Source organism: Alexandromys fortis, unplaced genomic scaffold, assembly GCF_014885135.2.
Source record: "Alexandromys fortis isolate MF-2015 unplaced genomic scaffold, M_Fortis_MF-2015_v1.1 scaffold_92, whole genome shotgun sequence".
Classification (NCBI taxonomy): Eukaryota; Metazoa; Chordata; class Mammalia; order Rodentia; family Cricetidae; genus Alexandromys; species Alexandromys fortis.
The window spans coordinates 1958029-2029769 of NW_026067972.1; the positions used below are offsets into that span (position 1 = coordinate 1958029).

The 71741-nt window shown below is 45.6% G+C and overlaps 1 protein-coding gene across 2 annotated transcripts; it reads right to left on the reverse strand.

The window, feature by feature from the left end:
* Nucleotides 1–3803: 3803 nt before the first annotated feature.
* Nr4a3 (nuclear receptor subfamily 4 group A member 3) lies at nucleotides 3804–45193 on the reverse strand. Of its 2 annotated transcripts, none has more exons than XM_050156088.1 (8): nucleotides 44142–45193; nucleotides 40807–40980; nucleotides 37716–38680; nucleotides 33814–33943; nucleotides 33178–33350; nucleotides 21926–22125; nucleotides 19184–19362; nucleotides 3804–7101 (listed from the first exon to the last, which is right to left on the reverse strand). In XM_050156088.1, the coding sequence occupies exons 3-8, from the start codon at nucleotides 38676–38678 to the stop codon at nucleotides 6854–6856; spliced, it is 1893 nt and encodes a 630-aa protein (XP_050012045.1). In that variant the 5' UTR covers nucleotides 38679–38680; nucleotides 40807–40980; nucleotides 44142–45193; the 3' UTR covers nucleotides 3804–6853. The 2 variants fall into 2 exon arrangements, with proteins under 2 accessions (XP_050012045.1, XP_050012047.1); XM_050156090.1 differs by lacking the exon at nucleotides 44142–45193 and adding an exon at nucleotides 42448–42505.
* Nucleotides 45194–71741: the final 26548 nt, after the last annotated feature.

The following is a 71741-nucleotide window of genomic DNA, read 5'->3' on the forward strand; positions in this document are numbered from 1 at the left end:
CAGGTGTGCCTTGCCATTTTTTGATTTTAGTTAATTCCACAGTAGTCAAGTTGACAACCAAAATAGCCATTGAAAATAAGTCCTGAGAGTGGTCTGTAGGTAATGTGTCGAGTGTGCAAACATCGTGTCTGTGTGCCCACAGGTGTGTGTATGTGTGTGTTCACAGATGGTGTGGATCAGTCACAATACATGGCCTCTGATACAAACAGGGGCACAGTAAGCATGAGATGTTGAAAGTCACTGCTGGAACACACACTGCACACTCTAACAAATCATGTCCTTGGATTTTAGTCATTCTTTGGAAATTTCATACGTGTATAGACTGCCTATTTCTTTTTCCTCAGAGTCTCACTATTTAGTCCTGGCTGGTCTGGATCTCCCAGATGTCCACCTACCTCTGCCTTTTAAGTGCTAGGACCAAAGGTGTGAGCCACCAGGGTTTTTAATGCAGTCTATATATCTATTTATCTGTCTGTTGTCTATACCCTTCTTTTCTTCCAAATTCAATAAATTGCTTTTAAATGCATGCATGCATACATAGTTGTATATATGTATATGTATATATATATATAAACACATAGATACAATCTGCTCAATCTATATAACATTACTAATATATGTTTCCAGGATGACCATTTGTTATTAGAATCTACTTGGAGCACTCTTCCCTGGGGAAGACTATTTCTCTCTCTCTCTCTCTCTCTCTCTCTCTCTCTCTCTCTCTCTCTCTCTCTCTCTCTCAGAATTCTGTAGTCCCCCCCCCCTTTTTTTGGTATAGGGTTAAGGACTTTCCCCGTCCATCTTGGTGTATCTGTTGCTGTTGTCCTTGTTAATCTCATGTTGGTGAAATTTTATGGGTGTAGTTTCTGAAATCCCTGGGAGAGCCCATCTCATAGCAAACTCTCCAATGCTCTGGCTCTTATAGTTGTTAGGTTCACAAGGACTCCTGAGCCTTAGGTGCTGGAGTTGGGTCTGGGCTCCACAACTCTGCTTGTTGATTGGTCGTGGTTTTCTTTATTGGTCTCCACCTGCTACAAAGAGATGCTTCCTTGATGAGGGCTGAGGAGCGCACCTATCTGTGGGTCTAAAGACGGCTTAGGTTCTGGGGTGGAATTACCCTTTGCTCATGAGTAAGGAACTGACGTTAAGTGGCTTTAGTTCTACCCAGGAGCAGGTGGTAGTTAGGGAGTTCCGGAAGGCAATGAGGGGTAGCATGGAAGTGCCAGCCTGTATTCAAACCCCATATGCTGTCTGTGTGATCTTGGGTTATAGTTTAACCTCTCCCAGCCTCTTTCCTCCTTTTTAGACCTAGGAAAGTCACACTGTCCGAGAAATACTAAACATTAGGTGGCACCATGGGCAAATGGACTTGCTAAAGAATCTGGAGTAAAGAGTAGAAGCTTAATCAACGAGGGGTGGGCACATCACAGCAGGTAACAGGAGGGCTGACGACCCCTTGACTCTGACGGAAGCATGAAATGGTTCTCATATAGAGACGGGAGCAATAAATAAGGTTGGGAGGGCATCATATAGCAACATGAGTCATGGTATCCCCATCAGTGTCACAGAACAACTTGGGGACAATGTCAAGGAAGGCTCTAGGAAACACTTCCTGAAGAATTTTTATTTGGGGTTTTTAATAGTTGTGAAGAGACATCGTGACCACGGCAACACAAAAATGAAAACATTTAACAGGGCTGGTTCAGTTACAGTTTCAGAGGTTCAGTCCATTACCATCATGAAGGGGAACAGGGCAGCGTGCAGACAGACAAGATCCTGGAGAAACAGCTGGGAGTCCTACATCTTGCAGGCAACAGGAAATGGACTGAGACACTGAGCAGTGTCCTGAGCACAGGAAACCTCAAAGCCTATGCCCATAGGGATATGCTTCCTCCAACAAGGCCATACCCACTGCAGCAAAGCCGCACCTGATAGTGCCACTCCCTGTGAGATCCGGGGGCCCAGTTACATAAAACTACTACAAATTCTGTGCACCCTGTGGGGTGTTGAGCACTAGAAATGCAGAATCATCTCCTGATGCTTGGGATTTTTCATTTGACTGAGGACTTCCAAAGACAAACGTCTGGACCAATCCTGAGAGCCTCAGTAGTTAGTCTAGCTTTAGAACAAAGATATATATATATATATATATATATATGAATGATTGGGGAGAAAATTTCAGATCTTTCCTGAAAGAAAGACTAATGGGGGGGTCCCCTGAAATCAGTAGCTAAGGCAAAGTGAAAGCAAAACAAAAAACCCCAAATCACCAAACCAAAACAACAACAAAATGCACCTATAACCAAGACTATACATGGAAAGTGTTTAAATTCTACTTAGGCCCAGAGGCCAACCATTACTGGGAGAGGAGAAAACAGGTGTGAGGACCTGGGACACCTCTTTTGGCTATTCACCTGTTGGTCATCATAGCCAGAAGGTGGGTATAGTCCAAGTATGTACTGAGAGAGGAAGAGCTAAGCAAAATGTGGACTATACATTACAGTGGAGTATTTAGCCTTAGAAAAGAAATGAATTCTGGTACTTGTTGCATAACATTAAGTGAAATCATCCAGACCAAAAGGGCCAAATCCTGTGATCAGTTTACAGAGGCAGAAATGGCTCTCAGGGACTTTGAGCAGAAAACGGGGAGTTGTTGTTTAATGGGTACAGTTTCAGCATTGCAAGATGAGAAGATTCTTGAAACTGCTTGGCCACTGTAAGTGTCCTTACTTAACACTATTGACCAGTACAGTTAAAATGGTGGCACGTTTTTACGGACTGTGTGTTTTCTGCTATAAAAAAAAAAAAAAAGTCAACAACAAACTTTCTGTGTTTATCCCTGTACATTTATAAATTTCAGCCACAGGCAAATCTGATTTATTTATCCCTGGTCTCCTGTCCTTTCCTATTCAAGCCAGGCCTTTGTCCCTATGCTCTCCAGAAAAGGGCTTTAGTAATTATTATTATTGGTATTACTTTTGGCTTACCGTTTATTTTAATTCCTATACAGCTGGAGATGTGCTGTACCGCTTCTTTGTTTTTTCCTTAGCATGTTTACACTTGAGCTAATGAAGCTGCTGCAGACCTGTACAGAGAAGGCCTGGATCCTGAGCATCACACCGGATTTAGTTGTCACAGACAATGCCTGATCTGGACCTGGTGATCTTCCTTAGAACAACCACAATATTTCTACTTTCAAAGGATCAACTCCCAGGAAGGCACACTGTACAGAGACTCTAAGAGGTCTGGGGATGAGTTTGAATCCAAACTGAATTTGTGGCCTTCAGAAAGAAGGGAACTTTGGTCCAGGCAGCAGCAATGGAATAAACCAGGAGGAAGGGGTTGGAGGTGGATTAGAGCACACTGCTCAGTTTTGGAAGACTACCGCCTCGAGTCTCACAATTTTGGGCTCACAAACAATATCATCTTGATGCAAAGATGATTCTTCCTTGTCTCTGTGAAGACTACTAGGCAACGAATAGTTCCATCCACATTTTCTGCAGTTGGAAAGAAAATGTAGTTTTACACAATGGGCATATGTGTGTGTCCTAGGTGCACCCAGCATGCCTTACCCCCAGGAAACAGTCAATAAATGGTTATTGAATTTAGAGCATCCTTCTTCCCAATTGCTGAGGTTTAATCTATCCCTGATCCAGAATATCTATTAACTTTGCAGCATCACTAAGCCTTTAAAAAAAAAATACGATCCATTTGTGGACGCGTTTAAAGACTTTACAGTAAATATTACTACCCCAATTAAGAGAAAGCTGCTGAAGGAAGCATGCCCATTCAACACACCGGTAGCCATTGGTAAAATGTAATTTAATTTAATTATTTAAATTTACATTGTTAATGTACAAGAGCATTTCTTTCAAACCACAGGTTAACACACACTAAAAAGCAATGCTGTTAGAGGAGAAGGGCTCGGGGAAACTCAGCCATTTGAAACAAAAGCAAGGCACTCTCCAATAACAGCAGGTAGATACCCAATCTCCAGCCGAGGGTGGCTTCACACTGAGAGAGCACTCCCCTCAAGGGGAGGAATCACCTGCCTTAATGCTTGTCCTCCTCAGAGCTAGGGAGCCATCCACTCTGCCTACACTTGTGTGTCAACATTAAAAAAAAAAAATTGAACAGCTAGATGACTTGAGAGGCTCTCATAGTTGTGACAACTACGGAAGACGGAAGAACACTGGCTGTATCGTCTTTCCTTCGAGCACTAGTGTCTGGCCCTGTAACTAAAACAGCTCCATTATTTCTTCAAACCAGTAGACAGGATGCCTAGACAGTCCTTTCCCTTTAGTCTGATGGACTGACAAGAAGGAACAGCATTTCCTTAGAGCACTGAGCCGCCGTTTGGCTCTCCTTTTCGGACAGGACAAAAACAAGGATTAACTTTCGAATACTCGAGGTGCACAAGAAGGTTATGTACGCTCAGTACTTCTAATTTATTCAAATTCAATTTGAATTCGGTCTGAAGCGGTCCTGTGTGAAATGTTAGCTTTCCTGATATTTAATAATGTTTATTATGTTTGCATATAAGCTCAACAAATTAATGCCGAAGTACTATTTTATTCGAGGCTGTCTGCAGGTACAGTGTTAGTATGAGTGACTATGTTTGAGAGTCTACTTCCTATGGATGCAGTGAGTGGTGGGGGAAGGACTAAGCAAAGGTGAAGGGGGGGGTCATCTCCATTCTGTTGCAGCTGTTTGCCCTGCAATGGGTCCCGGTCTTCTCCGACGTGAACTTCAGGAGATCTGATCAGTTGATGGGTCAGGCCCCTTCCAAGTCTGAGGTTCAAAATCCTAACATTCCAGGCCCTGCCATCTTGATAGAAAAGTAATATCTTCCATAAAATCTCACACAAAATACACAATCAAATATCCGAATGATTTGGGGGGGGGAGAAAAGAGGAAAGGATATGATCTGTTAACTGCAGCTAACTGCAGAGATAATTATAATTACTTTGCAGCAATTAGGCAATTCATTTGGCATTTGTTTGATTGTATAATTTAATGACAATATAAACAACATAGTTTTGTTATTTTTTTTTTAAAAAGACTAAAGCAAACATGATTTAAAGCTAACAAAAGCTACTGTGACATCAGTTTGACATTCAAAGTTTGATTCTTAGCAAAACGGCCAAAGGTATCTTGACTTGATACAGAGTATATAATATAAAGACTTTTAGACCTAAAAATCTTCAAACATTATTTGAATTTAGCAAAACATAAGCAAAATTTTCATATCAAAGTGCTAAACAGTGCTGCCTTAAAGGTCACTGCAAATGAAGGATAACATAAAGGCCTGGGAAGTGACGTCTATTGTACAAATGGTTAATAAAAAGACACATTATAAATATATATATGTAACCTGCTATGTTTATATATATGCTTATTTAATTTCTAACTGGTGTATCCAAGTCACCATGAACACCCCATTTGATTATTCTGTAACTCAGCCTCCAGGAGCTGGTGGTCTTGCAATAAATACAGGCAAAGCTATTACAATATAACGTGCATACAAATGTTCATACAAATAAGGACACTATGCAACAAATTATTTCATAATAATATGGTATCAACAGTAGAAACATATAAAAGGGGGCACAAACACGGAATGTTGAACCGCAACCCACTAATCTTTCTAGTCCTCACATTAATACTATGGTTTTTCCTTTTTTTTTCTAAAAAAAAAGATGATTCGCTTGCTTTACAAAATTGTCTCTTTAACCAATAACAAAAATTAAATTTTATATGTGTATATATATAGATGTATATATATACATATATGTATATATAAATCCTTATCACCTCTGGTGCTTACCCTGTGTGACCCAGTTCCTACTCATTTGCATGTTCTCCTTGAGAGGAAGCAAAAACTTGATTGATTCACCCAACACTTCTAGGGCTTCTGAAGGGATGAACCAGAAGTTGGCTACAACCTTAGTAGGTCTAGAGAACTCTGTCCAGGTTGATAGAATACAACAAATGCAGTTGTATGCAACCCATTTTATAACCTGACCCCCTTCAGGTCAGCTGGATAGTCATCAGGGGTCAAAGTCCATCAAGAGTGGCCTGCAAGTCTTAGGTGGGCCGCACCTCCGAAGGGTTCTACAGGGCAGGTGGATCAAGCCTTTGCTAGGAAAATAAGCGTGTCATTTGCTAACATGACTGCCTCCTTATTTTCATACAAAATAAGGGAGAGTTCACCAACAAGACTTAGTAAGACAGCACTTTAAAAAAATTGCACTTGTATATGGAAGCAAACAGCCATTATCATTTCGCTAAGTCTGATTTGTAGATAATCTTCCATTTTTTTGCCATTTGTTTTTGTTTTTATAAAGAAGAAGAAAGAAATGAAGAAAAAGGACTTTTCTGCCTTGCTTGCATGATGTATGTACCCTTGATACAGGAAGTATATCCTAAAGGGATCAGTCTTAAGACACAGTCTACCCTGGTGAGCAGCCCTCGGCTGGTCTTGTTTTGAAATACAAACAACCGTAATTGTATTCCCCAGAAAGAGTTTTTAAACAGTTGTATTATCCTTCCCCCCCCTTGCTGGGATAGCATCATCCAAAAGTGCCTTGTCAGCAATTTCTTAGAAAAGCCTCATGGACTATAGACCCCCTCCCACCCCACCCTCCAAAGCCTAAATATAAAACACAACCCCAACACAATACTCTGCAAGGTTTCTGGCTTTAGGTTGTAAGGAACGGTACCAGAAAAAAAAAAGTCTTTGCTTTCTATGGAAGCTGCTTTTCCCCTGAAGGAAGGATGGAGTGGCGGGTGTTCAGATCCATCCTTTAGCTAGCTCAGTGATCAATTGCCAGCAGAGCAAGGGGTTCCCTGATCAGAAAGGCAGGGTATCAAGGAAGAGCTTGTCGATGATGGAAGGCGGGGCCACCAAGTCCTCCAGCTTCAGGTAGAAGATGCGCTGGAGGCCCTGGGTACAGATCTTCCTCAGTTCCACCAGTGCGCGGCGGACCTTGGGCTCGATGGGCTCGAGGGCCTGCCCCTTCCTCTCGTGGTCCTTTAAGCTGCTCGTGATCTTGCTGTATAGCTCCTCCACTCTCTTTGGTTCTTTTAATCCATGTCGCTCTGCAGAAGGACAGAGGAGGGTTAAGTTTTGGGGGACTGGTCAAAAGGCTCTAAAGGTCAAGCTCTTTCTCCTTTTCTGCCAGGTGGGTTAAGCAGGCATTGTACAAGCAGAGTGCCCTCTGCGGACTGGGGTGGCAGATCATCTAGTAGCCCTGCCAGGACCTACTTTGGATTCCCAGGGACTGTCAGGTGTGGTGGCACATGCTTACAATTCCAGCACTGGAGAGGCAGGAATGGGAGTATCCCTGAGGCTTACTGGCCAGCCGGTATTGCCTCTTTGGCTTGGCACAGGAAAGCGAATGGATGCTTCTGTCCTGAAGCGGGAGGGAGCCACCGATGTGCGCCCCTCAATGCCAGATCCTATGTTCCCAAGCTAGCTGGTTTTGGGAAAAGTCAGCCTTCCTTCCCTGTTTTGTTTCTTCCCTCAGACCTATGCCTGGTAACTCTACTATGAGACACACAGAGGCAGAGAAAGCAAATTCACAGCAGGGAGGGGGAGGGGGGAGAGGACAAGGAGCAGGCATCTATCAAGATTCAGAGAGTACCCCTTAATTCCACAAAGCTACACAGAAAAGTATTGCCACGTTGACCATTGGGATCTTTGTGATAAGATTAGTGATGTTCTCCACCCTACGGTTGCAGCAAGCTGGTCTTGGAAGCCCATCTTCCAGGCAGAGTCTGATCTCTGGCTATGAGATGATGTATCATATCATGATAACACAGGAGCCCAACATCCCATACACGTGACTTTGCTGTCACAGCCTGTGTAGAGCAGAACCTCATTTCTAAGGGAAGAGTGGGGTCTCTTTTATCCCAGTTTTCCTCTATTTGTATGTTTATATCTAAACGCCATGTTGGTTTGTGTGTGTGTGTGTGTGTGTGTGCGCGCGCGCGTGCGCACCCATCCATGTGTCTTTCTTAAATAAAACTGCGCTTTTTGAGGGGGCAGGTGTCCTTCTAACAGTGATAAATGCATTAGTTCCTAATTTCTTCTCTATGTAGTTCTTTTAGTCACAGGTTTTGTTAGAAAAAGCTATTTGCTTCCCTGAAGCAAAAGCTAAAGAAAACAAGAACCTAGGCATTTTTCTTTCTTGTCCCAAATAAATGAGGCCCGTAAACCAGGAAACCTGCATCTTCAGTGTGGCTAGGGTATGTGACTTGGGTAAGTACTTTCCTCAGGAGGGCCTTACTAAGGGAGGAGGGTGGAGTTAAGGGGCCCTAAGACCCCTTCCAGAGCTGATGGGTTACGATGTAACTACATACATCAGAGAACTCACTCCTAGTGCCTCAGTGGATTGGACTGTGGAGCTTGCAGGCTTCTGGTCTAATGAAGTGTTCTATAGAGAAAGAAGCCTGGGGTTTGGATCTGAATCCAGTTTTGACTCTGCCCTTTACCCCGTGGCCCAATTTCTTCAAGACTCAATGTCTTCCTAGGACAATGGGAATTACAGGGTGGAAAATGCGTGAGTCTGGGTCCTACCCTTTCCTGTTCATCTCCAGCATTTCACAATGAATTGGCAGGAAAGTGTGATCATTTATATAAATGCCCTTCAACTACAACGGTGTGGCAGAGGCCACCTGTAGAGCGCCACACCCTGGGACAGTCAGCACCTGAGACAGTGGCTGAGGCTTGGTGAGTAGGACACAGCTAGAAGACAAATCAGAGAATGGGACCCCACATCCTCAAGCTTTGCAGCAAGAGCTTTGCTGGCCGTAGGAAACTATTAGCTGGTTAGCCAGGTGCAAACCTCCCCATATGCATACGTAGCCTCTGTGCTTCAAGCTCAGAAGAAATACGGAAAGGGAACCTTGAGGAGTCCTGCTTACAGAGGTTTTCTGCTGCAAGTCTTATTTGTTCGCCCCAAAGCATAGAACCAGGTGGGAAACTTGGCAGTAAGTGTCAAGAGGTATAAAACATTCATAGCCTCTGACCAAGCTACCCCGTTCTTGGGAATTTATCCAAAGAAGTCAACTGGAAACAACAATAACCTTATATGTATGGAATTATTAGGTGCAGCATTTATCTATTATCACCCCACACCTAAGAAACCAAACAAAGGAAACATTGGGAGAGATACAGAGTTAGAGAATGGGGAACCGCAGAGAAAATAAATAATGGCAAGTCCATGCAGTAGGAGATCCTAACACTCCTGGGGATAAGAATGAAGATTACTGAGCAAGATGGGAAAAATATAAATAACATTAAATGAGAAAGAGAATTTAAAATAGTACCTAGGCTGTGATTGCGTCTATGCCAAAACAATACTATATATCTGGGGTTGAAGAGATGGCTGAGTAGGTAAAGATATTTGGTGCCACCCCGATGACCTGAGTGTAGTCAGTGGTCTCCACACGGTAGAAGGAGAGAAATGGATTCCCCGATGTTGTGTTCTTGACCTCCACAAGTGCACTGTGGAATGTGCACGCATGCACACATACACACAAAATAAATGAGGGTACAATTCTTTTCTTCACATAAAGGATGAGAAGAAACGAAACGTGAATATATTCATGAGATAACTGGATGGCTCTTTTACCTATTTCTTTTAAAATTTCTGGTTAGCGCTATTTGAAGAATAATGTTAAAATAGAGCAAAGTGGGAGACGGTCCTTCATGGAGCTCTGTAGTATGTGTCACATGGCCAAGCACTAACTTGCTGATATGAAATTCTATTAGCCCTGAGCTACGTGAAATCTGATTTACAAGCTCAGGAGAGGAGGTGTCTCTCACAATCAAATGCCAGTCCATTAACTGAGGCTTTCCCATCCTTCCAGGACCTCCTGTCTCACGGAACATCCAAGATCCCACACTCATTATCAGGATGAAGAAGCTGAGCAATTTGTCCAGTGTGATGCGGGAGGGGGCGTCAATTGATTGTGGGTCCTCAGAGCCAGACTTTCTCATGGCCAAACTCACAGACGGGCATGGAGTTTTCTCCGCTCTCCAGCCGATTGCGGCTGCTCAATAACTATGGCAACCATTATTTATTCAGCGAATCGAAGTGGAGATCGATACCTCCTGCCAGCTGGATCAACCGGCCTGGAATTCCTTGAGGAATTCGTAGACACTCCTGTTAGGAGCCAAAGGCACCTCACTCCTTTCTTGCTGTAAACACTCAGAGTCTGTGGCTTCTTCAGTTTTCTGGAGGAGCTAAGATAAAATTCAGACTCTGTGCATACTCGTTCCGGCAGCCAGCAAGGTTCTCAGATCACCAGGGAGTCGCCAAGTGTCTGGTACCATCTCAGCAATTTAAAATTTCTTAAAATTCTAATCACTGACATTTAGGTGAAGGGACACCCTCCCCCTGCTCCTTTGCAAATTGGCAAACAGCTGCAGAGCTGAAATACAGAGTTCATAAATACAGAGGGGGAGGAGCCAGATATTTGGGCTTTCTCCTTTCCTAGAGAATCATGCATAGAAGAATAAGCTTTTTCTGGGCAGGAGGGATGAGACTTAGTGGTGGAGTACTCCCCGAGCACGTGTGATGCACATGGTCGTATACTCAGCAATGGAAAAAAATTACTCCCCGTGATTTGACCCATCAAGTTTTTTTTGCACTGAATTTATACAGTATTCATCCTGCCTTTCAGTATTTTAACTCAAGCATTATATTTCCCAGAAGTAAAAACAGAATTCATAGTCATGGTTCAGTATTAGACATGAGTCACAAACATTGTATATGTACACTGGAAGGGCTTGTGACTTGCTCTGTTTAAATTCTCACCTAAGAGAGGACTGTCCACCACAAGGCACGACAACACCAGAGTCAGATTCCAGCTAGACGGGCAGGTCAGTCATTTCAACCTGCTGATAAAATTCATCTAATAGCCCTAACTTATACTCTTTTACTTAGATTATTTTAAGAGACAGAAAGAGACGAATGATCTGTTATCTTTAATTACTACATAAGAAAATTCAAAGAATGAAGCCAATTGCCTACAGCTGAAAGTCAAAAGTGGCCAGTTTCTTTCAAACCAAACCAGAGAGAACTTTGCTCACAGCCGCTGACTATCTGCCTTTGACTGCCTCTAACGGTTAGAAAGTTTCTCCTCCTTCTGATCTGAACTGGCCTTCCTTCAGCAACCTCCTGCTTTCTGTGTATCTAATTAACTAGTGGCTCATTACTTTTTTCAATAGATGTTTATTAGCTATCTACTCTGTGGCTAGATATGTGTCCAGTGCTATGGACAGATGGGTCAGAGCAAGGGAGAAGGCAGCACACTCTACCCAGTGGGAAGTTCTCACCTAAAGACAAGTTTGGGATCCTATGCCTGTTAGTTATCCATGTCACAAATGGCTCTGCTGGGCAGGAAGGAGGCAGGAGGGAGTTGGAGGTCAAGAGGAGGTAGGAGCAGAGAAAGGAGGAGGGGAGGGGAGACGTAGAGAGGGAGGAGAGGGAGCGGGGAGGATTTAATGAGTAAAATAACTCAAGTCTATGCTCAGGTTCTTCCCCATTCAGCTAGTTAGGATCCACCCATCATCTCAGATCCAATATTTCGCCAAGGAAGCTTCCTTCTTGTCGTCTCTCCAGGTCAGATTCTCTTATATATAATACAGGATCCTCTCCCTTCCCAAGACAGGCAAGTTTGAAATCTGATATTCATGTGGCAATCGCCTGCCTCTTTCATTAGATTTAAGCTCCCTGGAGAAAATGCCCTAGATTTGCTCACTGTGGTCCCATCTCCTGCACCAAGCCTAGTGCATCAGGGACACCTAATATGCATCTGATAGATGGATCTGTAAGATAGACCAAAGTCCTTCAGAGATGATTAAATGGACACTAACTGCGGAAGTTGCTCGGATGCAAAAAATGAGTCGGGAGTTGTTAAGAAGCTCCCAACAGCAAAGAACTTCAACTCTCAGACTTTAGAGCCTCTCTGTGTGGTGTTCCTTGCATCTGTGTTTGTCTCTCAACTCCAACTTCCTCTGGAGAAGATCTCTGCTATCTGCTGCCTATGTTGCTTTAATTGCTTTTGACTGGCTTCCTTGCTGGGATCCATCCCAGGTGCTTCTAAATTCATCAAACAACATTAGGACCATGCATGTAAAGTTCTTGGCACAGTGCCACGTACTGGCTAAAAAAAATTAGCTATTATTAATATTAAAGGATCCCTATTACCAATAGGGTCCATTGTTCCTCAAAGAATGTCTCACACCCCAGCAGCATCAACATAAGCTAGGAGCCCGTGAGAAAGGGAGAACCTTAGGTCCTGCCCCAGGCCCGCACAACCAGAACATGCAACACTATGTCCCATCTCTGCATGCCGGTGGAGAAGATCGACCCTAGACAGTCCTTGTTCCCTCAGAGCTGCTGGCCGGCATCTCTACCCTGGGTTCACCTAGTCTCTGTACACTTCCCTTCCCAAGACAGCTTATTTTAATTTCACATAGTTTCACCTGTGAGAACTCTCTCCCAAGGGAGTTTATCCCACCCTCCAAGAGTTCTGTCTTAGCTTCTTATTTTGAGTTCACTTTTGCTGTTTTACAGTTCTCATTTCTCTGCCTGTTGGCTGATAAAAGAAGCACCGGGCTCTCTTCCTCAGAGCAGAAAGCAGTGGTGGAAGAGATGGGCAGTATTCCGCAGTAGGCCACGCCCTCCCCCAGCCAGCTTTTGGAGCGGGGTCTTGTGGCACTGGGCAACTTAGAGATAACACAGTAGCAGCCAACAAGGAAGGGAAACTGGACAGTTACTAAAACAGCCAACACCCAACGGGTCTTCCTGCTACAAGCCTCACCTCTCTCTAGGGAGTCCTGCTGCTGCCATTTGACGTGTCACGTGATATGTCACGTGTCCTCGACTGACCGGTGGGCCGTCCCAGGTCCAAGAACCCACACTGGCCAGGAAGCCACATGTCAGGTCGAGGCGTCCAAGTGCTTGTCTGCCTTCGAGTTGCTGTCTGTCTCTCCAAAACCATGACTCTTGAAGGAAAAGGGACTAGGCACCTGGCGTGCGGCAGTTGAGCCACAGACAGCGACTGAGTTCATCTCAGTTGAACTTAAGCAGCCCTTGAGATGTCAGACTCTTTCCTAATAACAACGGCAGGCTAAAAATAATTTAGGCTTTCCTAATTTGAGAGATTTACTGATATTTACAAGCCATTTATTCAACTAATATTGGTCATGTGCCAGACACTAAGGACATTTTAAAGATGAATGAGATCCTCCTTGCCCTAAGACTTTGGTATGGGCACCAATGTATATTCCAGGTGCCTAGAATGAGCCTCAGAAAGAAATCTGTGTGTGTGTGTGTGTGTGTGTGTGTGTGTTCTTATGTGCTTGTATGTATGTGGGCGCATGTGTACATATGTATGTGGAGGCTTTATCATTCTGGATCTTAATTTTAGAGCCTGAGTCTCTGAATGAGACTCTGATTCAGATAGGCTGACTAGCCAATGAGCTCCAGGGATCTCTCTCTCTCTCTCTCTCTCTCTCTCTCTCTCTCTCTCTCTCCTTCTTCCCATTGCTGGGGTTGCATGGATGCTGGTGACTGAACTCAGGTCCTCATGCTTGCACTGAGCCCTTTCCCCCTGGGATATCTCCCCAGGCTCAGTAAATATGAGCCCATTGACGTGAGTGGGTGAAACATGTCTTAGAAGCCATGTTCTAAGGTGAAACACGTGCCACCGCAGAAAACTGGGACCTGACAAATGGTCACAATCAGTACATGGCGTGGTGGAGGGATGAGAACCGAACTCCCTTACAGTTTCTCCAACCACTGTTCTGTCTGAGGGAAAGCATGCAATGTACCATTGCATAGCCAAAGACCGAAGGAAATTAAGCCACAATATTGAAATCACCGCCCTGCTTTTGTGAAGCCCCTAAGGAGGCATAAACAGGTGTATCATATATATACATGCAATTGTATGGAAGCTATATACATTCATAGATAATGAGAACAGTTAGCTCTGACTGGAAAACAACATTTAGGATAATAATAGTAAAGGGTTGGATTTTTTTTTCCTCCTCTGTAGAGCTACACACTAGTTTATTCTATATAAGAAACATACAAATGCACGTTATTGTCTGTGTGGTATTACTGTGCTCCTGTTTATGTGCTGAAGTCTCACACTCAATGTGACAGTATTGGGAGGGGGGGCTTGGAAGGGGTGTCCAGAAGTGCTAGACAGGAATTTCTATTGTCTATAAATTACTCGTATGGTTTTTTTTCGTTATAGCAACCTAAATGGTCTAAGGCCTTACCTCTGTGAGTAAAGAAAACACTGGTTTTCAGAAAAGATGAGGGACTGCCCAAAACCATGCAGCTAAGAAGTGGCCAGATAAAGACTTGAACGTTGCTCTCCAATCTCCAGATCCTGAAACTGACCCCTTTCTTTTCCAAACTATATTATTCTGCCAAATTTCACCCGTTTTTGCCTTTGCCACGTGGCTTCACAGCCATATCTGATGAAAATTCAGAATGGTCAGGTATTCAGAGTAAGCAAATGAGCTCTGGAAAGGGAGGTGGAGGGATTGACCAACTATTGATTCCACCACATCCCCTAGATCTGCCTTTCTTCCTCCTCTGTCTTAGAGGCCATGTTCTAAGGAGACCAGGAAAAACAGAAGAGAAAGGAATCGTATTATCTGTCAGAAAACTTGAGTCTGGAAAGGAATGCCTTGGGGAATTTAAAAAAAAAATCCATTTGGGTATCAAAATTTCCTCCAAAGAACCTGTTCGAGCACATTTCCTTATCAATCATGACATGGGAAATAAAAGCTTACAGTCCAAGGTTAATTCATAGTCTGAGGCCACAAAGTAAATATCTCAAGGAATGAGTTTCCCTCACAATCCTTTACACTTTCCCAGAGCTCAGAGAGTGCACTCAAGCTGCTGCCTTCAGAGGCAGTGAAACTGTCTCCCAGAGGGGACTCTACCTTTGCCTGGGTGCTTGCTCCAGAATATATGGCCATTTGGAACCATAGCCTGGAGTCTGTGAAATGTTCTCATCTTTCTGCTCGTGTATGTGATTAAATACAGGAAGAAAAGAATCTGGCCAGCCATAGTTTCCCCAAAACTGTACTGGGGTGATTCATGGTCATGCCCTGGACCTCTGGTTCCCATGATTTGGAATACTCTTTATGTCTAGATGTTACTGCTTTGGGAAGTCATTCATGACCAGAACCTCTAGCGTCCTTAAATCCCCAAAATGCAGCAATTACCCAGATGTCCTCTGCACTGACTTTGTCCCTTTAAGAACCTACGCACTGCCAGGCACGATGCCACACACCTTTAATCCAAGCACTCAGGAGGTGGAGGCAGGCAGATCTCTGTGAGATTGCCAGATCTCTCTGTGAGGCCAGCCTGGTCTACAAAGTGAGTTCCAGAACAGCCAGGACGACATAGAGAGACACTGTCTCAAATAACCAAACCAAACCAAAAGAACCTAAACACTAATCACCATGCATAGAGCTCCTTATTTTCTATCTTGGTAGATTACAAATGTCCTGAGAGCAGGATGCATGCCCACTTCATCTTCTCTTTCCCACACACTGACAATCTGGTATGGAGAGGCCCCAATACCTAGACATTTATCAAATAATTCTAGTTACTTTCTGATGGAGGACTGTAGGCAGATAGCAACACACTGCACCCCATTAGTGGCAAAGAAGCAAAGCCTTCCCATTGCTCCAGGAATTCGACTTTGGCAAGAGGCAATGGTTAGGGTAGGTGAACTGGGGACCCATAAAACCGCAACTGTGGGGGACACCCTGTTACTGTAGGAAAGGAGAATGATCAGAAAGGAATTGTTTCCTGTCCCGTCTCACCACTCAGGGTTTGATGAAGGGGATTAGAGGGAAGGGGAGGAAGAAGAAAAATAAATCAGAGGGAGATATCCATGTTTGGATAAACTATCCAGTTCCTGAAGCCGTCTTCTGGAAGCCACACTGGCTAATGGTCTAAAATCTTTTCCCTTTCCCTAGTTCCTCTCTGGTTTCAGAACAGACAGTTCTTTGGATGAATAGTCTCATTCCTAGGGCTCATCTGATGTGCCACCACCACTCTTTCTGATTACGAAGCTTCCTGAGATGCCCAAGCTCTTGGAAATGCACACTCAAATGATCCTGGATATTCGCAGCAGTGGGCATTGCTTTCTAGGCATTTTTTCTTCCCCTGTTGTCCAATACTTCCATGCAACCCAAACCCTCCCCAGATGCCAAATCCTAAGAGTTCTGTGAGATTTGCGGGCAAATTCTGCTTGTGTAATATCTGCAGCATCTCTCACGGTTTGCTCTCTAAAGGCTGGCGGGAAGAAAGGCAGGAACTGCAGTTACCCTGTGGGAAAGACCTACAGACAAACCTCTCAGCCCATTGCCAGTCTAACATAATTGCTTGGCGATCACTGCCCTCCTTTGAGTCTCTCACGTGTCTAAGAAAACAGTCACCAAACACACTATACTGCCCTGCTCTGTTTGAGACAGACTGGCCTGGAACTCACCATGTCGGACAAACTAGACTTGAACTCACGAGCCTCTCATCTTAGTCTCCCGAGTGCAGGAATTACAGCTGTGAGTCATCATGCCCAACTCTTAACTGCCTTACAAAGCTTCCAACTTTCTTCAAAACAACGAGTTTCATTTCGCACTGGCCAAGGTTTCCAAAGGGAAGGACCCGTATGAGCCCAACTGGAGCGAACCTCTATCATCACCACCCCAAGGAGGAACACAAGTAGATCTAATGTCTGCCACGAACCCAGTCTGGCTACATCAGCAGCCTAGATTTTTGTAACCTACACTGCCACCCTATGGAATGGATGTTACCATCCCTATTGTGTGGATGGAGAAATAGAAGTGTGGAGAAGAGAAATGCGTTACTCAGTAGCCCTTGCTGACGAAATGCCAGACTCCAGATTAATAAAAGAGTTGCTAGGACTGGATTAATAAAAGAGTTTCTAGGACTGGAGGCCCACGCTTTTCCTGCCAAATTGCTCTAGGACAGCCGTATTCACAAGCGCTTCAGGAAAACTGTTATTTATGTCCATAATTATTCCCTCCACAGTAGCCTGGAAACACTCTCTGCTCCCTTGTTTGCGATCTCTTGACACTTGGTCCCCACTCAACCCTCTGCATCCTACACATTCTGTCTCCTCCAGGGATGTGTGCCATCATGCCTGAGAACCCAGTGACACATGAGACAGCCCCTAGGCCAGGGAACATATACTCAGCTCCCATTGCCATCGTGACATGGCAGGGAGCTGGTGGTAGCTGTAGAAAGCTAAAGCAGTCTCAAAAATTTTTGTCTTTTGTAAATGAACTCAGTTCTATATGCTCCAGTTCCGGGAGTCTAACTGTCCCAGCAACGCCCAATGGGTCTGAAATGGAGAGGAAGAGCTAGGTGATCTTGGGGCCAGTCTCCTCAGTCTTCGGAGTCAAGGGCTTGGGTCTTGAACACTGATTATTTTAGGTGCTCTGCTATGACACCGGAAAGCGTGGTCAGTGGAATCCATAACCTCTGGAGCTGTCTTTGCTTTTGTTTCAAGGTCTTGGAAGACTGTGACGGCCCTATTAAGACCTGAGCTTCTTACCCTGGACCAAAGACCAGGAGGAAGAAGTCAGGCACGTGGCCAGCCTGGCCTCTAGAGGCGCACACATTCATCTAACTTTGGCTCACAGGTGACCTAAGCAGATGCAGGCAAACCGCATTAGGAAGGCTGAGAACTACTGGCCTAATGCTGTGACCCCTTAATACAGTTCCTCAAGTTCTGGTGACCCCTAATCATAATATTGTTCTTATTGTTATTTCATTAACTGTAATTTTGCAAAGGTTGTGAATTGTAATGTAAATATCTGATATGCAGACAGTCTTAGGCAACCCTGTGAAAGGGTCATTAGGCTCCCTGGCCCCGAAAGGGGTCCTTACCTACAGGTTGAGAACCACTGGACTAAGCAAAGCAAGGCTGCATCAGAAAGGAGAGGCCAGCTGTGCTGAGATCACAGTCAGTACTCCCTACCTACCTGGGAAATGTTTCCTCTAGCCAAGAGCATATCCAGTCTGAGCTGGACCCTCAGACCATCAGCCTGGCTGGTCTTGGGTCTGACCCCAAAAGATGGGGGTGAGCTTCAGATCCTGCCACTATCTCCCCAGGCCCCAGTATAATGGATCCAGATGCAAACTAATAAGAAACTTCAAGGATGAGTGATAAAGGGGGGGGGGCAGACCAGCATCTCCAGAGTGCAGGGTGATGGGTACATAGAAGGAGTACAGTGACATAGAAACCGAACATTTTTTTATGTGCATGTATTTTCATGGTGTGTGTGTGTGTGTGTGTGTGTGTGTGTGTATGTGTGTGCATGTAGGCCAGAGGACATCCTTGGGTATCTTCTTTAGGAGTGCTACCTACGCTCCTTGAGTTTCTCCTTGGCCTGGAGCTTACCAATGAAGTGAAACTGGCTGGCCAGTGAGCCCTCAGTGATCCTCCTGTCTCTGTCTCTCAGTACTGAGATCGCAAGTACATGTCGCCACATCTACTTTTTTTTTATATGGGTTCTGGGGATTGAATGCAGGTCTTGGTGCTTGCAAGGCAAGTCCTCTCCCACCTGAGCTTGCTCCTCAGCCCCAGAAACGGAATGAATTTTATTCTTCTGCTTTTGAACATTTTAAAAAAAAAACTGTGGAGTTGAGTTGCTTTCATTTTTGACAAATAACTTTTTTTTCTCTCTCAATTCCCTCCGAGTCAAGATTAGTAAGTGAAGCTGTCTTCCATATGCCTGCAATTCTTTGGTTTACTTTAGGTCTCGAGGCAAGAACTGGGAAGGGGTCCATAGGAATGGCAGGGTGATTAAGATTATCTTTCTGGAAAACTTGTGTAAAAACAGCCTTGAAGTAGCTAGGTCAACTGCCAGCAGAGCCCCAGATCAATTGGGTTTTAATGATAGCTCAATCGTACCAATCCCCTCTCCTACAAACTCAGATGAGTAAGTTATGGGTGTGTGCTTTCTTTATTTAACCAAGTCAGACCTGGTGGACTTCAGCATAGTGGCAGCCATTTTCCTAGTTAGCTGTAAAGAAGCCCAGAAGCCACCTGAACACAGAGGCAAGAGAAAAGGCAACACGGTCCCTGACTTTTGGGCGCTGGTCCTTACCTGTGATCATGCTCATTGCTGACAGGCAGGCTAAGGCTTGGATATCAAAGTTCAGGCTCTGCAAATTTAAAGAAAAGTCTTTAATGGAGTCGAGCCACTCCCCAAATCCACGAAGGCACTGAAGTCGATGCAGGACAAGTCCATTGCAGAACACAAACTTATCTTCAGCAGGGTTGGACCTGGGGGTGGGCAGAAGAGAGAGAGACACAGTAAATAGGTCTGCTCAGTCTGGCTAATACAGCAACATCATAACACCCAAGGACCAGCATCAGCAAGGGGCAGCACGGGAAACTGTGTGCTGCACCTTCACGAGCAAAGGTGTGCTCCTGGGAATGGACGACTTGACCATCTGTCTGTCCCTGATAATGTCCTTAGGGAACAAGGGCTGACACCTCTGCTGTCTAGTGCTAGAATCAGTGGCTGGCTTATCTGAGGTAGAATGCGGAGAAGCCCTCAGAGACTGTCGAGGGCAATGCTCCCCAACCTGTAGGCTGCAATCCCTTTGGCAGGGTCGAGTGGCTCCTTCGCAGGGGTCACCTGAGACCATCTGCGCATCGGATATACGTTACGATTCATTACAGTTACGAAGTAATGATGAAAGTAATTTTTATGGTTGTGGGGGTCATAGGAGTCCCTCACAACATCAGGCCCAGTAAGGTTCCCTCACAGGAGTGAGGAGAGGGTCATGAGAGCCTCACCTGAGATTACAGTCACTGGCTCCCTCCTGCCCTTATACAATCAGAATCAGAAGTGCTTAATACTGTCCCTCCCAGTTATATGCAGCCAAGGGAGGTGTTGAAGTTTATAGAAAGTAAATATTTCAGAAAACTGACTGAAGGGGGGGTGCCCTTCTAGGCAACATTTGCTAGGTATAATCCATGCGAGGTGTGATATTTTGGTGACAGGTCTGGGGGTGCACCCATGTTCCCGTAATCAAATCTTCATATACACTCCTGTTAGCCCAGAAAAGGTTCACCGTCCTGCACTTGGATGAAAGCATTTCTTTGGCCTATTGATCCCCTCTCTGGGGTGAATAGATCTTTGTTATGAGGTTTCCTCAAGGAAAGTCAGACAATGGCCCCTCTCTGCAGTGAACAGGAGACTTCCCTTTGGGGCTCCGGAGTCAAGGCTTCTCCCTTATTTTCTTCAATGCCAGAAGCTGATAAGGCCCAAGGCTAGACACGACAATTCCACTATGTAAATTCAAAGCAACAAGTTTCTCCGAGTGCCAATCGCAGAACATTTTACCTCCTTGAACTTAAATAAGGGGGCTAAAGAGGGCTGTTTCTAAATATGCCAATAGTTTATACTGTGTCTGTAACCATCCCCTTTCTCTCTTACAAAAGGTGCCCTGGAACCTCTTCTTGGCCGTGACGTCTTAGCAGAGTAACCTTGAGCCCTCCTTTCATCTCTTTGGACTTCCTTTCTCTTATCTATGAAACAGGAGTTTAATCATAATTTTCTAAGGTTGCGCAGGGAATTAAATACAAATGAAAGTTTTTTTTTTTTTTTGAAAGCCCATGCACGGAGCCTAGCACACAAGAGGATTCAGAGAGTATTAGGTATAACTCATTCTCAATTCTGTGGGATCCTGACTTTAATCTCAGCTTTCCCTTAACTTTAAAAGGTCTTGCTCCATCTCTCTCTCTAGGTTGATGGCACTCACAAGCTAGTGTCTTCCTAACTGTGCTTCTGGAAGAATAGCTCTATTCATTCCCTCACTCAGCGGGTAGGTACTGAGCACCAAGGATGTGCAGTTCCTGGAGACAGGCTATGCAGAGAGCTTGGTGAAGAGTGGCGTCCACCTGCGTGGGGCTTATCTTCTTTGTAATCCTTTACTACATGCCTAAGATGACAGGCAGGTCTCTACTAGCTCTCACGGGCACTGCACGGGCTGCAAGTTAAGCTAAACTCTAGCCACAAACTCCGCCCCATCTCTCCCTGGGATCCTCCTCCCTATAGAGGGCAGATGGACAGAATGTTATATATATTTAATTAATAATTTTAATATATATATATTTAAGAAGGACATGCGTGGAGAGGAGCTTAGGTCTGAAGTTCAAGCTATTTGAAAAATCACTTCCTATTGGGCATGGCAGTGCACGCCTGGGTCCCAGCACTCTGAAGGTTGGAGCAGGGAAGATTCCAAGCTCAAGATCTAAGGTCAGGCTAAGCTACCTAGTGGACCTATTTATCTATAAATAGACAAATAAATAAAAGATAGATATATAGATAGATAGGTTAGGTCGGTAGAGAAGTAGATAGGTAGACGATAGATAGAATTCATGTACTCCTCATGTTTGCTTCCACTGAACACTAGAGAGTGGACCAAATCTTTTGACCCAAGAACTCAGCTGTGAAACTAAAGCCCGTCAGGCATGTTGCAAAAGTCACTTGTGAAACAGAAACTCAGAAAGCCAACCCAGAATTTCCACAAATAGCATCTGCACCCCAAGAACAGTCCTAGAGCCACCAACTTGAGTGACCACAAAAGCCATCCTCTATTTTGCATAGAAAAGATCTGGATTCCTAGTGAGGCAATACTCGGCTCAGAGCCCGTGGCTGTGTCTACTCCTGCTGGACCTCAGACTGGTACCGGGAGTCCTATGCCATTCCGCCGTTCTTTCTATCCCCCACTGATCAGTGCTTTAACGTCTGAATACATTTCATTTCTGCCTGGTCAACAAACTCCCCGCTGTTACAAACGAGAGGGCCGAGGGAAGATAAAACAATAGAACATACCTGATGGAAAGTCTAAGAACAAACAGCTCCAAAAAGGCTGATTCTATAAGTAACATCTGATCTTCTTTGGGGAGATCGGTGAATCCCGGGATCTTTTCTGCCCAGCTCCTGGACACGTCGATGGAGGCCGTCAGGAGGTTGTAGAACTGCTGAACGTGCTCGGCATCTGTGCCTGCAGTGGCCTGGTCAGTGGGACAGTACTGGAAGGCAATGCACAGAGAGCATTACCCTGACTGCTGGGGATGGCACCAGCTTTTGAGAATGACTCTGTCTAGATGTCAGTGCCTGAATCCTACCCCCCTTTATAAAACCCATTAACATACACAGCCTCATCTGATCCTCCAATGACCCTAGGACATAAAATAAAATGACTTTATTGTTATTATCCAACAGACGGATAGTCCCTTCAAGTCCCATCAGTGCAGGGACTTGACATCATCTGGGGAGCTTTAGGACGCACTCGCGTTCTCAGTTCTGCCCCCCAGAGAGATGGATTTAAGGGGTCTGGAGTGAGGTCTGCCCACTGGGAACTTTAAAAGCTCCACAGATGAAACCACAGAGCATCCCACGGGAAAAACCACTGTCCACACGGAAACCATTGCCCTAAGGTCTTGGGTCTGAGTAGGACTTCTGGCTCTATGGGTTCTGCTGTAACATTGCGGTCTCCCAAAAAGATGGCCCCAATAAGGATTCAGAGATTTCGTCACTAAACTAGTAGCATCAACAGCACCTGGTATTGTGCTAAAAATGGCAACCCCAGGCCTGCTTCATCAGAAACTCTGGGGGCGGGTCCAACAGGCTGCTTCTTATCAGAGCCGACGGTTCTAATGTACACGGAAGTGTGAAAAACACACACACACACACACACACACACACACAATTAACCAGCAAGAGAAAAGATGATTGATTTTTGCTTGCTGTTGATGGATTTCTATGAGATAAATCTGGAAGTGTATGTGGTGGGTGGTGGCGCGGTTCCTGCGTGGCAGAGCCCAGACAGCTATATGCCACCAGACTTGGGGATTGTGGCTGCTTGTATTAATCAAAATCAGATCAAATCAAGACTTCAGTTTCTTATCACACTAGCCATATTTCAGGTACTTAAAAGTCAATGGGGGGTGGGGTCCATGTTCATCATCACAGGAAGACATACTAGATAGCGCGGGCCGAGGAACATGGGGGCAGAAGGTGGAGAAGAAAAGGCAAAGACAACATAAAAGGAGGAGGGGGAGGGGGAGGGGAAGGAGGGGGAGAAGGGCTCTCCAAAGCTTTGGGCTACTCTGGTAAAGGCGTTTGCCTGACTCGATGGAGGCAGAACCTTTTCTGCACCAGACAGGATGATCTACGGGGCACAATGAAGATGGAGGGAAAACAATAGCCCAGAGGTGTGACAGATGCAGTGTGAACAGCGATGTGAACAGGTGTGTCACTTCCCTAGTGTTCACAGTGCAGAACAACCTTGCAGCCCTGCCCCCTTGATCCTCACTAGACAGGGCTTTGGGTCCTTATTTTCTAAGTAAGGGAACTGAGGCCTGGGGAAGCTCTGAAACCTTCCCAGGTTACATAAGTGACAACGGTAAGCTGGGGTTTACGTGCCTGGGATTTTTAAGTCCTATGCCTCTTGACTTTGGTTTCTATGTTTTGAGACAGGGTCTTACTATGGGGCCACGGCTGGCCTGAAGCTCACTACATAGACTAGGCTGGCCTCAAACGTGCAGCGATCCTCTTGCCTTTGGCACCTGCGTGCTGGGCCTACAGGCTGCCTGTTAGTTAAGATGTCTGATGGTAGCTGAGGACGTAGTTTCCTACTTACGAAGGATGACTAAGGCTCTGGCATTTAATCCTCAGCACCCCTGAAACGTTCTGGAAAAGGTTAATGCAAAGACTCAAACTCACAGCCATGTACATGTTACACGTTACCTGTACATGCATAGGTAAGCGCTCTACTACTGGACTACATCCCCACCGACTTTTATTTCTTTTTAGCACAAGAATAGTCAAGGTGGGTACCTATGTTTGCCACAAAGCCCAGACCTGATTGGAGGAGAAGCAGCTGATGAGAAGCAGCTGATGAGAAGCAGTCAACGAACAACAAGGCACACCTGTAAAACCTGCCCCTCGTGAAGAGGTGAGACTCTACAAGTTAGCTTCCCCCAGAAACAGTAAGGTATAAAAGTACAGACGCCGGATGTTGAGCCCACAAACCTTAACCCTGGTTTTATTGGGCCTCTAATTTGTGAAATATGGTATTGAGGCCCAGTTTTCTTCTCCGTGGAGTAGGGATAATAACATCTTTAGAGCTCTGTTGTGATGGCCTTGCTATGGGAAGGGCCTGCGAGGTAGAGGAGTTAACCAGCAGACCTCAGTGACATTACTGATAAGGAGTTCCGGCAGTGTCGCCGTCCCTCACCTTTCACATTTATTGAGTGTGGGATGTGCTGTATTAAAAGCCGAAGCTTTCTAATTTTCACCTTCACCGTCTAAGATCTTGTAGCATCCGGTCTAGTTCAGAGCCCTGCGTCCCTTTTTTCCCAACAATCCCACAGTTGGCCTGGGATTTTATGAGGCCCCAGGTACTGGGTGGTATCATGAAACAGGGGAACAAGTCCAGGAGACAGAGGTAGCTCCCTTCTGAAAGACCTCTGAAAAGGCCATGAGACCCTGGGTGAGTCCACAGTTTTTATGTATGTATGTATGTATGTATGTATGTATGCATGCATGTATGTATTTATTTATTTATTTAACACATACTCTCTTTACTGGAGGAGAGCGGAGAGAAGAGATCAACGTGTATTTCTAGACAAATCGCAGAGGGGCTGCTCCACGCCTGCTGTAGCCTCTGGGTGCCCAGCGGATTAGCTAATTGATGTTTCTCCTGCCTCGTGCGTTTGAAGTTTCTAAATATTGCTAAGCCACACTAGGTATGATGCTGTGGCCTAGAATTGGACACTAGTCCTGCATGGTTTTGTTTTTAAATAGTGGTTTGATTGGAGGAAGAAAAGTCTAAAGGGCTTGCAAAGTCCTCACTGAGAATAGGAGCCCCAGCTTACCGCTCCCTCCATTGGCTTCCCCTAAATCAGGGCTCATGGATCAACCACAGTTGTGCTTCCAGTGTTTGCTCAGAAGTCACTAGAGCATGCAGTTTTCACCAAGGCTCTCTGCAGGCAAAGCCCTGCTGGGCTCATGGTTCATGCCTCCTGCATGGTAAGAGCAGTCCCTGCCTGTTTGGGGCGTGAACTTTGCTTTCATAGAGCTCAGCAAAGAAAAAACAAAACCACAAAACCAAAGCCCAGCAGGCCCAGCTTCCCTAACTGCAAACCTTCTGGGATTCACCTGCAGTTAGTTATTCTTGTCCAAGTCCCAAAATTCTGGAACCAAAACTAGGTGCAACCTGAATTACCAGTAACAGGTGGGTCAGCACCCAATGATATGGGAAGAGAAGGATCACGTGTGTCCCTCTGAACATATAATTTAAAGAGACAGGCCAAAGATTCCAGATACTCTGCCTGGCTTAGCCATTTAAACCTGGCCGTGGAAGAGCGGGAACCCATCTGTGCCTGCTTACAGTGGTTTAAGATTGCCAAAGAAAACCCTAAAAGCTATTTGTTCATTGATTGTTGCACAGAAACATAGACCGAATACAGAAAGAAAATTTCTTTTAACGAACTTTGTTTCTGCTAATGCTTAATGTCAGCCTATCAGGACACTTGGTCCACCAGAATCTGGCTTTAAGTTCTAGTCAGAGGTGTAGCCACCTCTCCACCGGCAGCATGGCAGCATGCAGACGTCTACAAAGGCCCTAGAAGGAGAACTGTTTGGTGCACACAGCAGCAGATGGACATGGGCTTTAACCCCCACAGACTGCACACTGCATTCGGCAGCAACCGTGGGGGTCAGGTTTCAGCAGTGGCCCAGGCCTCTAAGTTATTCAACTGGAAAAAAGCACTCTGAAAATTAGCCACGTGATGCTTTAGGAGCAGAACGGAGCTGAATATGCATCGCACTCTCGGCGCTTGATAAATATGTGAAGTATCCGAAGGAAATGGCTTCCCTCCCCACCCCCCCCTTAGTATGTTACTTTTCTCTTAGCCTTTATATCTCTAGAGATGATAGATGTGATCCTTATATAAGTTAAACTATGTAAACATAGTCTTGGGTTCTTTGCTTTGAAGTGAGCCATTTTAGGGCTGGAGAGACTGTGGAGCGTATAAAATACTTGCCACACAATCATGAAGAACTTTGATAAAAGTCAGGTGAGCATGAAGGCCCACCCATAATCCTAACCTGCTAAAGGTGGAGGAGACAAGAGATCCCGGAAGCAACCTGGCTAGCTAGATTAGCCAGCTCCACGTTCATGAGAGACTCCACCTCAAAACACGTGGTGGGAAGTGACAGAGGACACCAGACATCAGCCTTTGGACTCCACAAGCCATGTGCATGGTCACCCCTCACACGTACCCACATACACTGGAACATGTCCACACACCACACATACACATACATGTGCTGATAAGCAAAGTGACATTTTAAGAATTGGTACTGAAAAAGATAGGTGACGAATATATTTTTCCCAACTTCCTCTTTTTTTGGTCTGTCAGTGTCCCTCTACTAGAAAAACTAAAACAAAACAAAAAAACAAAACAAAAAAAAACAAACAACCAAAGTCACCATGGGTGATATTTCCAGTACCTTCTTTCTCTCCCTGGCAGATAAATTCCCTGAGGGCAGAGCTTTGTCAGGCCCCTGCCCTACGTGTTTGTTAAGTGAATTTAGGGCTTCCTGGAAATTTTTTAGCTCATCCTTTCTCATCCCTAAGAAAAGCTGGGGCTTTCAAAGTAAAGTTGAATTCTCATTGGTGGCTCTCAAACCTTACAATGCCAAAGAATCATCAGAGGCTATTGTTAAAATAAAGATGATTCTGGCCTTCTACTTTCAAGTCTGAAATCGGTAGGTCTGGGTGCAGCCCGGAGGAACCTGCTTGTTAAAGCAAACACTTGCCGTCCTTTGTGGTTGAGGCAGTCTGGGTACCACACTCAGGGAAGCTGTGGTCCATACTCAGAGTGGAACTCTATGTAGCCGCGTAAGGATGGGAGGGTTGGGAATAAGAGGACTAGAAGGGCCCACAGAAGTGCACCGGGTCTACTCTCGTCACCATTTAAACTGGAGGCCTTCACGGTAGGAACTGGTCGATGGCACCCGGTGAATTAACTGGGAAACGTCCTCCCCAAAGCTTCCTGAAACCAGCGTTGACAGTCTTCACGCTGTGGTCTCTGTAAGCCTACCACGTGCCGGCCGTGTTGGGTCTTAAGGCTACCTCATTAGCATTTAAGTGACATTTGCTGGTGTCTGGTTTGATGTGAGCAATAGTTCTCGTAGTTGCAGTCTGTTACTGCACTAAGTGGCACCGATTACCAGAAAACATCCTGGCGTGCTGAAAAATACTTGGAATGACCAACTAATGAGGACATTAAGTATACTTCCTCATTAGTAATCATGCAGGCGCTGAAGCCAAGCCCGGTATCTATATATACTTGTATTGCTAAATTAAAAGCAACTGTGGGGCAGGGAATAGCAGCACCGCGGGTGGAAACAAATCAAATGTGACATGTTTTGACTGTGCTGATGTACAGTGATCTGAGCTCATTTTTGAGGGAGAGAAGTTTGGCCCACAGGAGAAGGGAAGGTTCCAGAGCCAGGAATGCGTCACAGAGCTCAGGAGCGCTCGTCCTGGCCTCTTCAAACATTCGCTCCCTCTGCGACTTGGAACAAAACCCTTCCTTTTTCCACATTCGGGGAGAAAAGGGTTCGCTGGGTTTCTACCTTTCAGGCACATACCCTGCTACATGGAGATTAAAAGGCACTGGCTGGCAGACACGTCCCTCTCTCTCTCTGCTGACCTAATCACCGGGGAGAGCAGCTAGCACTGTTAGTAGACTGTACTGGCCAAATCCACTGTCAGGCTCAAACTTGACAGGACAACTCCTTGTCTAACATAAAATAAGCCCTGAATACATGCTAAAACGTTAATATCAGTAGCTGAGAGGGGGGTTGGGGGGTTGCCAAGGTACAGAAAACAATGAGTTTCTTTGAATTTAATTCTAAATGAACTGATTTTTTTTTTTAAAAAAAAAAGCTATAAGGCTGGAGAAATAGCTCAGAGGTTTAGAGCACTTGCTGCTCTTTCAGAGGACCTGGGTTCAACTCCCAGCTCCCACATAGGGTCTTACAACCATCTAACTTCAGTTCCAGGGAAGCAGATGCCCTCTTCTGACCTCTATGGGCACTGGACACCCACGTGGTACACAGACATACCCTCAGGCAAAACACTCATATATGTAAAAAAAAAATCTAATATTATATAAAGCTACCATAAAACATGAGGATATAATATAAAATACATATTACTATTATTGTAGTTTTTTTAAAAAAATCAAATTAAATTCCTACTTAAAAGCTAGTGAATTGTTAGCAGAGAGAGTATGACGACACAGAAGCATCCCCTTGAGCGACCATCTCATCTCAGTCCTGCCACCAGTCTTAGGCTAGAGAATTTGCCTTGCCGAGACTACATTTAGTCCTCTGAAAACATGGCGGGGGAGGGGAGGTTGTCGTCGATGATCTCAAGGTCATTCAGTGCTGTGGCCTCATAATTAAAGAAAAATTTTAAGGGGAAGGTATCGTACAAGCTTAGTTTCAGGCAATGACAATCTTTAAATAAAGTACTGGCGTTATATTTTTGGTGGCAGAGTTGAGGGCTTATGTGAAAATATTTACGCTGGTGTCTGGCTCAAAGTAGGCATTTTGTTTCATTCATTTGGGAAAGTTCTTTTCTTTGCCCTGTTTATTTGTATGTGTGTGGGCACTCCAGTGCCATGGTGTGGGGTTTGGTTGTCTCCATTTACCATGGAGTTTCTGGGGACTGAACTCAGGCTATCGGGGTTGACAGCAAAAGCCTTTACCCATTGAGTCATCTTGTCTGTTTCATTAATTCTATGTTCTAAGTGTGTCTATGTATCTGTATATAAGGGTATAAGCATATATGTGCACACTTGTGTGTGTGGAGACCAGAGGTCAATGTTCAGTGAGTTCTTTGACAATTGTCCAAGTTTAAATTTTTTCTAATTATTTGAAATATATTGTCTTTGAAAATCTCGTATATGCATCGTCTTAGTCACTTTCTATAGTTGTAGAGACCCCATAGCCAAGGCAACTCACAAAAAGAAAGCACTTAATTGGGGGTGTGCACATACTATCAAAGGTCTAGTCCATTATCATCATGGCAGGAAGCATCATGGTACACATGGTACTGCAGCACTGGTTCAGAGCTATATCCTAATCTGCAGGCTGAGAGAAAGAGCCTGGGTCTGGTGGAGGCTTTTAAAGCCTTAAAGTCCACCCCCAGTGATGTGCTTCCTCCAACAAGGTCACACCTACTCCAACAAGTCCCTACCTCTTAATCCTTCCCAAACAGTGCCACTCCCTGGAAACTAAACATTCAAATAATGTGATCCTATGGGGTCCATTCTTATTCAAACCACTACATGCATACAATGAGTGCATTTTGATCGTATTCACCCCCAACTCCTTTTCCTAATTCATTTTAATTTTGAGAAAGATTCCCACATGGAATTTGGAGCTCACCACTGGCTAGACTGGATGGCCAGTAAATCCCAGGGATCCTGAGACACTGCCACCTCACCAGCTCTAGAATTTCAAGTATATGCTTCTGGGGATTTGAACCAGGTACTCATGCTGGGGTGGTATGCACTTTACCAACTTAGACATTACCTCAGCATCAATTCCAATATTTTTATAGATACAAAGTCAAGTTACATAAACATGTGTATATATATATACATATATATACGCACACACACACGAAATATACACATTCTTTTATATTTCTGCATGTAAGTACTTACAGTAAAGAACCAAAAAGTAAACCTCAGAATCATAAAGCCTTTAAGAGTTTGAAAGGACTTAATGTCATGCACAGAACCCTTTGTGGAGAATCCTGTCCTGTGCTGTCCTTGAATGCTCCTTGGCTTGCTGATCTCACTCTGACTCAGTTGGTGTGGACAGAGAACTAGTCTTGAGAGCAGCTTTGAAGACAGGCTCTCCCACCCCCGCCACCATCTTCTTTCTCTAGATTTGCCAAGGGGAACAGAAGTATTCTTTTTCTTTTTGATACAGGGACAAGAGAGTGAGAGTGACCTAATTTCTACAAACCTACCTTTCTGTCTATATAGTTTCCTTTTTTTTAATTCTCCAACCATCGCTTATAAGTTTCCATAAACAGGGTATCTACATTCCCCTTAAATCTGGTCTTGGATTGAACTCAATCCTTGACGTGTGATCCGAAAGGACAGAGTCCATGAGACCATATGGAATTGAATTCTGGTCCCATACTTCTCCTACCACAACAGGTAATTTAGCACTCCTCCATGCTCACACACACACACACACACACACACACACACACACACATACACACACCCTTTGTTGGATTATACTGTCTGTGGAACAAACTCCTGAATGAACCTCTGACAAGCCAAAGCTCTCCCCTTTAACAAAATCTACATGTTGAGCTTCACATTTATTTTTGCTAACTTTCTCCGTGATGGTTTCAGCCCTTCCTGTTCCAACCTGTCGAGATCGTTCTGAATGTTGGTACTGACATCCATCATATTAGCAGATCCCTCCCAGCTTTCTGTCATCTGCAAATGTGATCAGCATGCTCCTGTGTCTTCTTCCAAGTTTTTGGATGAAAGCTCACTGTATTTTTTAAAAAGTCTTTTAATTTAGTTGATTTTGGTCCAATTTTTTTTTTCTGATAATTTTGTAGAGCTATCTAAACGCAGGAGAACCCAAGCGATGGAAGTTCAACCTGATTCCCAAAAACAATGCGATTAAAATAAATATGCTTTGCAAAATTGAGCTAGGCCTCAAAGGTAGCATCAGCACGACCCAGACTTTGACACGGGCAATCTGTATTTGGGGCAAAGCTAACAATTAAATTGGATAAATGTTTGTGGATGAAGATGATGACTCCAGACTAACAGACTGAACAGTGCAGAGACAAGCAAACACACCGGATTGATTTTTTTCAATGTAGAGACAGGTCCCAGCTGGGACAACTCGGCGGATGGGGGAGATACCGCCACTGCATGAGAAACCAGGCCACGGAGACTGATAATTAGATACTTTGTGGATACAGTATCATTCGCGGTGTGTGTGTGTGTGTGTGTGTGTGTGTGTGTGTGTGTGTAGTGTAACTTTTCTGGATTGACCATCAGTAGCAATGTCAAATGCCCTGGGACAATGTCAGATTGTGTGCCACAACCTTAGCTAAAGCAGTGTCTATAAGCCTCCTTGATGCAGGAGAATTACAGAGGGAGAGGCAGAAGTGCTTGGGGGTGGGGGAGAGTCTTCATACCCAATTAGTAATCCCCACCCTCACTGCACGCAGAGAGTGTGAAATGTGACTCCTAACTTTGCCTCTGATAGATGTGTTTTGCTTTGTGACCTTGGGCCAGTCAACTTTTTCACCTCTCTTTGTACTGATTTCCTTATTGGACCACGGGAATAAAGACTTATCTTGGTGGTACCGCTACACGGCACCAGACAGTGTAGTGCCTCTACTGAGTAGCACATTTGATAAACGGCCAGAGTAAAAAGTTTGGTCAAAGTAACGATATACAAGGTACCATGCTGAAGTTTTGGCAAATGTCATCATATTTAATCTTCACAAACAATCCTGGGAAGCGGATAACATTAGCAAATAACAAAGATGAGGAAACTGAGGCGTTAAAAGATCAGTTTCTCAAGGTCACCTAGCTAGTAAATGCTGGCCCTGGGATTTTCATCTAGCCTTGCCTGCTTTCAAAGCCTGAGCCCCCAGTCAGTGCATTATCCTGTTATACTATTATACTGCTCGAGACTTGACTTTCATCAGGAGATGCTACTTAAAAATCAGAGTAAGAGTCCTCAACCTTTGGTGCTGAGGATATACCATACTACTTATAGGGAGTCTTGTGATCAGGCATAGGGAGGGCTTTGCTGCCTAGAAATAGGGTAGGGAGGAGGGCAAGAGGATCTCAGCACGTACAGCATCAGTTCTGTTAACACTGCAACCTAAAAGGGGTCCACCCAGCAAAGCCTGTTCTTTGCCAGGCATTCACCCAAATGCTGCAAATGATGAATTAGCCACGGGGAAGACCATCAGATCGACCAATGGGATACCCCAACACAGGTCTCTTTTCATTTGTGTTTCTAAGCTTGTCTTCAAGTGGAGGTAAATCCCCTTCCAGCTCATAGCAATGAGACAGTGTGATACAGTGTCTAACATGAAGAATTATTCAATAACCAGGACCACTTTCTTCTCTCTCACCTGTACTGACTGTATTTTACTAGAACTCTGCTTTCCAAAGTCCTATAAAAAATGACTTCATCATGCTGGAACATTTCTCAAAAATCTTTTATGACCCCTTTCAGTGCTATTCAAATTTAAGGAAATCTGTAGGCTTCATACTGGTGAGATTTTTTTTAAAATGATGTCCTACGTTAAATTAAAATGTTGATATGTTTTGGTTGACTGAAATAACAGCACTGGTAATCATGTATGTTTTTTTTCAAAATGGTTCTGTCAGCCTTGTGTGTCTGATGCTCAAAACCCTCTTCTGGTGTTAAATAAGGTAATCATTCCCACTGCGGGGAGGAGAAAGCCCAGCACGGGAGCCAGGTGACACAGGCAGGAGACAGAAAAGCCAGCGCTCTATCCAGACCTCCTGATGCCAAGGCCAGGACTTGCTCCTCCCCATGGTCGAATCCCCCCAAATAAGCAGCAAGCTAATCAATGAAGATGCAGTTGGGTAGAGCGCTTAAGGATAACTTGGGGGCTCACCCAGAGGGTTTGATCACAACGTGAGAAACGCAATAGTCACGATCTCCAAAGAACTACAAGCTGTAGTTCACCTGTTCAGCTTTGCGTTGGCACCACCAGGACCCCTGCGACCATAACGTGCGACAGGGGTAGCCCTGTCAAGGTCATCGTTAAGACACTTAGAGCTCCAATAAGGCGAAAGTTATTTGGTACAGCGAATGAGCTAGTTGCTAAATGAAATGAAATCTATAGGAAAGGAGAAGGGAGGCTACTGGCTAGCACAGTGCCAGGCGCAGAGGTCCAATCGACTCTCGTTACTGTTGTCATGAACGGAGCAGCAAAATCACTCAAGAGCACGCGCAGAACTTACTCTGGAGTAATCCAGGTCTCTGGGTGTCGCATCTGACAAAGCGCGGACGAGGGCGTTCATCATACAGATGGGAGGAGACGGTGGGGAAGGCTGCGAGGGCTCCTGCTGCAGTGGGCTCTTTGGTTTGGAAGGCAGCCGGCCTCTCCTCCCTTTCAGACTATCTGTACGCACGACTGATGAGACACACAGAGAGAGAAAAAAAAGCCAGGTTTAAAGATCGCATTCGGAATAGGCATAAATCACGGAAAGGAATCCAAACACATTAGAGCCTGGCACCTGATGAATGAGAGCCACCGTTTCGCAGCCGTGTTAAGTCTGGAATAAGGCTCAGCAGTGCCTGAGCCGAAGTAACGAGGGGAAGAGAGTTATCCCATACTTACATGTGCTGATGAGTTAGCTCTGAAAAATCTCCTTCTCAAATAGAACAATGGCTTTTTCTTTTTTTTTTAAAAAAATTGATTTTTGAGAAATCAGAATAAGCAGTCCTCAGAGTTGGGTAAACATAGATACCATTCAAAAGAAAATGTTTGAAAGAGAGAGACAGTAGTAAATCTGCTGCCTCGATGTAAATATTAGCAGCTTTCGCTGTTTGAGGTTATGCGTAAAGCAAACCGGATGGAAAGCGTGTGTCCTTACCTTCTTTAACCATGCCGACGCTGAGACACTTCTGGAATCGGCAGTACTGACATCGGTTGCGGCGTCTCTTGTCCACTGGGCAGTTTTTATTTGCCAGGCAAACATATTTTGCATTTTTCTGCACCGTTCTCTGAGAAAACATAATGCGAGAGATAGTCAACTAATAGTTTCTGGAAAGAGGTAAGACCTGACAAGATGTATTTTAATTACAACGTGAAAAGCGACAGTGCAATTTGTATAATTAGATAAATTTAATTTCCTAACACGCTAGCCTGCAGGAAAAACAATTTTATTAGTGTTCCTGGCTGACAGTGGAAATCATCTTGGGTTGTTCTGAAGCGGGTCTCAGGAGGCACCCAGCTCTGAATGATAAAATCATATCTGAAATTACCAGGTCAACATATCGTACCTCAGAGGATTAGATTATCTCCACTTTTAATATCCCCCTGGGAACAATTTTCTACTTGTTCTACTCCCCTGATTATTGCTGACCTTATTAAAATAAAATCAGAATTATCTGGGCTGTCCTATGTATGGCATCACTATTGTAAGCCAGATAGCACAATAACTGATTTTGTTACTCAACAGAGATGAAATCATACCGAGTAAAGGCAAGAGTCTGTCTTGTGAAAATATACTGGAAATAATATTTTCTTTCTAAAATATATAGGAAGTCATCTTTTAATTAAAAAGTAAATCCACGTGATTGCACTCCTTGGCTCACTCTCTCTTTAAAGGATACATATAATAAACTGTCCATTTCCAACTTCCAATTCTTAAAATTGGATAGAAAAATCACTATCATATCCATGAAAGAAAACCCAAAGCCGAGTAAGAACAAGAGAAAGAAATATGAATGTCACATACATCCCAGTATTTCATAAATGACTGTTATTATTGACACCAAAAAGAACCACATTGTCAAAGACACATCATAGAACTCGATGTTAGAGATAAAAATAACATCACAGTTTTCTGAATCACGTAGAATTTTGGAATAAGACACAGAGTAATAATCAGACGTAATCTTATGCTCCAAAGGTAAAATGATGCTCTAAGAAAACAACCAACCAAAAATCCCATGGAAGCCTCTGCGCAGGTGTTTGCGTTTTTGCCACTTAGGATAGGATGAATCGCTCTGAAAGGACCTGACCTACACAAGTCCACCCAGAGCAGAACTCTGAATTCACTTGGGAAAGAAGTCTGGGCTATGTATTAGAAGTTCAGGTAGACTGTGCTTAGTGACCTGTTTTGGGTTCGAGAGTCTAGTTTCCCTCTGACTCTTTGTTTTCCACTCTTCTGATTTCCCAAGTTTCAGTTTTACCCTGTCACCTTGTCATTTCATTTAAGGGAGTGACGACACACATGCCAAGCCGACCTATGCCAAGTCGGAGACATGGCTGCTGGGTCTAGATGCAGAACTCGGAGAGGAAGACTTGCGGGGTTCAGCACCTCCATTCTCCGTATTGTCAGGAGCCTTTCCCAGAAGCGCTCTTCCACAGAACACGCCCCTACCTCCTAGCACTCTTTCTCCACACTGTCCTCAAGGCCATGTGCCCATTTACTTTAGATCACACATTTTCCCCATAGCCTGAAGCCTTCCCCACATCTGTGAACATCTGCACAGTGTAAGGACCCAAAGATCGTTACAGTTCAATCACCGAATTCCCATCATTAACTGCACTTCATGTCACATTTTTAAAGAATTCAATTTAATGGTAGAAAGCCACTGGGTAAATCCGGTCCGGTTCCCTTAATTAACAGATCTGTGGGGTGGTCCAACCCCAGGCTGCCCCCACCCTTTCAAGTATAGATCTGTTTCCAAGGGGATGGTGAAGAAAAGGGAAGTTGTTGGGGAATGCTGCTGCACACTTTTAGACTTGGGATGCTAGACTCCCTTGTCGCGATGAGTTCTCATTGATCTGGGGACGGTTCTACCGTAGTCTTCATTCAACTCTTACTGGAATGTCTTGCTTTTCTCCCTTCCTGCTGATCGTTCACTGCCCTTCAGCATTTCCAGTGAAATGCCATATATATATTTATATATATGTATGTATGTATATATAAACAAACCTGCTAAATGGATGTAGATACGTGGAAGTAGCTTTGGGAGGAGAGAGAAAAAGGGAGGAGGCTAGCCTGGGCTTGGGCTCTTTCTTGCTCAGTGGTAGAGCACCTGCCCAGCAAGCACAAAGCTCTGTGTTCCAACACTGAGAAAAAAACAAAGGCTAAACTTAAAAAGAAGTTCCGCCCTTAAAATGCTATAAGCTTGTGTATCTGTAGGGATTTAACATGGCGACATCTTTATCCGAGCATCCTGTCATCTACCTAGAGAATTCAATGTGTGACATGACAACCATCGTCACATCAAAATTAACTGCCTGTTGGATATACGTCCAACTACCAGCATGTACATTGTCATAAATCCTTCAGAGTTTCCGTTCATTAATAACTAATGTTTTATGGCTCTCTAAAGACTAGGAAGTGCTCTTGTATGCTGCTATCTTATTTAATACAGGTTTTCTCTGGGTGTGAGTCACTGGCTGGGAAATGAAGATCTAGCAAGAAGGCTTATGGCCAAAGTTATAAACTGGGTAGGTGGTGGTGAGTTAGGATTCCTATTTGAATCTTCCAGCCCCAAGTTCAGCATGCTCCTAAATATACTCTGTTTGCCCCCCAAATCCTAGTCACTCAATCAACATTCCATTTCACCTATGTCATCTGTGTGGGTCTGCGCATGCCTGAAGTATCAGTAGGTTAGGGTGTAAAGAGAGTAAGACAGAAATGTCTAGAACCATCAGAGACTCAATGACAAGAGAAAGAACAAGAGAATAAGCAAGCTGATTCCCCCACCACCACCACACACACACAAACACACACACCCATCAGAAGTTGAAAGACTATTGAACTCTAGGGTCAAGCGAAACCAGTGGCCTCTATCCCACACTCAAGCCAAGCCACTGCCCAAGCCTGCCCAAGGCGTACTCTCTAGGGCTCAGTTTCTTTGCTGGTAAATATGGTGAGCTTGATGACACTCCCACTGTAAAATTCTTCACTGTGTCTATGAGAGAAGGATCAACGTGGGTACTGTGTCTGTGCACAGACCTAGGGAGGCAAGTGTTTCTAGAGGGCAGGGTAGATTGGCCAGGCCTGAGTTCTACCTTCCTCCCATCTATGGAGGAAGCTGTCCCAAAATGACTCTAGCTGGTTTACCCCCGCCCCAAATTTGCCACTGCAGAACTATGAAAAGGAGGCACGTTGGGAGCACACAGGTATGAGTGGCCCCCCTGTCTCCACCTCACTCTGAGGATGAGTTCTGTGACAGCTGGCTGACCTCTCTGAAACTCCGTTTTCTTCTCTAAGAAACAAGAATAATTATCCTATATCTTCAAAGCACAGGGAATACAAACAGCTACTGAGTGACCAAAATTCAATCTTAAGTCTGTCTGATTCTAGACTTGCAGCTCTTTCTGTGAAGACTGAGAGACAAATTCCCAGGTCTGCCATACAGGCAGTATTCTCTCAGACGCTCTGGGTATGTATAGGCAAGGAGGGATAATAAGGACCTTTGGGCATTATTGAAGTTTAGAAGTTGCAGACGTTCCTGCCCAGGAAACAAACAAACAAAAACAAACAAAAAAATCAAACAAATAAAAACCCAAACGCTCAGAAGGCAATGTCAGGTCAAGAGGTTGGGGCAGACCCATCAAGTTCATGGACAGCTTGAGTTTAAAAGCCCTGAGAAAGACGGGTCTGAAGTCCTAGCTAGCCTAGGAATAGGATGCATTGTGAGTAGGCTTTCAAACTGGCAGGGGCAAGAATGTTGCTAAACTCACTTAGCTGTCTCAGCAAGGGGCCTGACTGCAGAGAGGAGGAAGCACCTGGAGGAGGCATGCTCTCACCTTGAAGAAGCCCTTGCAGCCCTCGCAGGTGCGTACCCCATAGTGCTGGCAGGCGGCATTGTCCCCGCACACCGCACACGTGCCCTCGCCGGATGATGAGCTCCTGTTGGGTGGCGATGGCAGGCTAGGGCTCTCTCCCAGAAGGCTGGACGCCGTAGGGGAGGCTGTGAGGCCCAGCGGTGGGAAGGTCAGCGTGGCCGTCCTCTTGGCCAGCGGGAGCCCATACGGGTGGCCCTCGAGTGCAGCAGCTTGGCTGCCGGCGGCGGCCGCGGCTCCTAGGGGCAGGCTGAGTGCAGCGGCGCCTGTGGGGTCGTAGCCGAGGTGGTGGCCGCCCGCTGGGCTGGGCGCTGGAGGGTGCGGCGGCGAGGGCTTGAAGTGGAAGAGCGGGAAGCGCGCGGCAGCCATTGGGGGAACCGCCTTCATCTGCGGGTCCAGCAGCTGGCCCGGTGCGATGCAGCCAGGCGCCGAGGGCAGCTCGTCGTCCCACAGCGCCCCCGCCTGCGGGGGGAAGCCTGGCGTGGTTGGCGTGGACGGCGGAGACTGCTTGAAGTACATGGAAGTGCTGGGCACGACGTCGTCCTCAGGGCCAGAGGGAGGAGGAATGGACGGCTGCTGCTGCTGCTGCTGGTGATGGTGGTGGTGGTGGTGGTGATGGTGGTGGTGATGGTGGTAGCCGTGTTCACGGCCCTCTTCCATCTTGATCAAAGGCCGCGGCCCGGAAGGCGGCATTTGGTACAGGCAGGAGGGCTTGAGTTCGCAGCTACTGGGGTAGCCCTCCATGAAGGTACTGAAGCTGGGCAGGGACGTCGTGGCGGTGGCCATGATCCCTGTGCTACCGAGGTCCATGGTCAGCTTGGCGTAATCGGGGTTCATGATTTCTGTGGTGTATTCTGAGCCATACGTCTGCGTGGCATAAGTGGACCCCGGAGGCGAAGGGCTATATTGGGCTTGCACGCAGGGCATATCTGCAGGGACAGAGACAAAGGCTCAGAAGCCAGTCGACACTCCTTTGCCAGATGGATTCACTGCTTTTGAATCAGGAAACAGAGGAAATGGCATCCTCTCCCACCTGCTGGCAAAGACTGAGTGCCCCAAGTTTACTTTCTTCCTTGGTGGGAAGACAGCTGAGTCCCTGATTGACAAAGGGGCCACAGGAGCGATAGAACCTGACCTGCTGGGGATAACTTTACCCTCCCTTGCTCTGGTCTGCAGATCTGGATACAAATGGTTTCTTTCCCTCAAAAGCCCAGAGAAATTTTAAAAAATAGCTAAAATCCTAAAAAACCAACCGGAGTGGTCTCCCTAGCCATATCGAAGGCCAAGGGAAAGGAAGGGAATGCTTTGTTAGTTAATTTGGGTAGAAGGAGGCCATTGATCCCTCCAAGACTTACACACATTAATTTGTAAACCCGTGTGTTAGTGAAAAAGATGTCCTGTGTGGGACAAGGGAGGCAGTGACATGCTAACATTTCATGAGTGCCAACTAAGGCTGCCCACACAAGTTGTGGTCGGTGGCTGCTTCCAGCCCACTCCTCCAAACAGGATTAGCAGCCTGCGCAAACTGGACCCCTACTGATGACTTCAGCCAGCTTAAGCGGTGAGGTGGGCACGTAGGCCCAGGAAATGGACTCGGGGGAGTTGATGCCATCTGCAAAGAGAAAGATCAGCTGCAACCCAGCACACCCACCAAACCTGCTTACTCTCTGCTGCACGGGGTGGTGCGCGGATGCATATGTGTCTACTACGCTGCTTCCCCATTCTGACTAACATGGCATTCTGATCCAGCAAGGGTAGAGCCCTTTTATGACAACAGTTAACAGCTCTTCTAACAGGCAGGGCTAGTCTAGGTATTTTCTCATGATGGAAGGGGGAAAAAAAAAAAGAAAGCAAGTTCGAAGCAGATACAGTTTCTCTGCCAGTTCAAAGCAGATACAGTTTCCCTGCCAGTTTGCCTCGGTTGGGCCCTGGAAGCAGCTGGTATGGCACTTGCTGTAATCCCAGAGGTTGAGGTGGGTGAGAAGGCCCTGGGAGTTACTGTCTGTCTCTACTGGATGATTTTTCTAATAATTTTCCTTCTTATGGCTAAATCAAAGTGGCAACAGGGGGGAGTTTCTGGTGGTTGGTTTTTCCGAGTCAAAGGAAACCCAGGTGCCTAGCTTCTTGGAGGGTGTGGCGTGAGGGTGTGACTAACAGAGAAGCCAGTGCTTCACGTTTCCTTTGACATCTTCCTCTTACCCACATTTCCAAATCTGATTGAGTCATGCGTGCATGGGATGAGATCTTGCCTTGAAAAAGGGTGATGAGGGCCTGTTGGAAGAAGCAGCGGTGAGGAGGAGCCAGTTCAAGCCTGCTTCCTTCTCAAGCGAGGCCTTGTGAGCTAGCTGGAAGCTAAAGGGGTACTTATCTTGGTGTCTAGTTCTTAGGCTGAAATGAAAGCTGGCCATTTAAAAGGAAGAACACAGCCTGGTGTGTCCATCTTTCCCCTCCCTTTGCATCCCTAGGACTTCCCCCTTAAAGTCACCTGCCATTCTTCCTTGCTGTCCTCTCCCTTTTGCTCTTTGTCTTTCTGAAGTCTCCAACAGGATGGTGTCAGTATCTTTGGTGCCTACAGAGGCCTGATTCTTCCCATCCCTTTAACAAATTTGTAGAAACCAAATCTGAGGCCTTTACATCTCTGTCTTCGGCTCACATGGGTTTCCTCCTTGTCTCTGAGACTCAATTCTCCAAACACCAGCACCACAAATGATTGGGGGTTTAGACAAATAAAAATGTCCCCCAGCTCTCCAAGTGATTCCTTAAATGAATATGTTGGATATAAAAGGACAAAAATAAAGCTATTAAAAACAAAAGATCCTAATCTCTTTGGAGTATTTGCTTTTCTTCTTAGGAAACATAATTTTGAGAAATGGTTCATATAATCCCACTGCTCTGCTTGGTAGCAACAGGGTGTGGTATACAGCGGAGCTTCGTGCCAGGAAGCCACCTGTGCTGTGAAATCCGGGGCCAGCAGCCTTGTGTTGGTACTGGGCGAGTTGACCAGACTGCCTGCGGGGTGCTGGGTTCCCCACTATTTCCCTTGCTTCAGACCTACCTGGAGGGTATCTTGCGCGCTGAATGGTGGGGCTGGGGGTCTCTCCAGCGGAGGCTGAGAGCGTAGGAGGCGGGGACGTCGGACTAGGCGAAGCGGTCACTGTGCAGCCCGGCTTTGCTGAGGATTCAGGCTCAGAGCCCGGGCTTGTCGGGCTGCGCTCTCCCGCAGTGGGCTCTGCAGGCACCGAGAGAGGGGACAGATATTGTGGTAAGACTAGGCTGGGTCATCTTTCCCAGGGTTGGGTGAATGGGGTGGGGGTGGGGAACCTGTAGAAAAGCTAGTTAATTACAAAGAATTATCATAAGATTAAGTGAAAGTGCGTAGGGCACACGGAATCCCTGGGCAAGGAGCAAGGTAGCTAAGGGAAGGTTTGCCTTCACCTGGAGAGCTAACAGACAGCCCTTTTGTGGTACGCGATCTGATGCTAAAAAGCCCCACGGCCTGTCGTCGCCCAGAAATTGATCTTTTCTACACACACTGTTGGTTCCCTGCTTACGAAGTCAGGGAGAACGAAGAAATGAGAACACTTGAGGAACGAATATGGCCCGAATTTGGGGGGTGGTAGTGTCAGTGAGTATACAAGAAAAGAAAATAGCCATTTTTCAACTCCGACGGCCCCCACTTCTCAAACACAAATTTTACACGCCGCGTAGGAAATGCACAAGGTCCGGAACGAATGCATGAATGCCCGGAGGAATTAAGAAAGTCTGCGCTTTTCATTCTAAATGCTAATGGAGCTTCCTTTCTATTAGTCGCGAGTTTCGGGGGCCAGGGGTCAAGCAAACAAAAGGGTACAGAGGAAAGAAGGCCTGTTCTGGGAGCCGCGCGCTCGGGCGGACAGCTTTGGCCACGGCTGCAGCGGACCAAGGGAGGTCCCCTGTACTCAGCGGGCGGTATCCCTGAGGGTGGGCGGCTTTAAGGCTTCAGGCCACCCGGTGGCTCAGAGGGGGTACATTCCGGAGAGCGCCCAGAGCGGCTCCCGGGCGAAGGTCCCGGTGCACAGCCTAGTGAAACTTTGTAGTTGGAAGCTCAGCTTGCCTAGCAGGGAGGACTCCAGCTGCCCCAGATTCCGGCTTATAGCGCCCCCTTTGTCAGGGGTGGGTACAGCTCAAAGGTTAGGAACGTGCCCCCCTGGGGGGAGCCCAACCCTCAAACTAACCGAAAGACCTCTGGTGAGCGCAGGATCTAAGAGTGGGGTAAGTCTCATCTCCTGCCGCTCCCGCTTGTAGAGAGAAAGGGGCTCTGATTCCCCAGGTCTAGGAAATTCTCGATGGCCAGGAAATGGGGGATTCCCTTGCCATCCGCAGCCCGAGGTACTCCGACGGAAATCTTGCGCTTGCTGAAGCGCTGGCACGAGTGGATCTTTCCACAGCTGTAGCATGTGCTTCTCGCCCTCCCCCTCTCGCATCTTTAAAAGAGGGGGTGTCCAGCAACCCCCCTTCCACTGGGTGCGGGTATCCCCACCCTCCCCCGGAGCCTTATCCAGAGTAGTCTTCTTTCTCTAAGGGGCGGCCTCTGAACTCGGGTGGGCGGGGGTCGCGTCTCCCCAGGGAAGGGTTCCTCCTGGAGGCCCGCACACCGCCCACCGTACAGCCCAGCCCAGCACCCCATTGCTTTCTCCGCCCCCCATCGGCCGGTTACCTAGGCAAAGCCTCTGCGCCTGGAAACACGTTCTGTCGCTCAGGCTCGTGGCCGCTGGGGCCGGGAGCACAGAGCCTCGGGGCTGTAAATTAGGAAGAAATAACTACCTCTGTCAAAGCCCCTTTCTTTTTCGGGGGCAGACGAAGGGAACACCCCCGTGTTTCCCTCCCCGTGGTGAAGTGTGTGGAGGAAACCGTGAAACACACCATTGTGACCCCGGCTCCTCCGCGGAGTTTCCAACCCTGGGAGCGGGGGCGGAGGTTGGGCGGGGGCAAGAGAGGTGGAAGAGAGACCAGCAGAAAGGGAAAGACAGAGATTCTCAGAAAGACTGAGGGAGCCCAGACAACCCCCGGGGGAGAATTTCTGTGAGCGAGTGCTGGGTCCCGGGGGTCTGTGGAGGGAGTTATGCCCCCCCCGAGAGTCTTTGGCTTTCATGTTATGCTTATCTTATTCGGTTAAAACAACTCCAATAAAGTAATCCCATTCATTGCGTTCAGTATGCGCGCTGGGCATCTTTTCTTTCCCCAACTCGGTTCTATAGAAACATTTCCCGGTTGTTGGAAGAGAATCACTAGAATTGAAACAGCGAGGGAATGGCTAAACCGAACCCTGTGACCTCTCTCCCAGCACCCAAGGCCCTAGGAGAAGCAGCTAAGAGTACTGATGACCACACACTCCTCGCGGCTCTTCCCTCGGGAGAACCCGGGCACATAAACAAAAGGCCACCTCCAAGAACGTTCTTGGAAATCAAGGGACCAATGATCATGAGCTCCCTCATGACTGCCGGAAGCCTCCAACAGGTTTGAGAGGTGCCTTTGAAAGCCAGTCTCCGCAGGCTGCGCTCGCCTGCTCAGCTCTCCCTCTCACCACCTAGAACTTTCCTTTCTACTAAGAATAAAATACTCGGAGCAACTTCTCCGAAAGCGCATTGAAAAGTAACGCAAGCCTTTTCCACACCAGCTAAGGCCCGGAGAAGAAGGACGTCGTCCCCACGCGTGTCGGGGCGCTAGAGTTGGCAATTACACCCGATTACCTCCGTGGGGAAAAGTGTAAACCAGCAAGTCGGCGACGCCAGGCATACGTGCCTAGTGGAGCCCCAGGCTCATTTCAATACAATAAGCCGCATTCCTACAATTACACCCTCTTTGCCGAGCTCCTCCAGCGCCTCTGCAAACTCCGGCCGCTGCTGCCCAGGCACCGTCCCTCCTAAGCTTTCTCCCAGACAACCAGCTCCGTTTCACCATTAGGCACATTAACTTGGACCCACCAGAGTCCCTATTTTCAAACCCACTTAAAACGCAGGAAAATTACTGCCGTTCATCACCGGGGCTCCAACTATCTGCCGCCGCCGCAGCCGCCGCCGAGAGCATCATTACCATGACAACTAGAGCCGAAATACCCTGAATTACAACGCTGGAGCTGCTACGGCCCAAATCCAGGTCCTCCTCTTTGTTAGAGGCTTTTCGCCTCTTTGGGTGGGGAGAGGAATCTCATACGCTCCAGGGTCCCCGAGGGCCGGCTACAGGGGAAAAGTTTCAGATTGGAACCCACCCGCCGCTTGGCGAGCAAAGCCGGAGTGGGCAGGCGAGTGGGGGGGGCACCCCACACTCAAACTTGTCAATTTAAGGAGCGACGCTTCCCAGCGCGCCAACTTTTAAGCAAGTCCCCGCATTAACTGGGCAAATCATACGTACTTGGGTGCTGTGGCGGTTCCGTCTTTAGAGCGAGTTTCTAGAGAGCGGCCCCGAAATCTGGACTGGGGGAGAGTCACAGCTGCTGTCCCGGAAGGGCTGCGGTGCACAAGCCCAGCGGCTCCCAGAGGCGGTGAGCGGCTGGCGGGGGATGCTGCGATCCCAACTCATGGGAGAGCGCCGCCGAGAGGTTCCGCCGGCGTCCAGTCTCCTGCTGCGACCCGGGAGTAGGATGTCGCTGCGGTTCCCACCTCCACGGCCACTGCCCGCTCTGTCAGCGTTGCAAAGTGAGCCCAGGAGGGGCGTCCGGCTGCGGCGCCGCGCGGCACCGGCGAGGGCGCCGGGCGAGAGGGGTGTGAGCGCGCGGGAGAGAGTGGAGTGTGTGTGCGGAGCGTGTGAGCGCGCGTGTGTCTGTGTGTGCGAGTGAAAGAGCGGGTGTGAGCCTGTCTGTGTATGGGGAACGGAGGAGGAGCAGGCGCTGGAGTGGTAGGGGGCGGGAGGCAGGAGACTCGGCTCTCCCGGCTGCGCGTTCGCTCGCTCTCTCGGCACGTCATTTATGCCACAGGAGCCCTAGCGGCCTCTCCATAGAGTGCCTGGAATGCGAGACGTCAATGTGACGCCATGGGACGCTACGTCACCCTCCTCCTCCCTCCCCTGGCCCAGCCGGTTCCGCGTGTGCGAGGGTGTGTGCGTGTGTGTGCTCGTGTGTGTGCGCGCGCGTTTCCCCGGTCATTCGCTCGGCCGCACAATGGAATCCGCGGGGAACTGGCGACCCCAGCCCCGTGGCTGTCAGTCTCTCCACCACAGAGCCGCTCGCCCGGGCGCCCGTCTACCGGAGGGTGCAGCAGCCAGCCTGCGGGTCAGGCGGGACCGCCCAGCTGTCAGGCTCCGGGTGGAGTAGAGTTGGAGGAGTGCTGCTGGCTGGCCTCCGAGGCTGCCCCGGGGCAACGAGCCAGGTCGAGGGGGTAAGAGAGAGGACAGCTCTTCCGAAAGGGAAGGCTCCGCCAGCCAGCTTCTCCGAGTGACCTGGCAGTCGCTGCTAAAGGAGTCTGGCACCAGCCCGAAGACTCCCCGAGGTGCAGCTGTGCTTTCCTCTTGCAGTGGTTCTGAGGCTGTTTACGTCCCTCAGGCCCTCTGAGCCTGGGCTCATTTGCCGCCACCTCCACCTCCTCCTCCTGTCTGTTGCTGGTGTTTCGCACTGGGATGCAGGTGGCTCCAGGGACAAGATTTTATTTCTTTACCCTTATGGTGTGGGGTTCTTTACTGGACACTTTATAACTCAAAGAAGTGCACATCCAGCCACGCGCGCGCTGCACGAGAAACTATATATAAAACAAACACATCACACGTGTCGAACAGCTGAGCGAGTATGACTGTTAAACAGAGCTTCTCCCCTCCCCAGCACTGGGTCAGACAGGGAACTCTACTCGCACTTTCACTTTTTTTTGAGGGTTGTAGACGCCTCCCCTTCCATCTCTCAAATGAAATATTTCAAAATCAATCAACAGGGTTTATTAATCTGTCTCTAGGGGATTTCCTATGGTCTCCTGGGACACATTTGTCTTCCTAGTTATGCAGAAAGCCTGGGCGATTGTAAGAGGGGCAGCAATTTCTTCTTGGAAATGAACTTAGGGTGTCATTTTCTTGCTCAAAACAAAACAACAAAAACCGTGTCCGAGTTAAGAACTCTTAGTTCCAATGGTTGCTGCTAAATGAAAGTAACCTCTCCCAGAAATTATTTTTTTTTTTACGAAGGAAATGTTTGAATGAAACAATACAGACAGCTGCGGTCTCTAGCGGCCTGCTAGAATCTCAAGTGGCGTTTTTTCTTTTGACCTGTTCCCAAGATTTGAGCGTGTGGCTGTCAAAGTCGGGGGAAAGAGGACCCCCCTGTCGTAGCACAAGCTTCAGAATGGAAGAAAGTTCAAGCGGCTAGGACCCGAAACTCGAAAAACAAAACAACACTGTGCATCATGTATCTGTAAGTCTACGCCTCCACTTTCACTTTAGCAGGCTACTGTGCCTAAGACCAGGAGAGGACGCTCCAAAAGTTGCCCTAGCCCGGGGAACCGAGCCCCCGGCCTGCGGGTGCGTTCCCATCCCCGCCCAGAAGGAAGGAGGGCGCTCCTACATTGTCTCCATTCAAAGGCTGGGGGTTGGGGGAGCAGGACCTGGAGCCGCGCGGCGCTGACGCACGCGAGGCGCGTGATTGACGCAGGCGATGTTACTAAATTGGGCGGTTGGCCGGGCCCAGGCGGCGGCGCGCGCGGCAGATAGCGGAGTAGGTTCCCCTCGGTCACCCCCGCCCGTCTCCATTCAGCGCGGCGCGGGGCGGGGCGGGGCGGGGCGAGGCGGGGCGAGGCGGGGCGGGGCGGGACGCGCGCGGCCGCCTCGGGATCCGGCGAACCAAATATAGACGGGTCCCGGCTATTTTTAGTGGGTCCTCGGGAGCGCGCTCGAGCCGCAAGAAGGGGCGCCCCGACTCGTCCCGGAGCGCGGTCGGCGGAGTCGCCATCTTGTACTCGGCCTGACCCGTCCGTCTGGTGCCGGGCGACGAGGGCGCGGAGGGCCGGGGGCTGAAGGGAGGCGCGGGCGCGAGCGGGGGCGCGCTGCTGGTGACACGCGCGCGCTCGAGGCCGGGCGCGGTGATCCCCCGTACGCCCGCCCGCCCGGGCACCGCAAGCCTCTGGGCCAGGTCTCGCCACCGGGCCTGCCGGGCGGGCCCTGACTCGCGAAGGGGCGGAGCTGCCTGCGGCCACCACTTCCTGAGAGCCGGGGATACCCATCCCGGACGTCACGGAGGAGCCGAGGCGGCGGTGGCGGCCCAGGACTCAGGCTGCACTTGCATCATGGGTGCAGCAGCAGCTGCCCCGCTCCTTTGTGCCTTTTTCCCCCCTATTGAGTAACTGCTTTGTTAACTGAAAATACCATGACGGACCAGTGCGATCACCAGTTCCAGACCTCAAAGAAAGTGAAGCTGTCAGGCAAGAAGAGGGAGACTCCCCCAGCCGGCTGCGATGGTATCTGGTGGGTGGGTGTGTAGAGAAGCACTTGACAGTTTTCCACGTATTACTTCTTGCCTAACTCTTCACCCTTAAGGTTTAAAAATACTTTTATTTCCATGCTGTAAAAGTTTCATCCGTGTTCTGCACCCCACCCATTCCCCTTCACTTCAAAAATCTCATACAGAGCTGGAATCACTAACCAGGAACCCTAAAATCAGGAACAAGTTTTAGGAGCCATGACATGGTTCCATGGATTTATACGATACATTTTCTAACTTAGTATGTAAAAGGCCCTTGCTCAGTCAGTTATAAAGTCACTAACTTTTTTAATAAATAAATAAATTAAAAAAGAAAACTGTATAGCTCAATAAAAATAATAAAAAAAAGTCACTAACTTTGTTCATATGAATGGGAGGCTTCTGAGACAAAGTTCACTGTGTTACTCTAGCACAGAAGCTAAACATTGTTATAGTTTACCAAATATATGAAACCACTCGCAAGTGTGTAGGTAATAAAAGCTAGCATTGTAGATGTCCCTGGATTGAAGAAGTGTCCTCTCCCACTCTTAGTACTGAACTGTGTAGGGCTCTGTACTTAAAAGCGGTGATGTTTTCCCCCTGCGTGGCGGTAGTGCAGGGGAAACCACTATCCTTGTTTACCTTAAGAAAAACACAGTTCACCCTTAGCTAGCCGAGAATTTCTAGCGATAGATTCTGTCTTTGAGTGAGTGTCTTTGGAACCTATCCTGGCTAATCTCCTGCCACTTTTCTCCTGTGCTTTCTTTTATATCTTTCCCTTCCCGAGCATCCGTCAGATCCCCAGCTGCAGTTCCCTGATGCTCAGTGGGCATGAGCCAGTCTGCTGTTCCTGGCAGGGGCTTCTCAGAGCAGGGAGCTGGGTTCACCACTGGAGCGTTGCCAGGGGTCATTGATAGCTGACACGACTTTGAAACTCAAAAGGAAAGTCATGGAAGCAGAGCCGGGGCTCTCTTACAGACTAGGACACCCTCCTCTGCTTAATCAAAGGTCCCCAAACGAATGCAGTTTTTCCTGCTTTAAAAAAAATGTTCATAATCCATTCTTTTCTGCATTTTAAAGGTCTGATTTATTACAGATAGGAAATAATATTCTATGAGGCCCATGCTATTTTTTTAAAGAAATCTAGATTACTTTTTGATTATAGTGTTTTCTAAGTGAAATTCAGCACTAGATACAGCTAAATCTCTAATTTTGAGAAACTCAATAGGATAAGTATCTTAATCTGTGGCATAATGGAAACATTCCAGATCTGGTTCTTTTTCTAGGAAAAAGGACATTATTATATGTTCTATTTCATACACATGAAGTAAAGAAAGTCATTTCTACTTTTAGGACAGCCAGTCTCTCAAAAACTTTCTATGCAGTATAGATTTGTCAGATAACTATTTTATTATTTCATTTTACTGTGGATTTGTACCTCTGATCTGCCTTCAAGAAAGAAAGATATATTTCTCGTGCAAAATAAAATGAAAGATTTGAGGAAATTTTATGTGTGTGATATAAAACAATTGTTTTAGCAAAGTAGGATTTAAAAAAACCTGCTCTGAGAAGAATGACATATAATCTTGTTGATTTTGCTAGTGTGTAATATGATTACTGTTATAAATAGGGAAAGATGAAAAAGAAATATATATTCCAGGAGCCAGGGGATGGCTCAGTGAGTAAGCAGTTGTGAGTGCCTTGCAATCATGAAGACCAGGGCTTGAATTTCCAGCATTTGTGTTAAAAGCCATGCATAACTTTGTGTCTGTAATTCAGCTTTGGAGGACACGAGACCTGTAGATACTGGGAGTTTGTTGACTAGCCAGTCTAGCCAAGCCAGCTTGAAACTCTCTTCTACGAGAAACCCTGTCTCAAGAGAATAAGATGGAGAGCTACAGAGGGAAACATCATATGCCCTTCTCTGACCTCCACATGCATGTACACCTACACATGTTCATGCACCGTACATGTACCTGCATGCATTGTACACACACACACACACACACACACACACACACACACACACACACACACACACAGAGAGACTGAAACTACAAGCCAGAAGTCGTCATCTAAGAAAAATAAGTTTTGAATTTTAAGTCCATGTTTTCTAAAACCAGTGCAGAGGTCCCATACGAAACACGCTCACGTGCCTACTCCAACAGGTCTATATAAAATTTACTAACTTCAGCTGACACTCTGCATTCTCCCCCCCCCACCTCTGCAGCTGTACCTGGATTTTGTCTCCTCAAAGCCCAAAGGCCTGTTATTTCTAGACTCTTCCTGTCATAGCTAAGCTGCTATCCTCACACAGCCTTCGGCACATTTGTTCATTCTGTCTCTTTCTTGTGGTTACCCTTCTCCTCCTTCTCCACTTACTTATTTCTCTGTTCTTTAATTCTCATTTGTCCATAACTTACAACCCTGTCAAATCCCAAGCTTCAAAAACCTGCCTCACTCACTCCTCTTTGGAATTTCTGTGGGACTCGAGAATGTTCCCAGATAATTAACAGCCAGAAAATATGCCCTGTATCTAAGTTGAATGCAGAAAGACAGCTGCCATAGTAAGTTCCGTGGCAGACAGATAGATAGGGCATTTTTGGCGTGGATGGGTATATTTGAGGTCACTGGCGTTGTTTGCTTTACCTGAACTTTTCATTTTCCCGACTGAACACAGCTTGTCAAGGTGCCCGCCAGGAGCACAGACAGCTGCGTGGTGATACAAGGAAATGACAGTTTGGCTTGTTGCGTAGGAAGCTCCGCTATGATCTTTTCTTTTCTTTCCTGGCAGACTTTTGGTTTGACTCTTACTGTGCTCTAACTTATTTCCTCTCTATGTGTGCTTTCTCTGATGCCGCTCTCAACAGTGAACTCCAGCTCTCGGCTTGTAGTCGTTACTGTCCTTCGGGGGGGGGGGGCATGCTTTAAAACTTGGGAAACTGGGAACTATGGCATCTATGCTCAGTCAGTTAAACGCAAAACTTCTTGAATTCCTTACCTTTTCAAATGTTGACGTAGACTTGTATGCCACTGTGTTACGTGGGAGACGAAGAGGGCGAAGGTTTGGGGATCACTGTGTTATGTGGGGAAATGAAAAGGGCGAGGATTTGGGGATCACTGTGTTATGTGGGAGGGTGAAGATTCGGGGATCACTGTGTTATGTGGGAGGTGAAAAGGGTGAAGGTTTGGGATTAGGATTCGATAGATGGTCTTGTGACTTAGAATTTTACTTTTACAAATCCTACTTTAACAAAGAAAAGGCAAAACAACAAATAAGGAGAGCCTTCTGATTTTATAGAAATTTTTCTAACATGTACAAATCTGAGATAGAGAGATAGATTACCTTGTGGTATAAGGGCTAACAATACTTTAAGGTCTCATTAATGGCTTCCCACCCACCTGTAATGCGAATGGCCAGGACAGGCTTGTAATCTGGTTTAAAAGATAATCTGATTTCTCAATTGCGTTCTCCCTGGTCACTGGAAGCTGGAAGACCGCAGTCATCTCAAAGGGAGAGATTATTGCCCAGGTATAATAAGGCAGTTGAAATTTTAGCTAGCTGCTCACTTCTTGCCCACTGTCCCAGCTGTGAAGAAAATACTGCCTCATGTGTTCAAGTTCAGTTCCTCCCATTTCTCCAAAAGTGAGAGGCAAGGCCCTACAGAGCTATTGGCTGCTTATCAGAGGCTGGGGTTGGCCTCGACTACTGGGAAGCCACCCAGCCTTGGTAAAGTAATCTTTTAAGGGCCTGTCAGGGTCTTTAAATGACAGTGTTGAGTTCCCTTGGTGATCTTGTGGCTCCCAAAGTTGAATGCTCTTTTGAACTAGTTAAATTCTGTGACTCATGAGTCTTCCTGCCCCAACCCTTAAATAACGACGACCTGTTGTGGTCAGGACGCTCATGAACTCTTCCCTGTAACACGTGCTTTTCGTGGTCTCGCTACCTTGGTAGTAGTGTTTTATTCTGCTGCTCTGGCTCGCACGGTAATGAACTCCAGCCATCAAACAAGCGGGATCTCGGTGGTCTGAGAGCCAGCGCACTGCCAGCTCCACAGCCCTTTCCCTGTCCGCAAGCTAGAAAAGAGCAGAAGCCCGGAGGGTCCAGAAGTCATTTTATATTTAGTCTTGGAATTTGTCTTTGAGCATTCATCTGAATATGGATGAGTCACAAATTGACTTCATACAAATTAGCAAACTTTCTTGGAGCTGATTCTGTTGTTTGCTGCTCTTCACTCCTTCCTGATCCTTCCTGCGTGCTAGGCATAAGCCATTGCTCAAGAGCGGCAGCCGGGCCAGAGCTGTCCTCTGTCTTCTTCCTAGAGACGGGCTGGTGATGCCGGGAAGAGATGTCAGTCTTTCTGTGTCCTGCTGAGTGTGAGCAGAGAAAGTAGACTCTCATGGCAAGTCACCAGGAAGTCCCAAGAGCGTATCAAGTTGAAGAAATGCTGGCAAAGTGACGAGGAAAAGCTTGGTGGATTCTGCTTGTGAACTTGCTTGTTCTGTGGTTGGATTCATCCTTTGGCTGAGTAACCCGGCTTTGTAGGCTTTGGAAAGTTCTGAATCTTAGCAGATTGCAGGTTTCTGTATTGTCTAAGTCAGGTTTGGATAGTAAAGACACAGTTTGTCCATTAGGGTTATTTTTAAAGGGCCTGTTCCACATATTTAGGTATCTGGTTTCCTACTTAGATCATGTAATTAGTAACTGATTCTGATTTTTTTTTTTTTACCGTAGTACATTTTCCAGTATTTATTCTGCATGTTTATAGCTCAGTGCTGGAAAATTCTTCCCCGACATCTGTTCTAGATTAGTTCCCTATTCCAGTTATGTTTTCCTGTTTTATCAACTGTGGCGAGGAGAATAGAAAAGTCATATTTTAAAGATCCCTGCTATTCAAGTGGAGTAAAATGGAATAAACTGTCTTATTTTTCTAATTTCTGAAAATAATTATTTTAAATTCCCTTCTTAAATCATCATCTTAAAAGACAATAGAAAAAGTAAATAAAAATTTGTAATAAATTTATCATAGTACCAATACCTTTTTGTAGCTGTGAAATGGATGTTTTAATTTTCAAACTTTTTTTTTTGAGACAAGGTTTCTCTGTGTAACATCTCTAACTGTCCTAGAACTCGAATTCGCTCTGTAGACCAGGCTGGCCTCAAACTCATGGAGATCTGCTTGCTCTGCCTCCCAAGTGTTTGGATTAAAGGTGTGTGCTACCACCACCTGGCTCAAACATTTTTTTGAGAGTGCTTGTCTCAATTTTTTAAAAAAAAATGTCTTCCCGTTCCAGTTGTCTTGGGCCTCTGTAATTTTTGGAATGACTATTTCTTTCTTCTTCTTCCTCCTCCTCCTCCTCCTCCTCCTCCTTCCTCCTCCCCCCCCCCCCCCCCCCCCCCCCCCCCCCCCCCCCCCCCCCCCCCCCCCCCCCCCCCCCCCCCCTCCCCCCCTCTCTCTCTCTCTCTCTCTCTCTCTCTCTCTCTCTCTCTCTCTCTCTCTCTCTCTCTCTCGTTTACAGGATTTCTCTGTATCTTTGGAGCCTGTCCTGTAACTAGCTTTTGTAGACCAGACTGGTCTCGAACTCACAGAGATCTACCTGCCTGTCTCCAGAGTGCTGGGATTAAAGGCATGCGCCACCACTGCTGCCTATGACTGTTTCTTTTAAAGAGTTCATTAGGCCCTCAAAGTAGATGCTCCGTAAACACTTGACGAACATGTGAAACTGATTGCAAGAAGCTTATTAAAAATATTCTCTTCTTCATCCTTACCAGCCTGTGGCCTTATTAGTTTTCCGAGGTCATTTTACTCATGGTTCGGACATAAGAGAAGCAGAGAGAGCCTGCTTTGCACCCAGTAGTCAGTGCGCCTACCTGCAGGGTAACACATACTGACATCTGTGTTCGAATGCAGAACCAATTCAGCTTTCCAAAGGACTTGTTGTACTAGTTTGTGTGCACACACACAGTGTGTGTATGTCTATGTTTGGTTGTGAGAATATGTGCTCATGTCTGGGCAAGTGGCCAGAGATCTGTCCCTCTTTATTTTTTTCTGTCTATCTATCATCTATCTATCTGTCTGTCTGTGTATCTATCTGTCTATCTATCTATCTATCTATCTATCTATCTATCTATCTATCTATTTTCGTGGCAGTGTCTCTTACTGAACCTGGAATTGATAGACAAGGCTAGGCCAACTGGCCAGTTAGCTTTGGGATTCTTGTTGTTTCTACCCAAGTTCCCGTTTTCAGGAATTATGGATGTACACAACTCAGGTAGTATGACTTTCTATGTAGCTGTGGGGTTCTAAACTAAAGTCCTCACACCTGCATGGCATGTACTTTACACGCTGAGCCGTCTCCACAGCCCTGCACTGGTTTGGGTCTCCCATCCCCCGACCCTGAGAATTCACCTCTGGCTAGTCTCTTGATTTTGATGAGCGACTGGTGTTGCTTTTGCAAGATTTCGTTCTTCCTTCTCCTCCTCTCTGTCCCCGTCCTTGGCATGTGTGTTGGCGTGAGTGACTTTCTCGTGTGTAGTTGTCAGACTTCCAACCGTGACTCTCACTGTGCTTTCCAGCCCTTTATGGTGCTCTTCAAGGCCTTCAGGTCGCTTCTGTATGCACCACCCACAGGCTGAGGGGCCCTAGACTGGAGAACACTGGCTAGGCTCTTGGATTATAGCTACGGCACATATTTAAATATTTTAAGACTAAAGTTTGGAAAGGGGATCCAGTCACATGGTGCAAATAAGGAAATACTGTATAATGAAAAGTTTCCTTTCTCCATCTCACTGCTGAGTCACCCACCTTTCTTTTAAAGACCATCTTCTCCTTGAGCCAAGGTCTCACACCGGAGTCTAAGCCGATTTCCAGATTGTGGTTAGGCCTGCTTCTGCTTCCCAACACTGCAGCTGGGCACCATCCTGCCCAGGTTTTCTAGAGGTTTTAAATACATCTCAAAGCTGTTACAGATATGAAGTCAGTTTTCCTTGTTATACACACAGGGCATTTCCATATTGTTCTGCCCTTTTCACTTACCAGCATATCTTGGAGTTGGCTCTACAATAGTGAAAGGGGTTCTAGACATTTTCTACTAATAATGTGTCTTAGAGATTGCCCCCACATGGCTGGCAGTGTATCATCATTTATTTACCTGGTCCTATACCAACAGACATTTAGGAAGCTTCGAGTCTGTAGTTAAAAGTGTTGCCACAATCCGGGCATGGTGGTGCACACCTTTAATCCCAGCACTTGGGAGGCAGAGACAGGCACATCTCTGTGAGTTAAAGGCCAGCCTGGTCTACATGATGAGTTCCAATACATCCAGAGCTACATAGTGAAACCCTGACTTGAGAAAAACAAACAAACAAACAAACAAACAAACAGGAGAAAGCCCCACAACAGCAACAACAATAACAAAAAAAAAAAAAATAGAACCAGACAGTTTTAGCCTGGTGTGGTGGCACATGACTTTAGTCTCAGCGTTTGGGAAGCAGAGGCAGAGGCAGGTAGATCTTTGTGAGGTGAGGCCAGTCGAGTCTACAAAGTGAGTTTTAGGACAATCAGAACTGTTACACAGAGAAATCCTGTCTTGAAAAACAAACAAACAAAACAAAAAGTGTTACCACAGTAAATACCTATGCTATGAAGATGATTTCAAACATGTACAAATATATTTATAAAATTCCTAGAAGTGGGTTGCTGGACCACATCATAGTACCTTGATAAATAATTGCCTCCCCAGAAGTTGTAAAATTTAAACCTTTCTTGACATATAGGCAAATGCCCGATTTATGCATATTCTTGCCAACAAAGTAAAAATTTTAACCATGGGGTTTTTTGTTTTCAGTCTGGTAAGTGAAAACTGTTGGCGTGGTTTTACTTTCTGTTTCTCTTATGAGTAAGTGTGAACACCTTTCCCTGTATTTGAGAGCTATTTCTCTTTCCTCTTTGTGAAGTGTCTCTTAGACCCTTTGTTTGGGAGGTGGAGGGGATTAAACATTCCTGTGTGGTCCCTGTCACGGTATGGATATCTGCCTGTGTAATCTGAGTTGCACCATGTTTTCCCCTAGTTTTTCCTTTGTCTTTGAACTTTACTTCTGGTCTTATTGTTATGCAGATTGAAAAATATATGGTTGGATTTGTCAGCATTCACTTCCATGACTTCTGGAATTTGTCAGTTAGAAAAACCCATTTCACTCCAAGTGTATGGATGATTTCACGTTGGTTTGTATCCTTTTGTCATTTTCTATTTTAGATCTCAATATTTGATTCTTTTGTCTTGGTGTATGTCATGGAGAAGGTCCAACTGGGTGTTTCTCCTGATGGCTATTCAGTGGCCTCAGCGCCGTTTGTGCGTGTCTCTCTGGTTGCTGCTCACTGAAGCAGGACTGATTCATGCACTTGCTGTTCTTACACCTTCTTTGCTGTGACTGAACACGAGCACAGTCCTGCTTGCCTGCCTGTAGAGCATCTCCGCTGTGGTGCCAGTACCTTCCACCATGCTACCTCTGCCTTCCTAAGCAGCTCCAACAGTCTGGCAGTCATCCGTTGGGTGGACACAGGCTGCCCAGAAGGCTTGCCCATTCTCATGGTGCAGTAATTGACTCAAAAGGAATCCTGAGTAACTAAGGTTCATTCACAAGACTCTTCTAACCTGAGGTAGGCCCTGGCTGTCGATGGTCACTGCTAACCAGATCTCTAGAAGCTGAGTTGCACTGCCTGGGTCCTCTCCTCCTTAGGTCTGATTTGTTTCTCTTCCTGAAGAATCCCCTCATCTGCCACCTCTGCTTTGTCTGACCAAATGGGATTCTACCTCCTATTTTCCAGGGGTACCAGAGTGGCCAGAAAACAGTGCCGGTGTCTCTATTCTGCCCTGGCCAGATCTTTTTCCTCCTCTACCAGAACTGTAGCTGTGGATGGAAGGAATGAAACCTCTCACCTGAGTGAACGAGAAGCAGATTATGTTTTTGACCCCAGCTTTGTCCTACCAGATGAAAGTGTCCAGGCCACTAGAACCGAATCCACTTTGTTCCTGGTTCCCTTGGCTGTTCTTTAATAAAATACTTCCTTTCATTTTGAACCACTGCCCTAGGCATCCTTCTCTGCCAAGCCTGCCCAGGCCACCTTGCCTGTTCTTTATTATTGAGCCTTACTTTGTGATCCTGTTTCTTATCTCAGGCTTCAGACCCCCCTCTGAGGGTGATGGGACATTGTGCTCAGTACCAGTCTGACTTAGAAGCCATTTTGGTCAAATAGGCTTCAGTCGAATGCAAACTGGTTAACTGGAAAAGTTGGCTAAAACAATTTGGTAAAAAAAAAATGTATCTTAAGTTCTTAAGCTTTGAGTAGTATTAATAGTGTATTATGGGAGTGATCAAACACTGGCTCACTCTCAAGGTGTTTTCCAGTCTCTTAACTGTTAGTGACAGTTGCATGCTGTTGCTCGTGACATCAAAACATTCGAGCAAGCTCGCTTAGCTGCCCAGCAGTTGGAGAGAGTAGACAATTGTAATCTTAACTTAAGAGGTAGTAGAACCTGGTTGGAACGAATCAAAACATCTAGAAGCAAGATAAAAACATGTTGGCTTGATTGTTTTTTTTTTCCTTCATTAAAAAGGTCAAACTTGTACAGTACAGGACACTCAGAAAAATACAGATAAGGAATACAAAGAGAGAGAGAGAGAGAGAGAGAGAGAGAGAGAGAGAGAGAAACGAGTTTATGAGTAACTGATGCTGTCCTCTGTCATTCAAAGGCATTTTGTACACTAACTCTGCTTACTGCCATTTGCCTCAATTGGCCTAAGCATTCTTAAATATTATGTTATCATCTTTTGCCCAGGTCAGGTTTCTGTTCATGTTTGCTTTTTTGTTCTACACCTGTAGTCCAGTCCACTTTCAATGAATTAAAATTAGATTCAGTAACTAGGTTGCCATTCTCTTCCCTTCTGTCCGTTCTGCCTCAGCTTGTATGCAGCCTGGGCCCTCAAGACACTCGTGTTTACTGTAAGTAGGACGCCTTGTAACTGGAGCCACTCCACCAGACTCTTCTCTACAGTTCTCAAAGGGGACCAGTTAAGAATTCCTGCAGAATTTACCCTCCCTTCCCATTCCTCCCTCCTTCCCTCCCTCCTTGCTCCCTCGCTCCCTCCCTCCTTCCCTTCCTTCCTTCCCCCTCTCTATATAGGATATTTATGAAATTCATTCTTGCTGAATGTTGTGCATATAAATTGTGTAGTGGAAGTGGATGCAAAGGAATAGGTTTGCCTTACAGTGAATGCAGCTTGCTGCAGAGAAATCCATCTCAGTGGAGGGAGTTACTGCTCTTAGAGACGTGGTCTTGCTGTGTAATCCAGGTTGGTCTTCAGCTTGAGTTTCTCCTGTTTTAGCCTCTTGAGTGCAGGGATAACAGGTCTGTAGCACCTCTCTCAACATGGAGGAAGTTTGCTAAAGAGATTTTCTCTAAAAGCAAAGTTGTCAAATATATGCTATATGTTGTACCTGAACATGAGTCCACAGAGTATACCCTATCAGTTACCATTTCTCTCCAGACTGAAACTAATGTTGGAATGAATCATTTTACAAACAAGGCCCTAGAAAGCTGTCCCCTTTGCAGCTAGTGCTGTGGGAATTGCTTACCGTTCTTGATCTGTTACATTTTTTAAAAAAAAATATTTATTTTTTTTGTGTGTATATTTACGTGCAACTGAGTATGTATGTGCATGTCATATATGTGCAGATGCCCACAGAAGTTGGAAGAGGCATTGGGCCTCTGTAACTGGAGCTACAAATGGGCACTGGACCCTTGAAACTGGAGTAACTGTAATGGTTGTGAGCCACCACGTGGGCCACGGGATCCGAACTCAGCTCCTCTGCAAGAGCATAAAGTGAGCTGAGCCATCTGTCCAGCCCTTGTTACATTTTTTTCCCCCAAAGCAGATCAATCAGAAAGGTTACTGTGTCTTCTAACTGACAAATTCATGATGGGCTGTGGACAGATAGTAATATGAGTCTCAGGCAAAGCTCAACCATGTTAGTTATGATCATGGAAGCATCACAGCTATACCCTTGGTGTGGGGTCAAAGTGATATCCCAAGAATACTCATTACCATGAGTCGCCATAGTGATAGGTACCCCAGCCTTCATCTACTTAGATGATTCTTAACCAGCATGGGTAATCTCATTTCTTTTGCCCATGAAGGATCAGGTGACCTGTAAGGTATTTTGGCCAATAAGAACAATTGGAGAACAATGTGGAGGGCAGAGGCGGACAAAACATTTTAGGAAACAATTCCTTGACATTACAGGAGGGGAGAGGCAGAAGTAGCGCCCCTTCTTTGTTTTGAGGTGTGTGAGCTTTCTGGCCAGAACTACTCCAGCCACCGTGGGCTCCTGAGAAAGCTGATTTGGGTTGGAGCCAGTCTCAAGGATGTCGGAACAGACAGCGGCAGAAACCTGAGGCCGACCTTGTGGAGTCCCTGACCACGTTGTGCCTTTCCTCTGAACTTCCAGTTCTGCGAGATAACACAGTTCCTTGTGTAAGTTAGCAAGATCTGGGACCTTGCCGCTTGAAGTCAAAGCATCCCGAGTCCCAAGCAGGTCCAAGCCATGAGGATTTGATCTTATTCTGATAGCTTTCCTGTTATCAGAGTTCTTTCCTCTGTCTTCCGACTTCAGAACTTGGACACAGATTCTAACTGGCCATTTCTTGCTGCCATCTTCTCCCAGTGACCCTGTTGTAGACCAGGGTTCCCCACAAAACCCAGCAGAGAACCAATCAGCAGTGCTGTCTCCATTGCAGCCTCGTGGCTTTGATCATCTTACGGTGTGTTCATCCCCTTTGCCATTCATTCTTAATTCTGATTCTGATTCTGATTGCTGGCTTTGATCTTGGATCCCCGTGCTGGGTACGGGGTGACTCAAGATGATAGCTTTGTTTCCCTCTCTTCCTTCTCCTCTACCCCCCCTTCCTTTTGTCTCCCTCATTGGCTTTTTCCTCAAGTAGTGACTGGATGGATGCTCTAGTGGGGCCATTGGATGCTTTCCAGCAGTGAAAAGGAGTCTAATGAAATAAACCACCCAGCTGTTTGTGCTAGACCAGTGGTCTCAACCTGTGGGTCACGACTCCAGCCCTTTCACAGGGGTTGCCTGTCAGATATCCTGCAATCCGATATTTCCGTTATGATTCGTAACAGTAGCAAAATTACAGTTATGGAGTAGCAACAAAATAATTTTACGTCTGGGGTTGCAACATTAGGAAGGTTAAGAACCACTCTTCTAGATAGACTCTTCTGGTCAGGAGGAGGCCGGTCAGCGTTTGGTCCGCTTCTCACCCAGCCCATTTTATTCAAGTCAAAGAAAATGCAACCTCAGAAACGGTCTTTACTGTGGCCTCACCACTTGCTACCAGAAACCTTGCAGATCTCAGACGACATTGAGTTTCTTCTTTAAAATTTGTTACTGCCTATTTTTTCTTATTTTTTGAAGTAATTATGACTTAAATGAGAGACTATAAACCTGATAAATTAAAAGGTAAAGGTTTGGCGGTGGTGACACATACCTTTAATTCCAGCACTTGGGAGGCAGAGGCAGGTGGATCTCTGTGAGTTTGAGGCCAGCCTGGTCTACAAGAGCTAGTTCCAGGGCAGGCTCCAAAGCTATAGAGAAACCCTGTCTCAAATAAAACAAAAACAAACAAGAGAGAGAGAGAGAGAGAGAGAGAGAGAGAGAGAGAGAGAGAGAGAAATCTGCTTAAGTTTTTTTTTTTCTTTCTGATTTTTTTCCAGTGAACCAATAGTAGGTCTTTAGAATGAGCTCTGTACAGCTTGTTGGTCTGTTTGGAGAAAGGCAGTGAGGTACGACCTGAGGAATGAGGGGGACGAATTGAAATTTGTATTCTTGATCACGTAAAGCCCGAAGAAGAAGAAAAAAGACAGGACACACGTACAGGGAAGTAAAGGTCAGCATGCCTGTCTCCAGGTTTCTTTTCTTGTTGAACCAGAATTTCTGGTCGGCCAAATTAGGAGACAGTGAAATACCCCCTCTAGTGGCGAGGGGCCAGATTCTGCCTTGGCTGTTGAGTGTTGGAGTGGGTGGTTTCTAGGATGTCTGTCTGCTACAAAGAATCATGAGCATCTGGAGGTTATGATCTTTAGCGCAGGTTTCCTTCCCAGGAGACCCAACATATGGGTCAGGACAAAAACCCATTGGAAAATGTAGAGGCTGCAGTAGGTGGGAGGTCTTTAGAGTTCACTTTTAAGAAACCTGTCTATCATGAGATAGACTCGTTTGGCTGAGCTTACTATTAGAAAGAAGTGATACAGTGTCTGATTCCACCCTGAGAGGGAGAAGTCCTATTCAAAGCTGTGGGTTGGGGCTTGGAGGTGGTTAAGAGAGTAAAGACACTTTTACCCAAACTCAATAACCCAAGTTCACATCCTGGTACAGTATGGTAGGAAGAGAAAACCAATTCCAGCAAGTTGTGCTTTGACGTCCACAGTTGTTCCATGGCACACTGTGCTCACACGTGCATGCACACGCATATAATAAACATAAACAAATCAAAAATTTTAAATGTAAGTAATGCCATGCAGTGGTATCCATCCGCTTTCAGGTAGCACAGTGGCTGTAGATTGGAAATTTTTAGTGGTGATTCTGAAAAACAGATGTTTGGTTTTCATACTAGAAGTGATTTAATTTCTTCCTATGGAAAGGTAGTGAAGCTAAGTATACTAAATAGCATATTTCCCATGATTCAGTGTACTTGAACGATGTCTCCTGTGATGGATGTAATAATAGAGGTTGTGATTGTCTCCGTCCAGTTATGTTTTTTAGATCAGTTCTCTTTTTTATTGCATTATCTGTCCTAGGTGCATCCGAATGGCGTCCATGCCGCAGCACAGACGTAGAGGTCAGAGGGCAGCTTGTGGGGTTGGTTCTCCTCTTCCAGTGTGTGGATCCCGGATATAAAAGCCAGGTTGGCAGGCTTGAAGGCAAGCTCTTTGTCTGCTGAGCCATCCCATTGGCCTCGGTTATTTTGTTATTGTTTTAATTTCTGTTTGGGGAGAATTATTTGAGGCTGATTTAAAGATTTCTGAAGAGGTAAAATTTCAGAGAATAAGATTTCGATGGCACTCTGTTATATCTAAGAAGATTTTACTTCCACTTGTCTCTAGTACAGAAGAGTAGCTAGGTACACGGTGCACTTACCAGTATGCCCTCTATTTACTGAAGACAGGTTCTTACTGTCTAGCTCTGGCTGGTCTGGAGCTCACTATGTAGACCAGTCTGGCCCTGACCTCAAAAAGACTCGCCTGCCTGTGCATATGGAGTGCGGGGTTAAGGCTTACGCCCTCGTGCCCAGCCAGCCTCATCTACTTATTTTTTAATGTTAAGCATTCTTAGCCTGAAGAAATTTGAGACTGTAATTTGAGGCAGAAATGATAATAATTACCTAGAAAATAAAAATATACACTTTATGTGAACATGGACAAAGTGAGATTGTGACATGCTGGGGTTGATTTTTGTGGAGCTGATGTACTCGGGTTATGTCTCTACCCCATGAAGGTGTTTGATCTCTCAGACAAGAGGAACTAGGACTGGGGGGAGGTCAGGGTCACCTGTTGGGGAAAACCAGGAACAGGAGGAAGAGGTCAGTGAGGAACTTAGCAGAGAAAAGTAGGCCAGTGAGAGGGAGAATTAGGATTATGGTAAGTGAGCTCACAGAGAACGTGGGAAGCATGGATTCAAAATGATTTGTTAGCATCTCTGGGGGTAGAAAGCTGGTCAGATGATCTGGATTGAGTTAGTGCGACTGTAGCAAGGCTGTCTGGTCAGGTGTTCTCTTCTGAATTAGTGCGACTGTAGTAAGGCTGTCTGGTCAGGTGTTCTCTGTTGACTTAGTGCGACTGTAGCAAGGCTGTCTGCAACAAGTATCTAGATCCCAGTAGCCAAGAAAGCATGCATCTTAGTGTTTTTTTATTTCTATAAATAAAAGTTGATATTAAGAATTAATATGATGATGGTATTGCCAAAATTAAGCTTGAATTGATTTGTGCAAAGGTTTGCAGTAAATGGCTTGAGTAGAGGGCCCAGGCTCTAAACCTCATTTAAAATTTCATGCAGCAAGTATAAATCACAGTTTATATTCACACAGACCCAGTATTCTGAGCAGTTTTACTGAAGCATCTTCATTAAGATCTCTGAGAGAAAGCCGTGCATCTGGAGGCGCAGGGAGGGAAATGGAATGAGTAAATTGTAGTTAAATAGGGCTTAAATGATAAGGGGTACACAGATTCAGGGCCCCACTAAGATGTCTTTATTCACTGTGCTAGTTTCCTGTGGTTGCCATGGAAAAGGACTGTAAACAGAGTGACTGGACGCCAGACCGCGGCAGGGTCATACTCCCTGGAAGCTCCAGGGAGTGTCTCTGTGCTTCTCCTAGCTCCTGTTGCTGTTGGCATTCCCTGGCTTGTGGGAGCCTCACTCCCTTCTCTACCTCTATGGCTATGTGGCTGTCTTCTTTCTGATCTGGCATTTCTCTTTGGTCTCTCTCCAGTCCATTTCTGCCTTTCCACTTGTCATTAGATTCAGGGTCCTGGTGGCAGGTGAGAAAGAAGAGGGGCAAGTAGGCTAGGGAAATTTTAGCTAGAAGGTAAAGAAACGCTAAAGTATTTCTGACTGGTGCTAAGTGCGTATTAAACTTTCAGAGGTCAGACATCTTCAGCATAAGCTGCAGACAGAGTAAAGTGTTTAGTATAAAGTGAACCGTGTTATTCTTTCCACAAGGCCATCACTGAGAAAGCCCCCACATCGAGGTGAAGGAGTTCATGCAGAAGTCCCACCAAATTGCTTTGCCAGTATTTACATTTACGAAATTATAGCTCAAACAACTAAAATAAGTTATTGTCCAGTTTTGCATGATTGGCAAGTTTGAAAGTTGGCTATTTTATTTGTTGTGCAATTATTCTAAAAGGTAGAGTGGGGAAGGGGAGACGTTTATAACTGGGTTTAGCCAGTATGATTAGTTTTTTCCCGTTAGATTATGTTAGACTGTCTCTTTTGGGCTCCATGTATGTAGATTCTTTGGGGATAGGGACTTGGTGACACTTGTATGGAGTTAGACTCCCAGCGTGGATGTGTTCAGATGGAGGGCTCGGATGTTAGTAGAATCTGTTCATTTCTGGACCATTTCTTGCTCCTTTTCTTTATATGTAACCTGTTCTTTATGAAAGCGCAGGCTTTTCCAGAACACACTGAGGTGCGTGCCTGTCTCATTAACCCAGACCAGGGGTGTGCGTCTTCCTGGCCTGGCAGCTGTCTCCTCTTGACGGCAGTGATCCTGTGTGTGTGTGGATCACTTCCCTCTGCCCCACCATTGGCATGAATTTTTTCCTCCGGCCCTGGAAGGCCTCCCTCTAGTTCTCTTTTTTCTACCATCTTTACTTTTGGTTTGAATAGTGTGATCCTCAATCACTGTTTTGCAAATAACAAATTTGTCCTTTGGAGGATCTGTATCTGTAATATATTTTATTTTCTCCTTGGAAATTTAAAATTTATAAATTATGCCTAAAGAATTCCCCACTCTATTATTTTGTTGCTAATCCTGGAATTCAATCACACATACAAGTAAAGCCTGGAAGTCAACATGTTTACAATAGAAACGTGAGACCATTTTTTCCCTTGGGAAACGTTAGTGCCATATATAGCTTTAAAGACTGAAGCCCTATCCCATCCCCCACAAAGCTTTAATCCCAGCCATTGAGAAGCAGGGCCAGGTAGAACTCAGTTCTAGGCTAACCTGGTCTACAAAGCAAGTTTTATGCTAGTATGGTCTACAAACAAGTTCCAGGACAGCCTCCGAGAAACCCTATGTTGAAAAACTAAACAAAACAAACAAAAAATTAGTCATTTTCACAAGATTTTATAACAAGTACACACTGTTATAAGATTTCAGCGGCTTAACACAATAGAAATTTATTCTCCCCTCAGCAAAAAGTCCATGTTGCCACACAGCTTTTCTCTGTGTGGTGGTTCAGGCACACAGGTTGCTTTCCACACAGGACTCCACTGTTTCCCACGGTTTTTAGTTCTGCTTCCAGAGGATGACGTTGCAAACTAGGGTGGAGGGTGTTCAGTTTCCTTTCAGGTCACCTTGGCCTGTGTGCGACACACATGATTTCTGTTTATTGTTCCACATTCTACTGCCCAGGACTAGACACGTGATCTCACCTGTGTGCAAGGTGTGTGGGTTGGGGGGGGCGGGGTGGAGGTGGGAAATAGTATCTGGCTGGGCAGCATTAGGTAAGGCAATAAACAATCTTATCTATAGTTGGCAGGTGTGGAATTTAGGGACACTTTGGTAGGGGGCACAGTAGCACTTTATGTTGAACTTGAGAATAAACATATTCTTTGGTCTTGAAATTCTCCCTGCATCATGTTTTCCCTAAAAATTCCCTGAAAATATGTGCCTACTGCATTAAGATATGCCTAACAATTCTGAAGTGATAAAATATTGAAGCGTTCTGAGTGTCCATTAAAAGGGCCTGGAGGAATATAATATTATGTATCCATGCAGTGGGGGCACTCTGAAGTCACTAAAATGAACAGGGCAGGGACATGTTTTTGCTGATTATAGAGAGAAAATTGAGGCACAAACTCTGCACTGTTACCTCTCATCTAAAAGGAAGACATGATACGTATATGTTCATTCATTCATTGAAGTTTCATAGAAGGGTCACAGGATGATGACGTCAGACTGGTGACAGTGGCTGTTTATGACTCACTCCGAGGTAATGGCAGGAGAGTCGGGATGACGTAGTTGCACCATGTATACTTTCGTATGTCTTCACTGTGACCTGCTCATAAACGTCAATTGTCGGAGCAGTAGAGAACCTGGGAAGATGGCTGTAACACACTGTTCCTTGAGAAATGCAGTTCATTGCGATGTCTGGACAGCATGGGCTTGCTCATAAATAAATGGCGCATGTACAAACATTCGTGTTTTTCTGCTTGTCTGTGTTTTCAGCCTTTCATAATGCACACATCACCTGTAAAATGGGTTTTTCTAAAGACTACAAAAGTAAGTGAAACTTTGAAAAGGAGCCTTTGGCCGGCTGTATGGCCTCCCTCTGCTTCCCTAGTCAGATTAGTGAGTTAGTGAGTTAGTGATGCCTCCCTTTTTTGGTCCTTGCCTTACTTTTCTATACGTCAACCACGTTCAACTTCATTGCCATGTACATATCTAGCGCACATGCTCTGTGTGCTCCTGGAGTCCTGGATCACCATTCATCTAGGTCTTCCTCTGTGCCAAGAACAGCGTCTTTCCTGTAAGAGGGGTGCAGAAAATACTGAGTTGGCAACTAGGGCAGGGAGCACATGGGCAAACGGCTGTGCCTTCTTGACCTGTGTGATGTCGCCAAGTTCAATACCAAACCTAGAGATCACTGACTTATTAGTAGTGCCCGTGGGTTTTAAGGTGCAGTTCAAGGCACACATGCCAATATTTCCTTTCTGAAATGATCACGGTGGTCTCTGGGGACCTCTGTCTCTGCATCTTAAGTTGGTCACATGGTGCAGCCACAGAAGCATATGTAGTAAGCAGTGGCCGTGTTAGAAGCGGCAGAGAGAGTCACGCTGCTACTGACACCATGACTACAGTCCACGTTCTCGATATAACCAAGTGCCATTTCCTTCTGTCTTTCCCTACGTACTGTTTCCTTTTCTCTCCATTTTAATTCACTTTTTGGACATTTAAACATAATTTTTCATGTAGGATTTTAGGAGTCACCTATAAGTGAACGAGAAGGAACACAAAAGAGTGGGGAGCTGGCGGCATTATTTTCAACAATAGGTTTTTAGTTAAAAAGTTCTTGAGGATAGATTAAGTGGTGGGTGTCTCTTGGTTCCCAGTCTCATCCCCCATGTCTTCTCAGCTATGTTCCCTTCCCGCAGTCACAAGAGGACTACTTACCATAGCCTAGAAGCTTGCCCTAGGGACTTTCCTCTGACTTGATTTTGGGAAGTCCTCTGCATAGAACCATCGATCAGGGTTTTACCGTGTGATGGTTAATTTTATTGGTTAACGTGACTGGGCCACATGATGTTCAGGTTATGTGGTTAAACCTTATTTCTCCATGTGGCAGTGAGGGTATTTCAGTTATATATATATATATATTTAGAGAGAGAGAGAGAGAGAGAGAGAGAGAGAGAGAGAGAGAGAGAGAGAATTTGACTCTGTGGTCTTCCCCAGCGTTGGTAGGCACATGAAACCCACAGAGCCCGAAGACAGTAATGATACTCAAAAAGTGGAAATCCTTTTTCTGCCTGACTGCTTGAACTGGACTTGGGCGTCGGGTGGAGTGGGGCCCATCGCACCTTCAGTCCCATTCTTGGGCCTTTGCACTTAAACTGGAACCCCCGCTCTCAGTTTGGAGTCTCAGCCTTGGATGTAATGCTAAAACCACACCACCGGCTTTGCTGGATCTCCAGTTTACAGCCCACTAACCCTGGATCGCTCAGTCCCTACTTGTGTGACCCAAATTCTCATAGCATCAATTTTAATCTCTCCCTTCCTTCCTCTCTTCTTCCTCCCCATATCCTACCTCCCCGTTCCCCTCTCTCCTTCTGTTTCTGTTAGTTCAGTTTCTCAGGAGAATCCTGATACAGCTATCTCCTAAGAAGCTACTGCAATGTCACTTGGGTGCCTTGTGTAGGAGCCCAGGGTGAGCAATACCACCCCGGAATCCTCACTCTGATTACCCCGCTGTAAATGCAGGGAGAGGATGACAGACATGAGTTCTGAGCTTTGAGCTTTGTAAAGTCAAACAACTCTCGGGCACCCTGAAGGCACAGTCCGGGAGTTTTCGTAAGTGTTCTTCAGCGTCCTCCACTTCACTCTTCTGCTGTCCTCCCTAAGGAGTCATGTGAGAAACCCGTCTCTATATTCTAGGTAATGATAGTTGTAGGTTCCTAACACTAATGGCTAACGAGCCTGCAAAATATCTCATGTGAGTCTCCCTTTAAGAGTTGGTCTGTGAACTTGGACATCTGCCACATTCTGCCATAGCCTTGTTGTTCTGTCCCCCCTTCCCCATATTCCCCAGATTTTTCCAACTTTAGGGCCCAAGTGGGAGTCTTATGTTGGAGGATGTTGTGCAAACCACATGCGTAAAGAAAATAATTTACATTTTTCCATTCTTAGCTTCTGGAACATCAGTGATTCCATCCTCCCACTTCTATTGGGCAGAAATTGAGGTATTCTCCTTATGCTCCCTCTTCTTCTCCAAAACCCACCACACACACACACACACACACACACACACACACACACACACACTTCCCTGCCGTACATGCAGCATGGGTCTAGCATAACTACTTCTTTTTTTCTCTGATCCAAGGGTCCAAGAACATGCAGTATTTTTGACAATAAGGGATGCTTTAGCTCCTGACTTTTTTTTGTCTCAATTCCCACCCTTTCCATTCATAACTGTCTGTTTGATTTTTCCCTGTTTTTTATTCATGACTTCCCTTCTTAGCTTCTGCAGAAAGAATATCTTGTGTGTATAGACAGTCAATAAATGATTTCAAAAGAATAGAATAAATACAACATATAGATTCAATATCTCAGCACACTATGGAAAGCAAAAAAAAAAAAACTACCTTGCTTTTTTTTTTTTTTTTAAACGAGACCACATTATCCTTAGGGGTTGCAACCTCTCTCTAATCATGTGATCAGTTACCCCGAGTGGTGAAGAGAACACTGAAGGGCTCCACACCGGAGGCCAGTGTGCCCTGTGACATCTGTTGCTCCTTCAAGATCTTTGCAATCTATGACTTCACAGTAAGCAAGTTCCCACAGGTTTAAGGACACAGAGAAAGTTATACATTGGAAAAGGCGTGCTGTACAATGGTGGGAAGGGATGGCAGAAATAATTAGAGGAAGCAGAAGATAGCTAAGACATCCAAGTTCATTGCTCATACTTTCTAGGTTAAGAGACCATGCACATCACTTGCTCTGTAGACGTCTAACAGACTGAATCCTATCTTTAAAAGTTTTATTTAGCTCTTGCTCACACCAGCAGCATCTTTGAAACCTTGTCTCTTTGTTGTCTTCCATCCCTAAGTTCTCCACATCCCCCTTTTTTCCATCATTACAAATATATCCTTGGATTTTAATTGCTTCATTTTAGTTGATATCTTTTGTTGAACAATGTGCTAAACCCTACAGAATTATAGCTATGTTTGCAAAGCCTGGTGATCAGGAGTAGGCAAGTTTCATCATTCTTATTTCTAAAGAGCTTGGGTTTGTTTAGACAGTGATGTTGGGACTTCCTTGCACACTTCTGCTGGTATTTTAGGTTTTGGAGATGTGAAGAAACAAACACAAACATTAGGATCTGACCTTTGTTAAGAGTAAGTTAAGACTGAATAAGATTGGCCTCAGTAGGTTGAGGTTACTTACTGCTCTCAAGAGGACCCGAGTTTGGTTCCCAGCCCCGACGATGATTGATTCCCAAATGCCTGCAACTCCAGCTCCAGGGACCCCAGCACTGTCTTCCAGAGTCTGTGCACCTGCAATCAAATGCACATAGACTCCCCCAACATATACAGTTAGAAGAAGAAAATCCTAGAACACTCTTAGTGTAGCATTTGCAGCTCAGATTGAGTGATCATGACCAAGGGGACTTTATTCCAGGAACCTGAGACTGTTCATGTAAAAGCCACTTAGTGTATTTCAAATGTTAGCATGAAGTCCTCTCAAGTTCAGAGACACTTTGTGGACAATTCAACACTTCTTGACTCCTCAAGCTAGGAGTGAAAATTTAGCCTACAGAATTCCTATAGTGAATTCATATTTGACACTGAAAAAATGGAAGCCTTCCCCGCATGACAGAGAATACCCTGTGGATGTCCTTTCTGCCCATTTCTATTTGACCGCTCCGGAGGTCTTGCCCCCCCCCCTTTTTTTTGTAATGGGGTAAGTGAAAGAAATATAACTGGGAAAGAGAGATTCAAAATCTTTATTTTTAAGTAGAAATAAGTTTTTAAACAGAAAATCTTAAAGAAGCTATAAAACAATTAGAATCAACTAGTAAGTGGATTTTAAAAATCCCACAATACAAGGTTATTATGTAAAAATGGATTTGTGGGCTCAGTGGCTAGGAGCACTTGTTGATTTTGTTTAGTGCTCAAGACCCACATGGTGCGTCACACCATCAATAACCCCTCAAGGGCATCCAGAAGCCTCTTCTGACCTCTGCAGGCATCAGGCACGCACATGGTGAATTTACATACATGCAAGCAAAACACTCATGCACATGAAATTAAATAAACTCACCTAGAATTAATTTTATGTTTATAGATCTTTGGTGAATAGTTAGGAAAAGACAATAATGCAATTCTTCATAAGACAACATCATGAAATATTTAGAGACTCATCATTGACCCAGACATGAAATTTAAACTGTAAAGTTTCTACAGCAAAATTCAGGAGCATATCTTCACAAATTTGGATCAGGTGAAGATGTCTTTGAAAAGGTATGGCAGTACCAAACAGGAAGAAAAGGATGGATGAGTTGGAATTTAAGACTTTTGTTTATCGGTGCTACTAAATAAGAATGAAAGCAGGTGGGTGGGAATATTTGCAGTGCATATATCTGATCTGATCTGAAGGAGGACTTATGTCTATGATACAAAAATGTCTACATATATATGAGCAATAAATAGGCAAGCTATCAAAATGGGCAAAAAGTCTAAACAGATTGGTAAAGAAGGAAGAGATACAAATAGTCAATAAGTACATGAAATTGCTCAATACTGTTGTTGTTTGGAAAATAAAAATTACAATGAGGCACTATTTCATTAAAATAAAATGCTAAAATTAAAAAGATGGACTATAACATATGCTGTGGCTGTGGAGACACTCTTGGTGGAAGATGAAATTGCAAATCACTTTGGAGCCCATAGGAGGTCTTGGAGGGCTTGAGAGGGAGGTGGGAAATGATATAAATATAATGCTCATATATGAGAGCCTTGGAAAAATTCATATATAAACTTTAGGTTCAAGAAAAGGCAGTATATGCTCTTTCCTAATGAATACATTAAACATTTACAAAAATATATACAGTGAGCCAAAAAGAAAATGTCTCATAGTAGTAAATACATGGGCCAGAGTCTCAGATCACAATGTTATGACAAACAAAAGAAAAAAGTCCCAAACTCCAGGATATTTTAAAAGACAGTCTTTTAAAGCACTTCGGGACTGTACATGATGGTCCATGCTTTTAATCCCAGTGCTTGGGAGGCAGAGCCAGATGTCTCTCTGTGAGTTGAGGGCCAGCCAGGGTCACATAGTGAGACTCCTTTTCAAACAAAACAACAAAAAAGACTTTCTTGGAGCAAAGAGAAAATGTAGTGCTGTTACCAAAGAAACTTACCCTAAATACTTACAAGTATACACACATGGAAACCGAAAACCAGAAAGGTGACCTGAGATTATGAAAGAAGAGGAACTATTTATATCGAATGGAAGAGGGGGGCAGGGGAAAGGATAGAGAAATTAGAACGGAGGATGAGGACGCATAACCAGCATGTTGGATATGGATATATGACTGTACCACAGTGAAACTCATATATCATACAAAGAACATGTGTCAATAGAAAAAAAATCTTATAATGTGTCATAAGTAGAACTCAAAGCAGAAGTCTTATTATTGCATATGAAAATTGAGAAGAATGGATGAGGAAATTGGAAACATAACTGCAAATACCACTGAGGACTAGGAAATGGAAACTAACACAATGAAATGTAAAAATTACTGAGTTGATAAATCTACAGAGTGGATATAAATCCATTTATTATACTAAAAAGTATCATGAAACCTTTTCCCTAGGAAAATCAAAGAAGAAAGGAAAACGGACACGACAGTGAACTGGAAAGGGTCAGGACAGCACAGACGTGAGTGAGAAGACGTGATACACACCTGCAACTAAGGGTGGGAAATCACGATAAGATGCCATTTTCCAAGGAAAAAATAACATACTCCCACAATTAAAGCGTGTGCACCTCAAAAGCCATAAAAATGGTCAATTGTTTTTAACAACCTGTTTTTCACCCAGAAAGCATAGGATGAATAAGCTAGACTACCTGGAGATGTTCAAGGACTGTCTCTTTTAAAGGAGACAGTTTTGGTATTAGAAATGGATAGAACTCCTTTCAATTCACTTTTATTTTTCTTCTCCAAGGCAGGGTTTCTCAGTGTAGCCCTGACTGTCGTGGAATTTGCCCTATAGACAGGGGTGGTCTCTAACTCACAGAGATCTGCCTGTCTCTGCCCCCAATATTAGGATTAAAGGCATGCGTTACCATGTCTGGCTCAATTCACTTTTTGAAGTATATATAGTGTGGGTTCTAAATATAACTAAACTAGTTTACAGTCCTACACAAATGCATCAAGCTCACCTATGCCTGTGAGAACAGTGCAAATGCTCTACAAGAATAGTAGAACACTGATCAGCGCACTAGTGTTTAGACAAACAATCGAACTACCATCATAGGTGCATTCCTGACATTCTTGAATAGTT

Coding starts and splice junctions, on each gene's coding strand:
- Nr4a3 (XM_050156088.1), bottom strand. CDS start 38,678: ATGCCCTGCGTGCAAGCCCAATATAGCCCTTCGCCTCCGGGGTCCACT. Junction 33,944..37,715: donor GCTGCAAGGGCTTCTTCAAG/GTGAGAGCATGC, acceptor ATGTTTTCTCAG/AGAACGGTGCAGAAAAATGC. Junction 19,363..21,925: donor GTTCTTAGACTTTCCATCAG/GTATGTTCTATT, acceptor GCCCACCCCCAG/GTCCAACCCTGCTGAAGATA.